This window comes from Haliotis cracherodii, unplaced genomic scaffold, assembly GCF_022045235.1.
Source record: "Haliotis cracherodii isolate W230 unplaced genomic scaffold, xgHalCrac1.p SCAF_3, whole genome shotgun sequence".
NCBI classification, from domain to species: domain Eukaryota; kingdom Metazoa; phylum Mollusca; class Gastropoda; order Lepetellida; family Haliotidae; genus Haliotis; species Haliotis cracherodii.
In genome coordinates, this window is record NW_027266286.1 from 2,641,476 (window position 1) to 2,701,486 (window position 60,011).

At 41.5% G+C, this 60,011-nt stretch overlaps 2 protein-coding genes across 3 annotated transcripts; both read right to left on the reverse strand.

Annotated features, from left to right (window-relative positions):
* Positions 1-4,657: 4,657 nt before the first annotated feature.
* LOC139475108 (uncharacterized) lies at positions 4,658-28,672 on the reverse strand. 2 transcript variants are annotated; one of them, XM_071258359.1, is made up of 7 exons: positions 13,005-13,059; positions 8,915-9,340; positions 6,420-6,761; positions 6,281-6,316; positions 5,630-5,686; positions 5,331-5,415; positions 4,658-5,198 (listed from the first exon to the last, which is right to left on the reverse strand). In XM_071258359.1, exons 1-7 carry the CDS (start codon positions 13,057-13,059, stop codon positions 4,934-4,936), a joined length of 1,266 nt encoding a protein of 421 aa, XP_071114460.1. In that variant the 3' UTR covers positions 4,658-4,933. The 2 variants fall into 2 exon arrangements, 1 of the variants encoding a protein (XP_071114460.1); XR_011654011.1 differs by lacking the exons at positions 4,658-5,198; positions 5,331-5,415; positions 5,630-5,686; ... (1 more) ...; positions 6,420-6,761; positions 13,005-13,059 and adding an exon at positions 28,609-28,672 and having other exon boundaries at positions 9,254-9,340.
* A 1,509-nt stretch (positions 28,673-30,181) lies between these two features.
* LOC139476010 (uncharacterized) lies at positions 30,182-35,463 on the reverse strand. Its single transcript, XM_071259241.1, has 7 exons — positions 35,406-35,463; positions 33,302-33,727; positions 32,165-32,506; positions 32,034-32,069; positions 31,156-31,200; positions 30,527-30,617; positions 30,182-30,398 (listed from the first exon to the last, which is right to left on the reverse strand). Exons 1-7 carry the CDS (start codon positions 35,461-35,463, stop codon positions 30,182-30,184), a joined length of 1,215 nt encoding a protein of 404 aa, XP_071115342.1.
* Between the last annotated feature and the right edge of the window lie 24,548 nt (positions 35,464-60,011).

Below are 60,011 nucleotides of genomic sequence, written 5' to 3' on the forward strand. Positions count from 1 at the left end.
AGGGTACATCACACCTGACAGCTCGAGGTACATAGGCTCACACACAGGGTACATCTCACCTGACGGCTCGGGGTACATAGGCTCACACACAGGGTACATCACACCTGATGGCTCGGGGTACATAGGCGCACACACAGGGTACATCACACCTGACGGCTCGGGGTACATAGACTCACACACGGGGTACACCACACCTGACGGCTCCTGGTACATAGGCTCACACACAGTTTCATCACACCTGACGGCTCGGGGTACATAGGCGCACACACAGGGTACATCACACCTGACAGTTAGTGAGAATTGTGTTACGCCGCTTGTAGCAATATTCCAGCAATATCATGGCGACACCAGAAATTGGCTTCACACATTTTACCCATGTGGGGAATTGAACCTGGGTCTTAGGCGTGACGAGCGAACGCAGTAACCACTGGACTTCTCCAGCGTCCCCATTGGACTATAAAACTATAAATAAACATTCCTTGTATATATGTTAACATTTTCTCCTGCTGTATTGAACTAATTATTTGAACTAATAGCGTTTTGAAAGTAAATAAGAACATGGAATTTATTGTCTCCCTCCCTTCCAATTATAACATGACACGTCACTGGCAGTAAAACACTGTTATTTCAATAAAAGAATATATAGAAAAATATGTATTACAGTAATCAAACAAAACCATGCAAGAATATGGCATTCATACATACCGTACTTTTATCAAATACAACAAAAGATCAATCCTAGCTATGCATCATATATGAACAGTCATTAATGAAGATTAAGCTGCATAGAGCTGCATATATAACACATTAATATAAAACATATAAACGACAAATCAAACTGAATATTCAACCTACCCGGAATAAACTGAAAAACTTGTACTGTTAACATGAAAAAGGTCAAGATCTATATACAAGGAAATATTTAACTAAACATTTCTTTAAACCTGGTGCACTCAGTCTCTCTCATGCTCATTAAGACAGATGATGTTTTGCTGGGGATACGAGGCTGTGCGTTGTAATATCAGGCGCTGCATACTCTGTTTGAACACGAAAACGAGTTTATGTCTGGTATTGGTGCTCAGTACAATGGACCCGTGAAGATCGGGGATAGAATAGGTCTTCAGCAACCCATGCTTGTCGTAAGAGGCGACTATGATTGTTGTAAGAGGCGACCAACGAGATCGTGTGGTCAGGCTGCTGACTTGATTGATGCATATCACCGTATCCCATTTGCGTGGATCGATGCTCATGATGTCAATCACTGGATTGTCTGGTCCAGACTCGATTATTTAAAGACCGCCGTCATATAGCTAGAATATTTGTGAGTGCGGAGTGAACAACAAACAAACAAAGAGAACAGTTTTATAAATATAACTCTCTTTGTTGTTTTTGTGTGTGTGGTTAAATCTGCACTCCAGCAGTAAGATCAGTTTATTCCATGAGTTAGAAAGGTAATGGACCCGTGAAGATCCAGGGTAGAATATTGTTTGTTGTTTAACGCCGCACTCAGCAATATTCCAGCTACATGACGACGGCTTGTAAATAATCGAGTCTGGACCAGGCAATCCCGTGACTGACATCGTGAGCAACAGTCCACGCCGTCGGGGTACGGTGACACAAACCACCGACCCTGATCACACGATCTCCTCTAACGACCAGTATAGGTTGGTTGGATCTTTTTATTACCCCGGAACCCCCTCTGATATACAACAACCATCTGTACACCATCCACTCACCAGGAGCTTGATGGTTTGATGTTAGCATGAATGAAGCCACGGAGCCACACAACGCCTCTGATTTATCTGACGTTAAGTCATGCGGGATTATGCAGCGGACGATGGTGACAATAGTTATGACCCCTGTTCCATAACACGGACTTAAGTTCGTGTCAAGATATGTGAGTTAGGAAATCTTCGCGAACACGGCCCTCTTCCACAACAAGGCCTGAACCACGTGTGCGGGAATACACGCTACTGCGTATCAAGTGGTATCTAAATCCTTGTCCTTGTGCATGCTCACTGTGACTGTTTGTCATACAACACGAGCACAAAAGAGAAGGAAATGAAAGGACACGATTTCCCGAAATACATATTTCTCTGTAAAATTGTAAACTGTTCACTCACATCTGATATTAACACATTCATGGGGCATATGTATCAGCTGTGACAGTATGAAAATTCCTTATCATGATGATGAATCTGCCCGCGAAAAGGATGTGATACTACAAATAGGTGTTATGATGAATATGACTGTCCAATGACTTTTTTCATGTACGACATTACATTTATAACATGAGATATTAATACATCATAATTAATTAAAGTCATCATGCTTTATAAAGTGTTCTGCAAAGCCAGCCAAACATGAAAATGATAAACATAACCATTGGACAATGCATGGAATGGATATCGGGTTAACACACGATCATACTTCCATACAGTTCAGTAAAATATACAACTAAAACGGTAAAAAACGTTATTAACGCAAATGAATGCACTAACACCGACAGAACGATCTTTATGTTCATCGAACGAATTTGTTGATTGCTTTTTGAACTTTTGCGCTGAATGTGAAATCCGCAATTGTCATTGCAGAGAACTGAACCTTCCACAAGCTAAACATACTGTACACACGCAAAAACGAACTGAACATTCCACTAGCTAAACATACTGTACACAGACAACAACGAACTGAACATTCCACTGGCTAAACATACTGTACATAGGGAACTACGAACTGAACATTCCACTAGCTAAACATACTGTACACACGCAAAAACGAACTGAACATTCCACTAGTTAAACATACTGTACATAGGTAACAACAAACTGAACATTCCACTAGCTAAACATACTGTACACAGGTAACAACGAACTGAACATTCCACTAGCTAAACATACTGTACACAGACAACAAGGAACTGAACATTCCACTAGCTAAACATTCGGTACACACGCAACAACGAACTGAACATTCCACTAGCTAAACATACTGTACACAGGTAACAACGAACTGAACATTCCACTAGCTAAACATACTGTACACAGACAACAAGGAACTGAACATTCCACTAGCTAAACATTCGGTACACACGCAACAACGAACTGAACATTCCACTGGCTAAACATACTGTACACAGGTAACAACGAACTGAACATTCCACTAGCTAAACATACTGTACACAAGTAACAACGTACTGCCATGGGCGGCTATTTCTCCAGACCTCTCCCACATAGAAGATGTCTCGGATGAGATTGAGAAATCAATCGGAACACATCGTAGAAAATTCCATATCTCGAGTATCGTTAAGTTGAAATGAACCGACGTTTATCCGAATGCTTGGGTAAAGGCAAGTAACTCGGTTTGTTTGCGTCCTCCTGCTTCGAGTTTGGCTAACTCAGTAAAAAGGCGGACATATATTCCGGGCCTGTTCGTTGTCAACCGATCTCACGGGGCATAAGTTGTGATGAACCTTGTGTACATTGGCTCACACACAGGACACATCACACCATGTACCCCTCGAGGTCGGTTGACCACTTGTAATGTGCCGTCGCTGCCTTGCCAATATCTAATAAAATGGTTGTAACATCCGATATTGACATTGTTAACTGGGTTGTTACACAGCCGCTCTTAGAGGGCGAGACCCATGAAGATCAGGGGTAGAATAGGTCTTCAGCAACCAATGTTTGCTGTAAAAGGTGGCTATGCTTGTCGTAAGAGGCGACTAACGGGATCGGGTGGTCAGGCTCGCTGACTTGGTTGATGCATGTCATCGATCTCAATTGCGTGGATCGATGCTCATGATGTCAACCACTGGATTGTCTGGTCCAGACTCCATTATTTTACAGACCGCCGTCATATAGCTGGAATTGCTGAGTGCAGCGTTAAACAACAAATAAACAAAACAAACAAACTTAGAGGGCGAGCCTCCCTGTGTAGTGTTACCATTATGGGTTCTGGCAATGACATTGTTAGGATAAAAATTTGATCAGACGAATACTATTCTGAATATTTTCAGTAACAACATTCACACCACTTTATGTGAATTACGGTTACTTTTTCCGCTAGTATATATCTGTTTCCTTAATAGAATCACTTTCGCTATTCATTATCGGCTGTTAAGCAATTGCATGCAATGTAAAGCAATGGTTTCAGAAGCATTGTATAAAATGCACCAAGTCTTAAAAAAGCCGGATTCATTTTTTCTCCTTGTTATCACGAAATGTTAGGTAATGATTTGAAAATAGGGAAAAACTGAACGTATCATGTACAATCGAATATGAAAAAGGTTATGTCTCTGTTACTGTACACGACCGATCACAATCATACATTTCCGAGTATGTCTCATATTTTGCCTAAGGAAACAAGGCCTGGTTTCTTGTAATTGAGGGTCCGGTGAGGTGAAATGGGTTTTAATATAACGTCGCGTCCAAGATTATTGCACTTTTATAGCCACATTCATGCACGCGTGTTTGTGTGTGTGGCTGCTTGTACTAGTCCGGACTGATGCCGATTTATAGTTCTTGTAATTGAGGTTCCGGTGAATGGTGAAACGGGGTTTAACGTCGCGTCCAAGATTATTGCACTTATATAGTGACGTGCATGCACGCGTGTTTGTGTGTGTGGCTGCTTGAACCAGTCGGTTCTAGTTCCGATTTCTAGTGCTAGCTCACTGAGATACCATGCCGCAGTTTAACATGAATTCCCTACTAAGACACAGTATACTGACTCCGAGTCGACCAGTCCTTGTTTTAGCCCCTTAATGCCTGGCGCCAGACATGGTAACAACAAGTACCATCTTTTAACGTCTTTTGGTATGACGCAGCAAAGCCCAAATAATATGCTACTAGCAAACAATAAGATCAATTATACATTAAATTTTCTATCTGCGTTCCGGCAACAAATTGCAAAGATGTCATAGTTACTTCATTGTTCACGGTTCTGTGTTGGATCGAAGCTTGTTCTTGTCGATGGTTAGGTTTGACAGTGACAGAGGGTTGGGGTTAGGTTTGAGGGCCACGCTGTAGTCGGGGTCGTCCTGGTTGTGGATCCCGGGACTAAGGCTCTTGGTAGATAGTTGGCGAGGGGGAGCCGTCTCCCGATGTTGATGGGGTAAGGAGTAGATGGGCTCAAGGGCGTCATTCCCTTCAGGGGTAAACCGTAGCGAAGGTGAAACAAAGGCCGTGTTGCTTTGTCTCCTGGGTAAAAATAGAATTCATAGATGGTTCTGTGATAACAATTTAATTCGGAAAATATAGATTTGTCTTGCCACGAATGTCTTTCATATTAACAAACGTCCATGCAATAAAATGTATTGGTGTGGTACCAACCTTTTCATATACAAGATGAAAATAATACCAACAGTCACAAATCCAACCAAAAAGCCAACAGGAAGGAAAACAAGCTGTGATCCAACTGAAAGATAATTTGACAAATGTGTACATTTTGTGTACAAAAGGAGGTATATATATATGTATCTGTACAAGTTATATATATAATCGAATATATAACTTGGCACACCAGTTGGTAGACGCACTTTACCATCGATACACAGACGTGTCTGAAACAAGCACGCAATATTATTTTATTAATCGAATCAAACAGATACATGCATGCACTTGTACCAAACCAAGAACGGCCTTACCTGATGACCCTGATTGCGTCCCATCGGTGTTTGAAGCTGCTTCTTTTCCCTCTGTCGATGAACAAAAAATCATTTAACCAAGCTGTTAAGCACTTCCTTTTCAAACGTGATATGATGGAGTGTGAAATATAATTCGTGTCATTATTATTCCCGTGTCGTTATTATTGACAGAGGGTTGGGGTGAGGTTTGAGGGTAGTACGAGTATCTGTACTTTACTAAGAAAGTGTTATCCCAAATATAGCATGTGCTACATTTGGCCTCTTTCTAAATGCCATTGTGTGTTCGTATTATTATTCTCCTGCTGATCCAGAATATTTAGATTATCGGAATGCTGACGTTCCCCAGGAATGCACACTGTTTTGTTTGTTATACAGAATTTTAGATTTTTAGAGGAAGAATAGTTGTCTAATATCAGTCTCATAGACATGACATAGAAGAGGATATTATCATGATTGCCTTACAATAAAATAATCAATAATGTGTCAAGGGGGCTGAACCATTTACACTCTATCATTTACACTTCATACGAATAAACTTTCCATTTCCATTGGTGAAGATAATATAGAGTTAGATGTTGGAGGGATTGTGTTGTGTTACAACAACCATTTGAAAGGTGGAAGTAGCAAACGGCATACCTGTACACGCGACTGTGACGTCAGATCCGTTGTGTCCTGTGGAAAAAGAAGTAAATTAATTAATCAATTGGCTTCAATGGTATACATTTGAACTATTATTACTATTTTGTAATCAATGAAACCTTCTGAAAATTATTACCTTCCACTCTCATCCATATCTTGTCAGGGAGATAGTCTCGGATAACATCCACCTGTAAACTCCACTCTGGTTGGCTGATGTTTATCTCCTTCATGAAGTGGACTGCCAGGTCGCCACCATGGATTGTGTACCTTGTACGTGTCTTGTCCCTGATGGACAGTGTGGTCACGTTGCTGTTGCCCAGTCTGACGTCCAGCAGGGTGACGCGGCTCGCAGCTCCACTGGCTGTACAGGTGCAGGTGCTTGTTTCCAGAGATGACATCTTCAGTCGGTTGCTGCTGATGTAGACCTCCTTGCCTGTTTTGGTCTTGCTGTCACACAACAAGATACTGGCAACTTGGTCTGCAATTATGTACTCTACTTGTCTGAGAAAGTAAATCACTTATAATTCGATTTGTCGATGTTATACTATTTATACAAATAACAGGAAGTATGTTGTCATTATTATCCATTCTGTATGCTGGCACACATCTAAAATCATTTCCAAGTAACCAATGATAAAATTGAATACACAATGCCATTTACAAAGTGGTTACATGTAACAAATGTTATATCTGGGATAACACTTTCTTAGTAAAGTACTGATTCTCATACTTTTTTGGATTGAGTCCCGTTCGGGATTCGAACCCACACTTGCCAGAGTCAGGCACCTAATCGCCAGCACAAAAAGTCAGCGATCTAAGTGTTGGTTCGAATAGGGATATCCTGGATTCGACCTCACTAGCATGCTTCTGGTACCCCTAAGTGACAAAACCATGCACAGATTGGCAGTCCTTAGGCGACTGGGTCATTCGGTCACCACCATCCCCCACGGTCCCATACTGGCCTCAGAACTGTCTATGCTATAACTGTGTTGGGCGCATCCAACACACATCATCACTGACCTACGACCATATGGGTTGTACTGTGCTATGGTACACTGCTGGGAGCGATCCAGTGCACGTCACCAGGTCATTTAGTAGAAGGTGTTTGTGCTATATGCTGAATATATGTTCCACAATGATAGGAGTTACCACAACCACGACCATGCCATGTTCACGAATCACATCATTGGTTACCGGGGCGGTCGGGTAGCCTAGTGGTGAAAGCGTTCGCTCGTCACACCGAAGAGCCGGTTTCGATTCCTGACATGGATACAATGTATAAAGCCCATTTCTGGTGTCCCCCGCCGTGATATTGCTGGAATATTGCTAAAAGCGGCGTAAAACCATACTCACTCAATGGTTTACCGATGCAAACTGCACAGCCTTGCAATCACACTAAGTCATCAGCAACCCAACGGAGTTAGGCACGATCAGTCCTGCACATTGCTATCATGTCCTGTGTGTCCTATAGTCCTGTATTATCACACCACGATGACTACTGTTACAAACACTTTGTCATTCTTGCATTTTCTTACGTTAAATGATTCATTCAACATGCCAGAATGGTATCTGCGTGTATTTCCGCGAATAGGATGTGTTCGTTGTCATGCAACTTGCAGGAATCACTGCATGTCATCACTATGTTAACTCTTCCTAATCACTCCTCTTGCATCACTAACATTTTTATAACTACATGTATTTAAAACCAAACTATCTTCTTTGCTGTTTTTGATTATCTGGCGAAACAGATTCATTAGGGGTAAAGGGCAAAATAGGTGTAAAAAGTATATGAATACATCACTGAAAATCAGTGATGACGCCAGACGTTCGCCAAAAGGTAAAGCATGTCTTGCCCAATCGGCAGCCCCGCCATTCACACAATTTGCATAGAAAACCTGGATATGATATGGGTTATATAACAAAGTGGAGCTCCTGGCGTGGAACGCAATTGGCGCTGTGATGTACAATCTGGAGATAAATATAATCTTAAGATTATTCTCATATGCCAAGATTGTACAAATATTGTCACAATTATTAGTGTTTACATGGATGAGTACACTCCTTTGAAATGAGAAGGCTTTGTGAAAAACGTAGATTGATAGATTACTCAGAAAGTTATGTTTCCAGCTGCCAGTGATGGGATCACCGTGTTTCATTTGTTCATAACACATTAACCACGTGATGATGCAAAGTTAGAATAGATCCCAGTTACCTTGTGGAATGAGGTAAGAGTGGGCAGGGTGAATCTAGCGTTAATCTAACAAGCACCTTTTGGAGTGTCATCACATGTTTTAGGTCAGTCTGTTATTACGTGTACAATATGAATGCAGAAAGGAATGAAACAGAATCCTGAATACAAATTTGAGTGGTGAGGGCAGGACCACAACGTCTACAACGTGGAGCATACTCTTAAAGTTTAATGGGGCGATCGGGTAGCGTAGTGGTTAAAGCGTTCGCTCCCCACGCCGAGGACCCGGGTTCGCTTCCGGACATGGGAACAATATGTGAAGCCCATTTCTGGTGTCCCCGGTGTGATATTGTTTTAATATTGCTAAAAGCGGCGTAAAACCATACTAATTCACACACTTAAAATTTGAACTAAATATGTCCTGACTATGGCACACGGTTTACCTTTAACACACTGATGCAAAACCACCAGATGTGACGGGGGTTTATGTCCCTTTCCTACTGGGAGGTCCTTCAGACCATGGATAGAGGAACTCTTGTCACTCTCCAGGATACAGTACCTCTTCTGACTACACTCCTCCAGAACCTCCGTGATCGCTGCCTGATAAGCCTTCTTCTGAAGCCCAACCGACGCGTTAAATAAACATCCTCCAATGTCATAATATTCATCACCTATCGCTCCTGGACATGGTCTGTAGTCTGCACTACTGTCGTCCCCGTCCTCACCAACACGTGCTCTTTGCCAGAAGTTCTTGACCATCACTGATTCATTTCTGGGACACTTGATCTCTTCACACCCCTGTTTGTAACAAACGTTAGTGGCTTTCCCCTTTAATCCTGCCAAATTCAGGCTGTCACAAATAAGGGAACCTGAAGTTTAACGGAAAATGTGCATGAGCTTGTTTCACAAAGATAATTGATTTGTATTTTTAATTCAGGAGCAGGTAACCACAGGACAATGACAGTAGTAAGAGTGATTAAACATTCAACGTCCAACTGGAAATATGAGAGCCAAATAGTTTTTAATATGTAGCAGTAAAGCAGGTTAATGACAAATACGGATGAGCTAAACAAGTATTAGGCTCCTTTCAGAGGACAGAACTGTATAAATTGAAGCTAAATTCTGTCTCTGACAGGAAACTCACCCAGATATGAAGTCACTTACTTTGCCTTAAAGATTGATTGGAAATAAAGAAAATGAATATTTCCTATCTTTACTGAAATTATATATCTTAATAGAATATGCATCGCCAGTGAGCATATTGTTGTTTGAAGCTTCATTTAACTCTTCATCACAAACATCTGAACATATTTGAACCACCTAATGTTTTGCTATCAAATTGTGGATATTGCCTACCGTTGGTCGATATATTCATAATTATCAGATGCAGTTTAGGGATTAAGATTACTTGTTTAATAAGTCAGTTAAAATTATGCCTAACACTTTCTAAGTCTCTAAGTTACATCTGAGTGATAACTAATAAGAAGTTACCATCCAGAACAATTCCGTCGACAGCATGCATGTTGATTATAGGCTAAATACACTCACTTTCCTCTAATAGTCTAATTATGTTGCCCTTCAACATACGAAGTATGCGTGTACGGGGGCACGGGTGGCCGAGTCGTCTGAGGCGCCGCGATTCGCTGTGCAGAGTTGTGTCCCTTGGGCACGACAGAAACTTGTGATTGTAGATTCGAATCCCGGTTCGTCCCGATTGTGTTTCTAGGTTTTGTCAGCACCATACCGTGCTCGTGGGTTTCACCGAAGTGGTAAACGTCTGATACCTGCACTTCGGGCTTTCCTCCCACATTAAGCTGACACGCCGTGATAATTGGTATACTGTTAAAAGCAGCGTTAAACCCAACTCACTCACTCAAGCATATGCTTTATCAAGCAGTTTCTAAGACGTGTTCCCTCCCTGTGTCTACCCCTGAATGTCCCGGAGCCGGCGGATCGCCTGATCAAAGAAGGGGAATTTTCTGCTCAGATGAGTAATATGTGAGCCAGCATGGCCCAGAGCGAGGCCGAGCTCCAGTCTATGTTTGCTGCATGCGGTCAAGCTTGGTAAGCAGACATCGAAATACCCGAGGTCTTCGTCGCTTAAACCAGACAAAGCATCACCTGATATCGAAGTCCTCCTGAGGCGGTTCTCAGTTCACGTCGTCTGTCTCGAGAATCAGTTACGGTCAACTTCTATAGCGGATCTTCGGCAGGTAAATACTTCTACAACGCCATGTTTTCTGCTACTCTGTTGAAGTCTTCATCGTCAAAGGTTATTGTCCCTCTCTGCGGTGGTGCGTACAATACACCTGAAGACAGAGGTGTTCCCTGGCTCTGTTGCAGCGCTCGGACAACCCAGTGTCCCTGCTATTAGAACTCTGCTGGGGAATCTTCATGTTCGGGCCACCTGTGAGGTGAGCAAGATGATGGCTCTTGACAAGATGGGTGACAAGCCTGACTGTTTGGCCTCTATACATTTCATGGCCACCACACGGGGGTGTCCCAGTTGCTTAGTGTTGTTGACATCGATGCAGATTTCAGCGCTCTTAATCCTTCAAAGTTCCGTTTTACCATATTTAGGACTTCGACATTTACGTTCACCATGCCAATGCCATCGGATCGTACCTTGAATGGTCAGTTTCCGGGAGATCCTTCCCACAACTAAAACTCTGAAGAAAGTACCCGACCCATCCGAGGGGTCCCATCCAGTTTTGTTTCTGCATACAGTCCTTAATTCTAAATTCTTCCTCCATAATTCTTTACCCTATTTGCTGCCGGGGCCTCAATGCGGCCGGCTCTATAGTCAATGTTCAGGATGGTGTGCTGGCCACTAAATTACACCCTGAGGTGGAACAGCCTCTGACGACTTCTGCCTTGAAGGGGGTGGCACGACTGGCTTCTTCTTACTACCTACTCTGAAGGCCACTCCACTATCTCAGTCTCCTCGGGAAACTCCGAAGTCTGTGCTGCCTCGCTTCCTTCTCTTCCCGACCCTCATCGGCGCCAGTTTCCCCGTGGTGGGGGATCCAAATCTCATGACTCGTGGAAAAAGTCGTCCCGTCAATGACTCCTCAGCACTCATCTCATCCCTTCGACCCATACAATGTCCACCGCCTATTATTGCCGAAGTATCCCGTCCAGAAGTTCATGCCGCGAGTGTATCAAGACTTTTCAAGTTTGTTTCGGTGGTGAGGTGAGGCGAAATGGGGTTTAAGGTCGCGTTCAAGATTGTTGCACTTATATATCGACTAATGCCGATTTTACAGTTCTAGCCCACTCAGATATCCTGCCGCACTTTAACATGAATACCCTACTCAGACACAAAATACTGACTCCGAGCCGACCAGTCCTTGTCTTTTGCCTCTTCATGCCGAGCTCTACCATGAGACCACGGGGGCGGTCTAGTTTGTTTTGGAATCCGATTACTGAGAGCGTGTGATTTCAACACTTTGATATGGACAATAAAATACTTCCTGCAACAACCCCCAGACTGTGTTCTATCATCTGGGGTATTCAGTGGTTCACCGCTGCCTCTATCAACGCAAATGGTGGTCTTACCCGATTACGACACTATTAATTGAGTTGATAAATCACGACTCTGCATGTCTTTCTGTCTCTTATTTACAGTAACTCACTCACTCATATATGAAGTACAGTTACTTTTTCCGATTTTATTCCGGATTTGAATAATGTGACATAGTGAATATAAATACACCATTACTAAATCACATAACAATATATTTAACATTACTACACTGACTGAGGTTGTTGTATACGGATTGTTTAATGTGTGAGTGACATTAGAATTAAAACTGCTTTGAAAATTATTTCAGTTATGTCTCAGTGATTACTAACATGAAGTTTACAATGTATCAATTAAACTGTAAATTACAATAAATATAAGAGACATGTTTCAAATGATTCATGGTATTGAAGGACCAGAGTAAAGCAGTCATTTCTATAGTATCACTACATCCTTCGCATTTGAGTTTCAGAGGTTAATACAGCACCGTTAATAATTTGACTCATCATACAACCCTCTTCTACAGTTTATGCCTTGTTGGTTGTCCAAACAAACTGATATATTACCATCAAGAACAATTTCAAAGACAGCATGCGAGTAGTTTATGTATTTCATCAGTCAGTCAACATCGGAATTGACAAGGGAGGATATAGACAATCAAAGAAATCAGAAATGATATTCAAAAGCACTACTCATACAAATAATGTTAAGTTTGTTTGTTGTTCATCGCCACACCCAGAAATATTTCAGTTATAAGGCGGCAGTCTGTAAATAATCAAGTCTGAACCAGACAATCCAGGGACTGAAATCATTAGAATCGATCTACGCAATTGGCAACTAAATATGCGAGCCTCACCACTCGATCTTGTGAGTCCCTTCTTACAAAGCATAGGTTGCCGAAGACCTATCCTCACCAGGATCTTCACTGGTCACAGCGTATAATGATAATACGATCTGAAGGATTCTAGGACTTAGTTCTATAGGATGCAACAATGTAGACATCTACTTACAGAAACAGGAATTCGCCAGTAACACCAATAATCCAAACACGCTGACCGTATCCATGGCTGTACGCGAATCATTTGAGTTAATATTTTCCTATCAGTTGTGATCGTGAGTATGGTGGCCGAGAGGGGATATCGATTTCTCCCTCGTGAGTCATATGCAGCCGGTTTCAGATTCAATTATAGCTCATTAGCTAAGCAGTCATATATCTCACTACAAACAAATAAGACTCAGTAGTGTCAAAACGCCCAATGAGGCACTTGTTGAATAAAATGTTGAATCTGTCAAAATCCGGCCTTGATGTTTCATGCTCTATAATCGAAACGGATCTGATATGCAGTCCCGTCATTTGTGTCTTCCTTGTTGGCCGGACACAGGCTCGTGGAACTTCTAAACTGTTCATCAAATGTAGAACGAAAGGAGCAGACGTGGAGTACTGTCGTGAAACTGATACACATAAAATTTGTCCATTTTAAACTACAGCATGGTATCTCAGTGGGTTAGCGCTGTAAAACCGGCATAAGCCCGGACTAGTAGCCACAAACATGCATGCACGTGAAGATCAGGGGTAGAATAGGTCTTCACCAACCAATGCTTGTCGTAAAAGGCGACTTTGCTTGTCGTATATGGCGACTAACGGGATCGAGTGGTCAGGCTCGCTGACTTGGTTGATGCATGTCATCAGTCCAGATTGCTCACGATATCAATCACTTGATTATCCGGTCCATACTCGATTATTTACAGACTGACGTCATACAGCTGGAATATTGCTGAGTTCGGCGTTTAACAACAAACAAACAAACAAACAAAGCATGCACGTCTATAATTGAAGTAAACATAATCTTGAACGCGACGTTAAACCCCTTTTGACATCACCATACAATATAAATATCACTAAATTGTCCCCACGTCATAAAGTAAACGTTACAAATGACATGGATAAGGAGTTACACATTCCATCAGATGACGCTATCAATGTTAATGTCAGGTGTGATCACCAACGATATCGACAGTAGAAGATGCAAAATGGTCTGTAAAAACACTGTCTCCTTAATAATAGTGCAATAAACAAAGCAAGAAGCATTGACACTATTTCAGCAAGGCTGGCAAGGCTGGTTTATCGTGTCTGTCGGTGAACAGGCACCAGGTAGTAATCATTGCATCCTGCTGCTCCCTGGTCACGTGGGTCATCCGGCATGTAGTAGTGAGGTTCAGCAGCATCTCCTTCTGGTGATCCGATTGGCTGCTGGACACGTGACTCATCCGGTTGAGAGTAGTAGACCACGCCCTTATCGCCTCCTTCGTAAGACGTGGAGCCCGAGTGTGCTGACCTCATGAAACACGAAAATACTCAGTCAGAATGAACGGATAATATTGTTGTATTTCTGCTTTTATTGATATGTCTCACAAGTTGTATACATTATGACAAATACTAGTTCAAGCCCGTGTTCTTACTGTTTACCTTTTGACACAAATAGCCATGATGAAACCAACAGAGACAAACCCTGTGACAAAGCCAACACACACAAACACAATCTGGGTGTGACGTTCACCTGCAATGAAAAGGAAACAATGGAAATATGTTATCCAGGACAAAACAGAATATTCTGACATCGAGGTGCCTGGGGACAGATTAGACCCGTAAAGATCCGGGGTAGAGTTCTGAGTTCGGCGTTAAACAACAAACAAACAACTGAAGACACAACTTCGCGCGTAAGACCCCGACATGATGCAGTTCACAGAAAATATCCCATTTACTAGAATCATCGAGTATGGCTGTAGTGTTGACCTGGAGTCATAATTAGGAGGATTTTTTTTAAAACGACCATAAGTGGATTACTGAACTGCGTGACATTATGAGATACAATGCCTCAGAGTCATCATTAATCTATGCCCATCCCAACCTCCCCCACCCCCACCCCCCGAGATGCGTTCATGATGTGCTTGTAAAATATGTAGATATTAACAACTTGCCACAGATGTAGTGATAAATACAATAGTACTATTTTCTTAATAATTCAACACTCTTCACCTGACGAAGATCGTATCGCCCCATGTGTGTCACGAGTGTCTGATTCTGAAACAATTTTTTAAAAATGATATGGGGGCATATAGATCATTGCAGAAAGAATGTAGGACAAAGACGTCCAGTTTTACCTACTAAAGTTTTAAACTATGTTTTTCTATCCAATTGACGTTTTCTCATTCGAAAGAAAATAAATCAGATGTCAGAAGAATGTATTCATGGAACCATGCTCGATACACATTGAAATACATACACAATATATTTTGATTCACATTTTGTTTCCTCTCCAAATACAACCTGCCCTGAATGGTCTAGGTACCTCAATTCAGCTGCTTGCAACTTAAAACAGCTAATATCATTATTGGAATCTCCCTATTTATTATGGTGGCGAAAGAGGTGCCTCCTTTCAGTATCACTTTCGCTTGATGCGGTTCACCTGTTTTAATCAGATATGGAAGAAGAATAACTTGGTGAATTTGGAATAAATAAAATTAAGTCTCTCAAACGGACCATAGAGTAAATATTTTATTAAACAATCGCATTTTAACCCATCAGCTCGTGGTAAGTAAGTTACCACACTTTATACATACATGATAGATTATGTTTCATTTCCTTAGCACAGTACGTTGATCCTAATAACGTTTCGTTTTTTCAAATAATGTCAGCTTAATTTGGTGAATAATTATGCTGAATGAGTGAGCGAGCATATATTGACAAGAAGAAATAGTGAGTGAGTGAGTATTGCATTACGCCACCGTTAAGCAATATCACAGCGGGGGACACCAGAAATGGGCTTCACACATTGTACCCATGTCGGGAATCGAACCCGGATTTAACCACTAGTCTAAAGAGTCTCCAAGAAGAAATAGCAAAGGACATACCCACATTACATGTGACTGTAACGTCAGAGCCGTTGTGTCCTGTAAAAAAGGAAGATAATTAATTAATTTTAATGATAACTTTACACGTTTTGTCATCAAAGGTGCCTTATTAAATAATTACCTTCCAGTCTCATCCATATCTTGTCAGGGAGATAGTCACGGACAACATCCACCTGTAAACTCCACTCTGATTGGCTGATGGTAATCTCCTTCATGAAGTGGACTGCCAGGTCGCCACCATGGATTGTGTACACTGTACGTGTCTTGTCCCTGATGGACAGTGTGGTCACGTTGCTGTTGCCCAGTCTGACGTCCAGCAGGGTGACGCGGCTCGCAGTTCCACTGACTGTACAGGTGCAGGTGCTTGTTTCCCGAGATGACATCTTCAGTCGGTTGCTGCTGATGTAGACCTCCTTGCCTGTTTCGCTCTTGCTGTCACACAACAAGACACTGGCAACTTGGTCTGAAAAGTCATATCCCGATTGATAAGTTCTTCATGAGGAGGGGTGGTTGGGTAGCCTAGTAGTTAAAGCGTTCGCTCGTCACGCTGAAGACCCGGTTTCGATTCCCGATATGGGTACAATATGTACCCCGCCGTGATATTGCTGCAATATGGCTAAAAAGCGGTATAAAACCACACTCACTCACTCACTCACTGTATGAGGAGTCATAAATTTGATTTAACAAGGGATGATGCTTTGCTTTAAACATGATATATAGGAAAGTATATGATCATATTATGGTCGTATTTGCATATGTGAATATAAGTACGCACATCTGAAACTATGTATATGTAATTATATATTCATGCATACACTCCTTCGGATGTATACAACACTTAAATATTATATTATACATTGTGATAAATGGTAAGACAACTGCATAAGAGTTTCCAGCTGCCAGTGACAAATCCCCGAGTACAGCATGTTCCTTGAACACTTGCCACGTGGAGATACCCGGCTTAGAATAGATCCCTAGCAACCTTTGTCGAGCGAGGCGACTTAATATTGGGCCGACCGTCGTACAGCTGGAATATTGTTAATTGCTGCATAAAACGACAAACAAATCACTTTACTTCGGAGTGTCAGATATTTGGGTCAACTTGTTATAAAGAGTACAACGCGGTTATAGAAAGGAATCAAACAGAGAGCAACATATAGACTTGAATGGTTAGAATAATCTGGTCAGCTGGCAGTTTCGGTACGTTTGCTTCGTGACATTCAGATTCCACTATTGTAGTATGTGAGCCAATCTATGTAATGAGCATCACCTTGAAAACTAGTGCACAAAGACGTTGTTTCAGTGGTAACATGGCACAAACTAAAACAAAAGTGGAACATAGTCTCGCTTAAAGTTTAAAATCTCCACTATATGTCCCTGTAAAAGGCAGGCCGATATTTACCCTCAACACGCTGATGCAATACAACCAGATGTGACGGGCGCTTCTCTCCTACTGGGATGTCCTTCAGACCATGGATAGAGGAACTCGTGTCACTCTCCAGGATACAGTACCTCTTCTGACTACACTCCTCCAGAACCTCCGTGATCGCGACCTGATAGGTCCTCTTCTGAAGCACACCCGATGCGTTTAATAAACAGCCTCCAATGTCATACAGTTCATCAGTGAATTTAGGTGAACAGGATTTGTAGTCTGCAATAGTCTGGTCGACTATTGAGAGCAAATAGTAGAAAAAATGAAATATTGGAAAAGGGTCCCAGAGGAAAGCACTTGCAGATAAGAAAACAACCGTCACATAAAGCACAGGAGTTCGTATCTAAAAATAGACGCCCTCATGCATATTCATGACCATCTCCACACGCGAGCCCGAAGGAGATGGTCATGAATATGCATGAGGGCGTCTGTTTTTAGATACGGACTCCTGTGCATAAAGTCATATTGTAATTAAAAGACACTCTTACTAATGACCTATTTCAAATTATAAATGCTGCATATAACACGGTATAAGGAGATTTAATATTTGAAGCGCATTTATACAATAAAGTCCGACATTATTTGCCAATGTCGCATATTTTCATGCCATGTACTTTCTCAAACATCAACACAGCTCCCTGCTTTTTATGAGACCTATAGTGGAATCTAATCCTATATGCAACACATAGATATAAGTTGCATATAGTTGCTTCTAGTTCACTTGAAGAACGCATTTATGTATACGACCGCGTTTCTAAACACATTTGAATTGTCAAACTTGATACTTTTTTAGCGCGAAATACAGATGGACCGCGGAAATTTAAGAAATAAATTAATTCTTTCGGCTGAGGGAAGAGTTGACTCACCATACCAGAGCGATACAGCGATATAGAGACAGCATATTCAAAACACTCCAGGTTCATAACAAATACAGTTGACCTCAAAACCTTATCACCATGTAATTACCAGTGTCATGGATTGTTTCATTGAAATATGGTGTCTTATTGTATGGCGAAGAATTATGGGGCTGTCGAGAGTTTTTTTCTATCGAAAAGGTTCACAAAAGATTTCTTAATGTGGACATGTCAACTCCCAGTAATATGGTTTATGGTGAATGTGGGAGGTTCCCACTATATATAACATCTTGTACTCGATACCTACGCTATTGGCTGAAGTTATTATGTGTACCTGAACATCGTTTGCAAAGGAAAGCCTATAATATGCTGGCATATCTTGATAATATTGGGAAGAACACACGGGCTTCCCGCATACGCTTAACTCTTATTAATTAGGGCTTTGGATTCATATGGATCTCGCATTTCATTCGTGACATAAATATGTTTTTACAACAATTTCGTACTCGTGCTGTAGATATGTTCCGACAGGATTGGCATTCTACACTTTTAAGAAGTTCGAGATACGACACATATCGTAATATTAAGTCTCTCCTTGAACCAGAGTCGTGTCTTTCACATTTAAGATGCAAACACCGACGCAATACATTTATACACTTTAGGCTTGGTCAGAGTGATTAAAAAGAGAATAGAGGAAGATATTTAGATATTGGAAAGTCACTAAGAATTTGCCCCGTCTGTAACCTTGGTGCTAAAGACGAATTTCATGTTATGTTTATTTGCCCTGTATATAACAAAATAAGAATGAAATATCTTCCCGCCTGGTCATTTTCATGTATATCTTCTGATAACTTTGAATGTATGTCCGCTGTCAAGCAAAACGTATAGCGATCAACTACAAGTTTCCTTATATATCACCATGCTTTTGTGTTACGTCAGTTGTTGTAGTCTTGATAGTCCGTATACTACAATATTTGGTAAAGTAAATGTATGTCTATGTAACTCACTTGTATATGGGCCAATGGCCTTTCATAAAATAAACCATTGAATTGAAGTAAATTAAATGGAATAATGCTTACAGGATATCTGTCTAGATGATATTTTTACGTCGCAATGAAGTGGTTCCTGTATTATGGGGAAGGTCTAGGTTTGGGTACATGTTGCGAAAATAGATTCTGATTAAACTGATCTTCAGTAATCCCAAATTCGCCATTGCAACCTGCAGAAAATATCATCCGATATCTGAACACTCTTATTGTGCCACATTAGAATTGAAACCACCTGTGTTATCATTACAGGTTTTGAACTTTGATTCGATATTTCTTTTGTTTAACTCGAAACCACACGTTGAACATATCTAATCTACGTGTGAAACCTCTACATTGAAAACACCAGGTTTATCTCCCAGTTCTACATCCCTGGAGTCCAGGACAGGTCAGATTGCAAGATTCAAAAGTGTCATGGAAAAATAGTTTTCAAATTCATGATTAGGGTTATCCATGTTTGACAAATGGTCGCCTGCTTAACAACGACTAAAATACGTTTATCAGTAAATTGCATTTGTGTCAAGCATTAGGTGGGAAGGAGGAACTTTAGCGACGGACACACTATCCATTATCATTATCAAACAATACGTAATGTGATGAACAGGACAAATCGTTATTTGTGCGCTTTAATCTACTTACCAGAGCAATAGGATACCATTAATACCAGTATTGTTCCAGACACCCTCACGTCGCCCATGGCTGCACACGCGTGCTGTGGCTTCAAAACATTTCCTCATATCGACTCTCGGGTGAAGGAGTCACGTGACTTATATCTTGTGACCTGTGATAGTTTGCCTGTTTAAAAATGGGTTTGTCTACAGAAATGTGTTTTTTCACAATTATTTTATTTCTCCTCATGTTTTTGCATCAATAACCTTTACACCTTGTATTTCTATAACACTACAGTACAACTAATATCCCTTTCACTTTCATTAACTATGTTTTGAACAGCCTCTGCTGATAGCATTGAAAGAATGTGTCCATTAACACAGTCGTGTGTGACCCACAGGAACTCGTTATTGGTCAGTAAATAAAAATATATACCATCTATATGTAAGTAGAGAAAAGGAGCGTCACTCGCCATCTTGCCGGTTTGTTTACATTCGATATCCAAGGCGATTTTTTTATTATACGCTCATGACAAGCGCATTTCTGGCGGTAGTTTGATCGATAACACATTTCTACACATGTACAAGTCATCGACATTCGATCAATGTCCCTCACTTACCGAAATATCGACAGTTTATTGCGCTAGCTTGGAAATGTTACCAACCCGTGCGGAAGTAGTTGTCAAACGCGGGCAGAATCGAGCGAGCCACCTGATTGGCTGAAAATATGCAGCGCTCTAATTAAAGAAATTAGCGCGAAATTTGAAGCCAGTTATCTGGAGTGACAGCAGCATCTAAAAAATGATATCAGATAATTTCTTCAAATGAGAAATATTTATTATGAATATGTTTTTCATTTTATAACATACTTGTCATCTAAAGCTAATCTATTATTATCTGGTGATTTTTATACAATACATCACTTTACTAATATAATAGGCACATTTTCATGTATATTGCCTGTGCCTGATCACATTATGAATGCTGGTCATGCTGATTGAAAATGAATAAAGTGAACATTTCAAGTTACTATTTATCATCAATGCAAAAGTAATAAATCTATTTGAGAATAATAAGTAAATTACATCATTACAAGATAATATGAATATCACAAACACACCCAAAGCTTATGATGTGCCATTATAATAACAATATGAAATTCTGAATTGTTACCAATGGCAGCTATATTGTGTTACAATAATTAAATTTTCAGTTATGTAAAGTTCTTGAAACATTCTTACAGGTTACATGAAATGTATGTTGAAGATAGCAAAAGTACTATACCAGTTGAAGAGATTTTCCAGAAATTTTGTTACAACTTTTGTCACAGATCAAAAGCTTTTGTCGGAAAATATATAAAAAATGCTTTTCCAAATATCACCACAACCAGGCACCGAAAACCTGGTGATTGGACAAAACAACATCAGGGTTTACCGTGGCATGAAGGGGAGATCTGAACAGACACAAAACATTGAATTTGCTGCAGAATCTGATAACATTCCAAAAGACTATTTTGTACTGCAGCAAACTAAAGACTCTATAACTATTGGAAGGCAGACTGGAATATCTATAGGAACATGATATATTTACAAGTGAGATTTCCTACTGATGAGCATGTACATCTTGGTACAAGTCATTGGCATATGGGGGAAATTGAAAGAAATCCCAAACACACACAACCTGCAATCCTCCAAAATTCAAACTTGGGTCTCTAAAACTCCTGCATATGAATTCAAGCTGAAATTAAACAGTATACATTGTGTACATGGAGTATATGTAAGAAAATAAATGGAAACGTGGGAATAGGCATCTATTAAATATTCCAAAAGAATATAGCTCTTTGGGCATGGGTCTTGAGGAGACAAGTAAACATAAGTAACAGTATTTAAAGTGTTATGACACACTTGAAAAAAACATTGTCTTAGCTACTATAATAAGTATATTAATATTGTGGCTTGCCATATTCATGAGAATAATTCCTACATATTAACATGTTAAAAAAATACCCTTGTTATGGTATGTTGAGGATTACATGTCTAGTTTTAAACTCTATTAATATTATGATTTGTGATGGAACTGTGGAGATGGTTAAGTTTGGTATATATACATATAATACATGTCATATTTACCTGTTCAACTATGTTTCTACTGATCATGCTTATCTCATCAACGATCAGCACATCAGTCTCCTTACTCCTCCTGTAGACATTCTTCTTTTCATCACTAAGAAGAATCTTATATAAGTCAGGATTTCTGTGTCTTCCATCACTCAGACTAACGTATGTCGTATACAGTCCTCATATTTGATTAAAAAAATAGTAAATACGTCAACTGGGAATTCAACTGAATGTTACCTTCCTTATATCAGCTAACAGCCCTGTTTGTGAAAATATGTACTAGACATAAGATCTATAGACTAATAAAATCAATTGTAATACCGCATAGACCATAAAAACGAATTAAATATGTCTTGGTATCATCTCTTGTGTATTAGATGATGGTAATGACCTGAAATGTTTTAACGTTAGATTAGGAAGGAGAGACATTAAAGTGTTTTATAATACTTGGGATCATGAGCAATAAGATGTAGCAACATAAACATGCATGGCATGGAATAGGGAAAATGGTGAAAACAAATTGAAATAGATTTTAATAAAACATTATTGTAATAAATAACTTGCAAAAGCGGTGCCCAAAATTGTTTGACCGTGTTATGTGCGTTGTAGACTGACGACTAGCAAGTAATTGTTATTCTGTACGCATGGTTCCATATACAAATTCAGATATACAACCGGTATAAAACTGAGAACTGAGATGCCAAGTATAACCTGCATTCACACACGGAAGCAAAATACTTGTATGTATGCCCTCTCCTCTGAAAAATGTATCACTAAAGTATTTGCATTGTAATAAATATAGTAATAATAAATCTTGGTAAATTTGGTAGGTCTCCGACAGTTATTTAACACCTTTGATTGATACGGATTACGTAAATGTAGTCTAGTTACTGTCTGTAATGTATCTGCTTGGTTAGAAATTTCAAATGTCCTGATATAGCATTGTTCCTAAAATAAGCCAGCTTCTTTTATCGGGTATAAATAGTTGATTTGTCTTGTCATGCAGTCATTCATACATGATCGAATGATTTCCACGAAAAATTCCGGCAGAGAGTTCTGTATTTTATTATATACATGTATTGTTAATTGTAGAAGATGCTTACATCAATGTATCTCAGAACGCAAAACTGATAACATTCAAACATGTAATTAGTACACAGTTAATTGTTACATATAAATTCCTGCATATTCCTTTTTAAACAAAAAGCCTACATGTATACTGAAATCGGTGTCCACTGTTAAAGGGGTATTAGTGCAGTCAGCCATGGTAAACGGAAAGACAATAATAAGGTGGTTAATTATTGTCTGTTGCAGAACATGGGGTAAAAGTGTGGTCATTTATACATATACACATATACAGATGAAATACACGATATGACACAGTGCATTAACAAACTAAGATACGGTTTCTATTAAAAAGAATTATACGATTATGGGTTTAATTAACATGTTTAATTTTTCAGGCCAACATGGTTGAGATACAGCATCGACATACTCAACTGGAGTTGGTTTCTGCCGGTCGTAAGTTCATCGTTTGACTGAGCACACTTTTGTCAAGGTTGCGATATTTTCTTCTTTTTGTGTGCAGCCTGCCACCGGCCTGAATTTTGAGAAAGGTTTCAGCATGGGACTGTTAATTTCTTCCTAAAGATGTCAAAAAGCTTACAAACTTGTAGATGTGGGGGCGGTTAGGACCAAACTTTTTTCAGCTCAGAGTGCCACTCTTCCCAGTGTTAGTGGTCCTCGAACCAAAAGTGTCAAACAGGTTCTGCACAATACGTCCATCAGATTCAACTGTTCAGAAACATTGTCACTGAATTTCAGGTGAACGAGGGGAAAGGCAGACGCACGTGGATATACTCTCAGGTTATTAATGTCTGGAGTTCACATATTGGGGCATTTCATATACTAATTGAACAGAGTTCACCTGCACATGTCCACTTTAGTGAGACAGACTAACCAAAAATGCAATGAGCTGTAGCTCCCAATCCCTTATAACAATGACGACAACAACCAGGGTGTGGGCACGGTAAGGTTAAACCGTGTCCACCAGACAATCTCAGGTGGCTAACGCCATATCTCTTATCAAGTCAGCTCTATTTTTCAGCGCATAATTATCTATTTACATTTTGAATAAAAGGAATTTAAAAAAAATCATATTTAACAAACTACACATTACCAAATACAAAACTTTATAATCCTTTCTAGACTTCGTTCCAATTAACCTGGATCATATAACTCGCTCGCGAAGGTCATATACGACTTTAAAGAGAATACATCTACAGTGTAAAAGTAACTTTTAACTGTATCATATATACTCATGATAAGCAATTATTTTCGTTCCTAATTCGAATGAGCACATTCTGGGGCTAAATCTACAAAAGGACAGACAAAATATTTATTTTCTCAATGCAAATGATACAAACGTAGCGGCTGATAAAAGAGACAATGACTTAATGATCTGCAATATATCATTTGTTCTCGTTTAATCTATTGTACATGTTGAAGTGACTGTAAAGTTTCAAGGAGTACTTAAATGTTGTGGTATAATTAATGAATTTAGAATATCAATACCGAAAAACAGTCACCATATGGGATGTGTATGTATAACTTGTCTTCCAGCACCACGCTTGTGCCGAGGCCCGTGGTCATAAAACTTATCGGTCCTATAAAAGGAGCAACAATCCCGCTATGGTTCACTCCCAATTGTCAGACGACCTAATCATCGGACAGACCAGTCAATTGTGACCAGTGTACCTGCCTGGTCTTACCTCCTAATTACTGAGCTGCCCAATACTGTCATACTGAATGATAGAAGATTAACCAGATTATGATTGTGTTTGTAAGTTGCGTTTGATCTGTGTCGGGTTGCAGTTGATTTATTAGGCAAGACCAGGGGTAGTTTTTTCAATGAAACCTTTCAACCGTTGAGTTTGTTTTATATTAAATACATTGTTAGGTAGAATAATAACACGTTATATAGATTAAACACCTCCCTAACCTGAGTATAATCTCACATGTTCTCTAAGTACCGTACTATATTACTTTGAGGAGACATTGAGTAGGCATTGTATGCTGTCGGAATGACTTTACGCAAATCCCTGCGTCAATGGACCCGTGAAGTTCCGGGGTAGAACAGATCTTCAACAACCCATTCTTGGCGTGAAAGGGCGACAGCGCTTGTCGTGAGAGGCGACTACCGGGATCGGGTGGTCAGGTTCGCTGACCAGGTTGATGCATGTCACCGTATCCCAATTGCGTGGATCGATGCGCATGATGTCAATCACTGGCTTGTCTGGTCCAGACTCGATTATTTACAGGCCGCCATCATATAGCTGAAATATTGCTAAGTGCGGCGTTAAACAACTAACAAACAAACAAAACTTTCACAACAATCACTATGACGAGGTATGCATATCTTGCAATCAACCTGAATCCAATTACTGGAATGTCAAACCCGGGCTTGGTTTAAACAAGAATTGCAGTTAGATCCGCTACATGTTGTAGATCTCCTGTAGTCAAGAAATGCAATACCGAGGCAGCAATGTCAATTTATGAGGGACAGACAACTACTCCAACATATATAAACAGAGCAGCCAAAGATAAAAATGAAAATAGAAATCACATCAACACAAAAAGAGAAAGTGTATGAGTACTAAAACTTTCAATAGATATGTGTACCCTACGTACACACATGAGTCCCATTCGACAGTCTACAACACCCGAATAACTGTCAAACAAGTTTGGGTACCCCTTGTGTTCAGGCAAGTTATTTAATTCAATAATTTTGTATTAAAATCCTTTTCAATTTGTTTTCACCAATTTCCCTATTCCATTCCATGCATGTTTATGTTGCTACATCTTATTGCTCATGATCCCAAGTATTATTAAACACTTTAATGTCTCTCCTTCCCAATCTAACGTTAAAACATTTCAGGTCATTACCATCATCTAATACACAAGGGATGATACCAAGACATATCTAATTCGGTTTTATGGTCTATGCGGTCTTACAATTGATTTTATTAGTCTATAGATCTTATGTCTAGTACATATTTTCACAAACAGGGCTGTTAGCTGATATAAGGAAGGTAACATCCAGTTGAATTCCCAGTTGACGTATTTACTATTTTTTTAATCAAATATGAGGACTGTATACGACATATGTTAGTCTCTTAACGATGTTTCTACAATTAATTTTTGAATAAGCCGTTGATATGCCAGTTGTGACAGGGATGATGGTATGGTAGCTGTAGGAGACAGATTGACAGTCGTTGTTACGTGCGTCACTAGGTAATTAGTACGGCATTGACCTTGTTGATTGTTACTAGTATACTTTGAGGATTACCTCTGTGGCCAGTGGCGGACGTAATTCAAACTGCTTACACACTGACACCGCATCAAATATATTTGTGTACCGATTACAGAACTCTTACGGACAGGATGGGGTGGTAGTTCACCGGACGACACTGTGTATATTGGGCGGCACCTTTGATATCTCCTCCAAACATACTTTTATTGAATGACCCATTAAACGATGATACACATCTCGTTGAATATATCAAGGCACTAATTCATCTTTAATAAAATTTGTTTGTCTTTATGCTTAATATATCTACATATCAACGAAAATATGTAATACATGTATCCACAAAAAAATTGTTTACATATACAGGCTAGGTATTTGCCCATAGCAACACCTGCATAACTGTTTATTCATGCGGGTTGTGGTAGATCGTAATTGACCGAGAGCAGATATTGTAGAATCACCTGTAAATAATGCTGACACTGTAATTAGATGCAACGTACTAATGAGAATATGAGAATTATCATAAGAAGGCTGTTGTTTGTTTTTTGAACTGTTACCACTTTCATACCAAAAGTGACAATGCATTTAAAAGTTGCTTTAGTGTCATAATATTCATTCAATCCCCTGTTAACATTGCACCGCATATAATGTAATAATTATTTCGAGATTTCGTTAGAATGTGAGATATTCAGCTAGACGTTATGCAATGAAAGACGAATCGGGTTTTTCCCCATTAAAATTCGCCCATGTGTACCTGTATATTGTATATCTATTGTCACTTAATTTCCCAGTGTGATGTATTAACGAGACATAAAATGGGAAGTGAAAAAGAAACAAACTAAACTTTAATTCGTTGAAAAATAACGCCAATGAATTGGTGTACACGCGCATGAATTAGTATGATAAACTGTCAAAACGCTTTGAGAGATAAGGCCGGGTTCATCAAAGATCGTTGCAATATGTAAAAAAGGTGAAATTTGTAAAACTTCTGCAAAGGAAACATCCAACCAAAGGCCCTTTTAAAATAGTAATGTAATGATATAATACAAAGTGTGTTTCACATGATACAATATACTTTGTTAACAATTAGTTAATTCTTTAAAGGGACTGACGAAAACATGAGCGAAATATTTTAATAACGCCAAAAAAGTAGCGGAATTAAGTTAAAATGAGTTGAATCATGTGTCATGCATATAATGCCTCAATGTATTTGCGAAACTAAAACTGTTGAGCAAAGGAAAATATGCTCGCCCATGGGCGAAATATTTCAATATCGCTATAAATTCGTTGAGTTAAGTTAAAAATGAGTTAAATTTTGTGTATGATACTTGATGGAATACAAGTTAAGTATTTGCGAAACAAAAAAATGAGTTTTGAGTAAAGGAAAATATTCTCGCCCATCAATGGTGTAAATATTGAGTTTGTAAACTTTTTTTTTTCATTTTTTCTTCTTTAGTATGTTCCTATGAAAACAACATGCTTATTTTTGTAAATACCTTTGACCGAGACTGGGAAAAGACCGTAGAGTTTCTGGACTTTTGGGTTTCCGGATTTAAAGTGGGACGTGTTATTTGCTTTTTAAGGAGGTTGTTATATACGGATTGTTTAATGAGTCAGTTAACATTAGACTTAAAACTGCTTTAAAAATTATTTCAGTTATGTCTCAGTGATTACTAACATGAAGTCAACAATGTATCAATTAAACTGTAAATTACAATAAAGATAAGTGACATGTTTCAAATGATTCATGGTATTGAAGGACCAGAGTAAAGCAGTCATTTCTATAGTATCACTGCATCCTTCGCATTTGAGTTTCGGAGGTTAATACAGCACCGTTAATAATTTGACTCAACTTACCACCCTCCTCTACAGTGTATTCCTTGTTGGTTGTCCAAACAAACTAATATATTACCATCAAGAACAATTTCAATGACAGTATGCGAGTAGTTTATGTGTATCATCAGTCAGTCAACATCGAAATGGAAGTAGGATATAGACAATCAAAGAAATCAGAAATTATATTCAACAGCACTACTCATACAAATAATGTTAAGTTTGTTTGTGTGTGTGTTGTTTATCGCCGCACCCAGAAATATTCCAGCTATATGGCGGCGGTCTGTAAATAATCGAGTCTGAATCAGACAATCCAGGGACTGACATCATTAGAATCGAACTACGCAATTGGCAACTTATGGGAGTCGCCTCTTACAAAGTATAGGTTGCTGAAGACTTATCCTAACCCGGATCTTCACTTGTCCCAGCGAATAATGATAATACGATCTGAAGGATTCTAGGAGTTGGTTCTATAGGATGCAACAATGTAGACATCTACTTACAGAGACAGGAATTCGCCAGTAACACCAATAATCCAAACACGCTGACTGTCTCCATGGCTGTACGCGAATCATTTGAGTTCATATTTTCCTATCAGTTGTGATCGTGAGTATGGTGGCCGAGAGGGGACATTGCTTTTTCGCTCGTGAGTCATATGCAGCCGGTTTCAGTTTCAAGGATAGCTCATTAGCTAAGCAGTCATGACAGGTGGCTGGCCTCGGCTGATTGCATGCTTCGCTTCCCGAAGGGTTTGGGCGTCTCTCATAACGTCAGTCACTGGTTTGTCTGTATATTTACAGGACACCATGATGTAGCTTGTTCTGTTTGTTGTCGAGGTCTACGACTGCTGAACTGTGTCCAATGTTTAGAACTAGGATGAAACCCACCACCACATGTAAATTAGTGTCAAACAGAGGACTACAATCAGGGCGTCTGAGGGATTCGAACACTCCATCATCGGATTCTGGCACGACTCAGGGACGCAACTCTCGAATGCATGTTTTGCGTCTGTCGAGGCATTTACAGCCCACAGGTTGACAGACTGAGCAAAGTAAAGTTTTCAAAACAAGGATTGTTTCCTCTGCATCGACAACAACCAAACTGTCTGGAAGTAAATGGAGAAAGGGACAGGTGTAATTAAACTGTACCCATAGGTTCTTCCATTTTGATTATAGGTAGAAATTGCATAGCTGAGTAAGGTACAGAAGAACTTGAGATTCTACTCAAGTCTTTTGTGCCTTGTATAGATAAGGTCTACCTCGAAAATCCCATTTATCTATAATACATTTCATCATATTGTGCTTAGATTATGATCTGTAAGTGAAATGGATGCAAATGTTAATTACAAATTACAAACATAAGGCTCTTTTCTAGTTGATACACATATGGACAAACACGTGGTAGGAGGCCGATTTTATTGCAGGCAAGGCATGGTGACAGGTCTTTTTTACAAGTTGGTTATAATCAAAAATCAATTTATCAGTGAATAATCATGTCCTGTCAATTGTCCTCGAATTAACTGTGCTTACATCAAGGGTTCCTGTAATAAAATATGGTAGACCAGCTCCAATCTTGTATTTTGTGACCCTACGTCCTTTGTTTAAAATTCAGACCTCGATGTTTATGCACTGTTCAATGCCATTACAAGGTGTTTACAATAACTAAAAAAAATAAAACCCTTTCCATAATCCTTTCCCAAACATAACATAGTCTACAAGCACCATGCACAAGAAAAAATGGTCCCTAGAGTGGAAGGTCGGTGGTTCGATCCCCTGGCCCCGTCACACCAAAAGCTGTTATAAGATGGTACTTGCTGTTACCCTGCCTGGCGCTCAGCATCATACAGCCATGACTGGTCGGATTGGTGTATGTTCAATCCGCCTGAGGCCGTGTTGTCCATTTTAAACTACAGTAGGTATCTCAGTGGGTTAAGCCCGGACTCAGGTGTGGTCACCATCGATATCGACAATAGAAAATGCAAAATGGTCTGTAAAAACACTGTCTCCTTAATAATAGTGCAATAAACAAAACAAGACGAAGCATTGACACTATTTCAGCAAGGCTGGCAAGGCTGGTTTATCGTGTCTGTCGGTGAACAGGCACCAGGTAATAATCGTTGCATCCTGCTGCTCCCTGGTCACGTGGGTCATCCGGCATGTGGTAGTGAGGTTCAGCAGCATCTCCTTCTGGTGATCCGATTGGCTGCTGGACACGTGACTCATCCGGTTGAGAGTAGTAGACCACGCCATTATCGCCTCCTTTGTAAGACGTGGAGCCCGAGTGTGCTGACCTCCTGAAACACGATAATGCTCAGTCAGAACGAATGGATAATATTGTTGTATTTCTGCTTTTGTTGATATGTCTCACAAGATGTTAACATTATGACAAATACTAGTTCAAGTCCGTGTCCTTATTATTTACCTTTTAACACAAATAGCCATGATGAAACCAACAGAGACAAACCCTGTGACAAAGCCAACACACACAAACACAATCTGGGTGTGACGTTCACCTGCAATGAAAAGGAAACAATGGACATATGTTATCCAGGACAAAACAGAATATTCTGACGTCGGAGTGCCTGGGGACAGATTAGACCCGTAAAGATCCGGGGTGGACTTGGTCTTCAGCAACCCATGTTTGCCGTAAAAGGCGACCATACTTGTCATACAGCTAGAATATTGCTGAGTGCAGGTTAAACAACAAACCAACAACTGAAGTCAAAACTTCGTGCATAAGACCCCAACATGATGCAGTTCACTGAAAATAACCCATTTACTATAATGGCTGCAGTGTTGACCTGGAGTCATAATGAGGAGGATGTTTTTAAAACGACTATCAGTGGATTACTGAGCTGCCACAAGACACAAAATGACATTAATATTTACGATGCCTCAGAGTAATCATCAATCTGTGCTCATCCCAGCCTCCCCTTCCCGCCGAGATGCGTTTATGATGTACTTGTAAACTATGTAGATATTAACCACATGTCACAGATGTAGTGATAAATACAATAGCACTATTTTCTTAATAATTCAAACACTCTTCACCTGACGAAGATTGTGGCGCCCCATGTGTGGCACGAGTCTCTGATTCTGAAACATTTTTTTAAAAATGATATGGGGGCATATAGATCAATGCAAAAACAATGTAGGACAAAGACGTCCAGTTTGACCAACTCAAGTTTTAAACTATGTTTTTCTATCCAATTGACGTTTTCTCATTCGAAAGAAAATAAATAAGATGTCAGAAGAATGTATTCATGGAACCATGCTCGATACACATTGAAATACATACACAATATATTTTGATTCGCATTTTGTTTCCTCTCCAAATACAACCTGCCCTGAATGGTCTAGGAACCTAAACTCCGCTGCTTGCAACTTACAACAGATAATTTCATTATTGGAATCTCCCTATTTATTATGGTGGAGAAAGAGGTGCCTCCTTTCAGTATCACTTTCGCTTGATGTGGTTAGAAGAATAACTTGGTGAATTTAGAATAAATAAAATTGAGCCTCTCCAATAGACCATAGAGTATATATTTTATTAAACAATCGCATTTTAACCCATCAGCTCGTGGTAAGTAAATTACCATACTTTATACATACATGATAGATTATGTTTCATTTCCTTAGCACTGTGCGTTGATACTAATAACGTTTCGTTTTTTCGTTGATGTCAATCTAACTTTCAAATAATGTTAGCTTAATTTGGTGAATAATTATGCTGAATGAGTGAGCGAGCATATATTGACAAGAAGAAATAGTGAGTGAGTGAGTATTGCATTACGCCACCGTTAAGCAATATCACGGCGGGGGACACCAGAAATGGGCTTCACACAGTGAACCCATGTCGGGAATCGAACCCGGGTTTAACCACTGGTCTACCCCACCGCCCCTCCAAGTAGAATCAGCAAAGGACATACCCTTACATGTGACTGTAACGTCAGAGCCGTTGTGTCCTGTAGAAAGGGAAGATATTTAATTGACGAAGACTTTTAATTTTAATGATAACATTACACGTTTTGTCATCAAAGGTGCCTTATTAAATAATTACCTTCCAGTCTCACCCATATCTTGTCAGGGAGATAGTTTCGGATAACATCCACCTGTAAACTCCACTCTGATTGGCTGATGGTAATCTCCTCCATGAAGTGGACTGCCAGGTCGCCACCATGGATTTTGTACACTGTACGTGTCTTGTCCCTGATGGACAGTGTGGTCACGTTGCTGTTGCCCAGTTTGACGTCCAGCAGGGTGACGCGGCTCGCAGCTCCACTGACTGTACAGGTGCAGGTGCTTGTTTCCGGAGATGACATCTTCAGTCGGTTGCTGCTGATGTAGACCTCCTTGCCTGTTTCGCTCTTGCTGTCACACAACAAGACACTGGCAACTTGGTCTGAAAAGTCATATCCCGATTGATAAGTTCTTCATAAAGAGGGGCGGTCGGGTAGCCTAGTGATTAAAGCGTTCGCTCGTCACGCCGAAAACCCGGGTTCGATTCCCAATGTGGCCATGGGTATAATGTGTCCCCCGCCGTGATATTGCTGAAATATTGCTAAAAGCAGCGTAAAACCAAACTCACTCACTCACTGCATGAGGAGTCATAAATTTGATTTAACAAGGGATAATGCTTTGCTTTAAACATGATATACACGAATGTATTTGCATATGTGAATATAAGTGCGCACATCTGAAACTATGTATATGTAATTATATATATTCATGCATACACTCCTTCGGAAATATGCAACTCTTAAATATTAATTTATACATTGTGATAAATGGTAAGACAACTACTGTTGGGTTTCCAGCTGCCGGTGACAAATCCCCGAGTACAGCATGTTCCTTGAACACTTGCCACGTGGAGATTCCGGCTTAGAATAGATCCCCAGCAACCTTTGTCGAGCGAGGCGACTTAATATTGGGCCGACCGTAAAGCTTGAATTGTGGCATAAAAACACAAACAAATCACTTTATACAACGCGATTACAGAATGGAATGAAACAGAGAGCAACATAAAGACTTGAATGGTTAGAATAGACTGGTCAACTGGCAGTTTCGGTACGTTTGTTTCGTGACGTGCAGTATCCACTATTGCTATTGTGGTATATGGACCACAGTCTCGATTAAAGTTCAAAATTGTGCTAGAAATCTTAATCATATGTCCCTATAAAAGGCACATGTATTTTACCTTTAACACACTGATGCAATACCACCAGATGTGATGGGCGTTTATGCCCCTTTTCCACTCGGAGGTCCTTCAGGTCACGGATAGAGGAACTCTTGTCACTCTCCAGGATACAGTACCTCTTCTGACTACACTCCTCCAGAACCTCCATGATCGCTGCCTGATAAGCCTTCTTCTGAAGCCCAACCGACGCGTTTAATAAACATCCTCCAATGTCATAATGTTCATCACCTATCGCTCCTGCACAGGATCTGTAGTCTGCACTACTGTCGTCCTCGTTCTCACCAACACCTGCTCTTTGCCAGAAGTTGTTGACCATCAGTGATTCATTTCTGGGACACTTAATCTCTTCACACCCCTGTTTGTAACAAACGTTAGTGGCTTTCTCCTTTATTCCTGCCAAATTCAGGCTGTCACAAATAAGGGAACCTGAAGTATAACGGAAAATGTGCATGATCCATTTCAAATCACAAGTGATGCATAAAACACAGGCTCGAAACATTCTAAAATCACTTTAAAGTTAATACACATATTTATTCTCTAACATGCGTATACTATGTTGTAAATTTACGAACAGGAGAAAAATGTTTTACAAAGGTTTAGAATCTAAGGTAAAAAGCCGACTTGTAGATCAGTTTGAAGTTGCACTGTATTTTCTTGCACTATATCATGTTGACACGAACCGCGAAAACAGTTATATTCACGAAATGAAATGAGATGTATTTGGCTCGACTGGGTGTATGCTATATGGATATGCATGCTATTTTAATAATATTTTCGCAAAAAATGTTTATTTATATATTGATATTTACATTATCTATGTAAGCAATGTAAATATAATTATTAACGCAAGAGAATAAGACATTATCCGACAAAAGAGATTTGAGTAACCGACACGACAAGCGTCAGTGCACTTGTGCAGATTTACTGGGGTAGGCTGTGCCATCCAATGCGAATGCGAGTTCCAATCGATGACAAAATATACATCACCCTTATATGCTAAACGCTCATTTGCAGCATGAATAAATCATTACATTATAATCCACCGAACATATAATCCATATTGAAAAGTAAGGATAGGATATATGGATGAACATCTTCTTTATTAGAATTAAGAGCGACGTTTCGGTGTTGGTTCTAACACCATTTTCAAGCAAGTGATATACAGAGTATGGATGACAAGTTTATATGGTAGGTGAGTGGGTGAGTGAGTATCGTTTACGCCGCTTTTAGCAATATTCCAGCAATATCACGGCGGGGAACACCAGAAATCTGCTTCACACATTGTACTCATGTCGGGAATCGAACCCGGGTCTTCGGCGTCACGAGCGAATATACAGGTAGGAGACAATGCTTATACAGTAGAGTAGATTGAAAATCTTTGAAAAAATAAATACTTACCCCCGCTGTGATGCAGTCATCGGAATAATAATGATCTAATTTAGCTATAGATTCGACCATTTATCCGTCACTTGTATCAAATCTACCTTAGACCATGATTACCTGTCATAAATATTTATTCAGAAATACCTTCGTCGAATCCCCGCTCGTTTGCAATTTCAAATAGTGCTCTTACTTCTTTTAGGTTGCTAAATCACGTGTTGTGGTTCCAACATTATGTTCAGCAAGTGAGTCAGTATATTTCAGGCGATAATTTGACGAATACGGGTGTATTGTAAGATTATGTAACATCAACAAAGGTAGCTTCATTTCCTCTTGGGGTGTCGCTTGGTTGGTTGCTTTAATGTTTAACGCTGCACTCAGCAATAGTCCAGCTATATGACGGCGGTGTGAACTAGACAATCCAGTGATTGACACCTGAGCATCGATCCACGCAATTTGGATCGATGACATGCATCAACCAAGCCAGCGAGCCTGACCACCCGATCCCGTTAGTCGCCTCGATGTCGGTTGGAATAACGTTTACAGGATATCTGTCTAGATTATGTTTTCTTGGGAAGCTTTCGGTTTGGGTACATGAAGCGGATATAGATTCTGATTAAACCGATCTTCACTAATCCAAGAATTAACCATTTCAACCTACAGAAAATATCATCCGATACCCGAAAACGAATAATCTGTTATTCGTGCGCATTAATTTACTTACCAGAGCAATAGGATACCATTAATACCAGTATTGTTCCAGACACCCTCACATCGCCCATGTTTGCACACGCGTGCTGTGACTTCAAAACATTTCCTCATATTGACTCTCGGGTGAACGAGTCACGTGACTTATTTCCTGTGACCTGTGATAGTTTGCCCGTTTGAAAACGGCTTTGTCTACAGAAATGTGTTTTTTCACAATTATTTTATTTCTCCTCATGTTTTTGCATCAATAACCTTTACACCTTATATTTCTATAACACTACGGTACAACTAATATCTCTTTCACTTTAATTAACTATCTTTTGAACAGCCTCTGCTGATAACATTGTAAGATTGTGTCCATTAACAGTCGTGTGTGACCACTGGTAGTTGATGGGGCGCCGGCGAGATCTAGGATTGATTACCCAAATGAGGAAGATGTGAAGCCCTCTTAGGGATAAGGATAAGTTATATTCCATACTGAAAGGCCTCAGGTCCATAGTACAATTCTGTTTTCGAGAGTGGGTGCTGATATGTTTAACAGGTCATATTCTAATTAACATAGCATGATAAATGAACATTGATAGTTTTTTAGAGTATCTTTATCAGTTGTTGACATGATCGATATAAAGTTTTGTTGAGTTGTATGTACATAAAAATGTAGTTCAATACATTTAGTCTTAGATGGTCGTATTTTGGACAGACCAACAGATGTGAAACTCATCTTCAATCACATTTAACCACATTGCACACATATTCTCAATTCTCTGGCTCTGTTTCTACGTCTGGCTACTTCGATCCTATGTCTATTAGAGCTGCATCTAAATTGTGCTAAAATTGATATCAAACAAATAGTATTCTGGGGGAATAGTTGTCTTAAAAAGCTTGTAATAATTGCATTTTTCTGAACTTTTATGTAAGTAAATATCCTTGAGTCTTGGGAGTATAGATACTGAAAACGAATCTGCATTGTTAGGTACACATTGATTATACAAAATATACCCATTTTTACATATGATGTCGCACAAAATCGAGGGACATATTCAAACCTGCCTGGAGTGTTAATTTTCCCCAGCCTCATGTTCCTTGAACTGTCAACTCGTCCTTACCAGAACCGCGTGTCACACATTGTCCATGCTGGGTGTCGAACAAAGGCTGATGCAGACACTCTACTGGATATATCTAATTTAGCAGCAAAAAGATACAGTGATGTACACTTCAAATGCTCTGTCACTGATTTTAGGAGTGAGTTCCTGTGAGTGAGTGTTAAACTCAGTCTAGACGCAAACAAAACAGTACTATCCTTTGTTAGTGTCGATTGCCTAATTGAAACAATGTGTTAACCCTGAAATCTGTACGCAAAAAAACTGTTTGTGAAACCAATCAACAACCAACAAGAAGTACACAATCAACAAAGGTATTACAATATATAGTAATTAAGTTTACAAATCTATACAAATTACTGCACAGCAATTACAATGGCAGTAAACAATAGAGTTGTAGTATAATATTCAATGGCAATAAATACTCGCTGTGGTCAGTACCAAATACAAAAATACTGTGGTGATAGCAAAAGTCAGTGATAATAATATATATTCATCCAGTGGCGACAGTGGTCAAGCTTCCGAGATGGGCTAGGCAGGAAATCAGGGACGATGAGTGATCCTCACATGAAAGCTGGTTCCGATGTAATGAAGAGACACGTTAACATGTACATATCGCCAAGTCGTTTGTAAACATTCGCTAGAAATACAGACGGGAGTGACATGTGTACCTTGTACAGTGCAAAAGCCACAACCCAGGCGACATTAAGTAACATTGGTCGCCGAGAGTGGTTGGATAGATGGCACTGTTATTCAAGTTTGACTCCTACCCCACCCTGAAGCACATGTGTCACATGCAGTTTCTTTGGTATAAGACTTACTTCGCAATGTGAATCTGTTCAACCAGCAGTGAATGGGTACCCGGTAGGATGAGATAATACATTTATTGTTTACGTTCTAGGGCGTCATAATGAAGCTTGGGTTGTATACTCCCCAGGAAGCTGAGAATGAAATTCGCGTGCACACTGACCCTCTGACCGGGGTGATAATGTAGCGATTTGAGCATGCTTTAGGGCGTGGATACGGTATGCACATGTTTGTTTGTTGTTGGTTGTTGTTCTTCTAATTCTTCTATAATCATCATCATTATCATTATTATTATTAGTCATAGCAGTGAGAATGAGAAAACAGCGTATCCCGCCGTGTTGCATGTCAAATGCTACGTCCAGCACAAGATGACCGGTTGCCTTTGCATTTCAGTGAGTGAGTGAGTGAGTGGCTGGGTGGCTGGGTGGGTGTGTGAGTATGGAGTCGCGGTAACAAGTGTAATCATCCTGGTTTGTGTCATCGTACCCCGACGGCATTGATCCTTACTCATGCTATCAACCACTGGTTGCCATGCCAAGACGAACATGACGATAAATCTGGCATACTGCAGACTGCGTGGTGTAAAACAACATTCACTCAGTCACTCGTTGTAAGGGAAAACCATCGTTTCAAGCAAGGAGACATTGATAAAATCACCAGAAACAAGGTGGTTTCTAGTGTATCTGGGGTGTCACAAAACATGAATCAACGGAAGTGGGTACAGTAATAGAGATTCACTTTTCTGGTGTTCCAAGCTATGATATTGCTGGAATTTTGCTAAAAGCGGTGTAAAACCACACTCACTCACTCACTCACTCACTCACTAAGTAGCCTTTCATCTGTGTCTCTCATACTGTGCCGTTTATTTTCAGTTTCATACTTGATTGAAATTCACATAATTATAAAGACACGATAAGGATTCGGTTTTTGTTGCCGTGTCATGTAACGAGTTATTTTTAATATTCATGACTTGATGGCCAAGTTCGAGTCGCCTGATATGCGCACATCAATGTTATGTTGTAAACGGACAAGTTTAAAATGGTTTCATATATATTAGTCAAGTTATTTAGATACGTGCTATTTCTAAGGTAGCCTTAAATATGTTGCATGGTGAATCCTCTTTGTACAATGAATAATGTCATGAGAATAAAAAGCTCTTTAAATCCAAAAACCGAAGATAATACTCAGATCACTCAGCCACGCAGAAAAATTATGAAGCAGTTTCAGTTTGAACATTGAGAGACGAGGAAATACTTTGATAGAAGTAAATACTAAGAGAGTTAAATTTCTGTTATGTATATATACATGTGTAACCGGAGCTGTTCATAAATAACACGGGTTGTTGTATGTGAAGAGGATTTATTGACGGTCTGAACAAACGCCCTGAAACATATAATTAAAAAAATATATATACACTTAAATATTTATTTATATAATATATTATATCATATTCAGTCACATCGTCAAACCGATGACATCATAGAAATAGATAGAATTCATGTTTTTAACAAAGTACATCGAAGTCGGTGAGTGAATATTGTGTAACGCCACTTGAGCAATGTTCCAGCAATATCACGGCGGGGGACACCAGAAATGGGCATCATACATTATACCTATGTCGGGAATCGAACCCGGATCTTCGGCGTGACGAGCGAACGCTTAAACCACTAGGCAACCCGACCGCCCCAAATACATTGAAGAATATGCTATAGGTCACAATAACTGCATATGCATTTCTATCCCTTTACATGTCATGATATGCTAAATACAACTAATGATTACATTAATACACAAGAAAATACAAGCTTACCCTGATGGTGAAACCGGGGTGCAAACTGAGTTCACCAAACACAAACTGACAAGACAATGATGCCTGCATCTAAATACAAAAAACAAAGACAAACATACTCACTTAGGTAAAACTGGTAATCTTAGCAAACACGCGTTATGTGTTACACAAAACATACACATGAACGGACCGCCTCCGTGTTCTAGTGGTAGAGGTCCGGGGTTCGATCCCCGACCGCGTCATACCAAAAGACTTTAAAAGATGGCACTTGTTGTTACCATGTCTGGCGCTCGGCATTAAAGGGGCTAAAACAAGGACTGGTCGGCTCGGAGTCAATATACTGTGTCCAAGCAGGGTATTCATGTTAGACTGTGGCATGGTATCTCAGTGAGCTAGCACTATAAATCGGCATCAGTCCGGACTAGTACAAGCAGCCACACAAACACACACACACACGTACATGCACGTCGCTATATACGTGCAATAATCTTGGACGCGACGTTAAACCCCATTTCACCTCACCTCACCTACACATGAACGCTTTTGTGAGTGTGTGAGTGAGTTGGGTTTAACGCCGTTTTAACAGTATTCCAGCTATATCACGGCGTGTCAGCTTAATGTGGGAGGAAAGCCCGAAGTGATGCAGGTCTCAGACGTTTACCTCTTCGGTAAAACCCACGAGCACGGGTATGGTGCTGACAAACCTAGAAACATAATTGAGGCGAACCGGAATTTGAACCCACAATCATAGGTTTCTGTCGTGCCCAAGGGATGCAACTCTGCTCAGTGAATCGCAGCGCCTTAGACGACTGGGCCACCCGTGCCCCCTATCAACGCTTTACATTATACATAAATAACATAGCTATAAGTTAACACATATATGATAAATGCATACGCTCTCGCTCACCACTAGACCACGGAGGCGGTCACTCTCACGAAGACTCTCATAATGCAGGCATCATCACATGTTCGTATGTGACAAGTATTTTACAGCCCACCACTAGACTCTTGCTGACTATATGAGCTTTAAATCACCATTCTGTAACAGTGAAACCCTGCTGTTATATATGATTTGAGTGTTCACTGCGACTGGCTTGTCAGATAACAATTGTATTAAGGATAACGATAATGAATGGAATGAATTATTCAGATTATGTGGAATAAGAAACAACATCCAGGCTCGACAGCTTGCTATTACAGAGGTTCAAGACTGGTTTTGCATGACAACTGCCTATTGATATAATATGTCACACCAGGCTACTCCTTTGTGCCCAACACGACGTTAGATCGAGGTCTGTCTGTGTCATCCCTATCTGCATCGCAGGACCGCGATAGAGCGCTGTGCTCAGTTTTTGGAGGGGGTGCAGTTAGAATCTTCGGAGCACTGTGATCAGTTTCAGGGGAGGATTCAACTTGAATCTTTACAGCATTGTTGTCGGTTTCAGCGGAGGATTCAAGTTGAATCGTCATAGCGTTGTGATCAATTTCAGGGGAGGATTCAACTTGAATATTTACAGCATTGTTGTCGGTTTCAGCGGAGGATTCAAGTTGAATCGTCATAGCGTTGTGATCAGTTTCAGGGGAGGATTCAACTTGAATATTTACACCTTTGTTGTCGGTTTCAGCGGAGGATTCAAGTTGAATCGTCATAGCATTGTGATCAGTTTCAGGGGAGGATTCAACTTGAATATTTACAGCATTGTTGTCGGTTTCAGCGGAGGATTCAAGTTGAATCGTCATAGCATTGTGATCAGTTTCAGGGGAGGATTCAACTTGAATATTTACAGCATTGTTGTCGGTTTCAGGGGAGGATTCAAGTTAAATATCATAGTGTTGTGGTCTGTTTTAGGGGAGGATTCAAGTTGACTCTTCATAGCGTTGTGGTCGGTTTCAGCGGAGGATTCAAGTTGAATCGTCATAGCATTGTGATCAGTTTCAGGGGAGGATTCAACTTGAATATTTACAGCATTGTTGTCGGTTTCAGGGGAGGATTCAAGTTAAATATCATAGCGTTGTGGTCTGTTTTAGGGGAGGATTCAAGTTGACTCTTCATAGCGTTGTGGTCGGTTTCAGAGGGGGATTCAATTTGAATCGTCATAGCGTTGTGGTTGGTTTTAGGGGAGGATTCAACACTTGAATCAGTGGGTTTCAGGGGACGTTGGCCCCCGGCTGTGGGTTGATGAGAGGGGGACACACCCATAACCTGGTGGGGTACGGCGTAGATAGGATCGAGTTTGAGTTGGCGCTGCTTCCTGTACACATAAATATAAAACAATAATAACTAATGTACTAGTACACTGTAATAACTGTTTTATGTCATAATGGCTACCTGTAAAGGAAGGAATAACTGACGGTAGCGAAACCCGGGCGCAATACGGTAATGTTCATAGATTGGCATACACAACTGATTTTTTAGAAAGGGCTCTTAATGAAACGCCAATATATGATATCAGTTAAAAAAGGGTTGGGATTTGTCATGTTACGCATTATCCGTGCCCCAGAATACGTTCATTGCGCAACACAATTCCTATCATGATCACTAGATCAGCGTGCACTCATATGACATTCCCCGCTCCATGGGGATCATACAGCTCGATTTGCCTTTACCATCACATCCATTTGGGTATCCTGCTTATTTTGGGTATCCAAGCTTATTTCGAAGAGACATCACATGTCACATGTGTTTCAGTGTCGGGCAGGACAAGAGGCCTAGAACATCTCAGGAGTCACCTATCCACAACTTTCCGAAGCCGGCGTTACTTGACTCTTAACTGGGACGTTAACAGCAAGAAACATATTTAATCATCTTTGGAAATGTAACCAAAACATATTGGAGAGAGTTTCAAGGTTAAGTATTTTGTTTGGTTCCTTTGTTTGTTGTTTGTTGTTTAAGGCCGCACTCAGCACTATTCCAGCTATATGACGGCGGTCTGTAAATAACCGAGTCTGGACCAGACAATCCATCGACTGACATCATGAGCCTCGATCTGCACAATTGGGATACGATGATATGCATCAACCAAGTCACCCGATCCCGTTTTTCGCCTCACAGTATAATTGGTGATAATATTTAATTAAATGGCAGTCTAAATGCTTCTGCTCGCAGATTCAGCTGTTTTTGACGAGGTGCAATTAGGTGATCTAAAAGAAGAAAGCATACACGTTTGTTACAATAACCAACACAAAAGCATCCAGTGCTCCAGGAATGAGAAACTCCTGGTGCTGAAGATACTGCAAAGGGCAACAGTAGATGCGGACTGTAAAGACTCCAGTACGGAGTACAGTTGTTGTCGCGCTAAGCTCGGTGACAAACTGTATGACATTGGAGGATGTTCTCTCAACCAGACAGATGCTGGTGCCAAGAGGACCTACCAGGCAGCCATCACGGAGGTTCTTGAGGAGTGAAGTCAGAAGAGGTACTGTATCCTGGAGAGTGACCTGGGATCGTCAATCCACACCCTCAAGGATCTTACAGTTGGCGACGCAGGGGCACGACCATCACATCTGATGGTCATTTATAAGTGCATCAAAGGTAAAGTGAGTGAGTGAGTGAGTGAGTGAGTTGGGGGTTGAGTGAGTGAGTTTGGTAACACTACTTTGGACAGTATTTCAGTTCAAGCAGGCTTTAGACATCTATAATTTCTTTGAGGCCGGCAACACACAATAAGACGGGCATGTTTCAAACAACGGTAGCCACCGCAGACACACGGTAGAAACACGGTAGAAACACGGAAGACACACGGTAGACACACGGTAGACACACGGCAGACACACGGTAGACACATGGCAGACACACGGTAGACACACGGTAGACACACGGTAGACACACGGTAGACACACGGTAGACACACGGTAGAAACATGGCAGACACACGGTAGACACACGGTAGACACACGGAAGACACACGGTAGACACACGGTAGCACAAGGCAGACACACGGAAGACACACGGAAGACACACGGTACACAGAGGGTAGACACGGGGTAGGCACACGGCAGACGCACTGCAGATCTGTTATATATGATTTGAGTGTTCACTGCGACTGGCTTGTCAGATAACAATTGTATTAAGGATAACGATAATGAATGGAATGAATTATTCAGATTATGTGGAATAAGAAACAACATCCAGGCTCGACAGCTTGCTATTACAGAGGTTCAAGACTGGTTTTGCATGACAACTGCCTATTGATATAATATGTCACACCAGGCTACTCCTTTGTGCCCAACACGACGTTAGATCGAGGTCTGTCTGTGTCATCCCTATCTGCATCGCAGGACCGCGATAGAGCGCTGTGCTCAGTTTTTGGAGGGGGTGCAGTTAGAATCTTCGGAGCACTGTGATCAGTTTCAGGGGAGGATTCAACTTGAATCTTTACAGCATTGTTGTCGGTTTCAGCGGAGGATTCAAGTTGAATCGTCATAGCGTTGTGATCAATTTCAGGGGAGGATTCAACTTGAATATTTACAGCATTGTTGTCGGTTTCAGCGGAGGATTCAAGTTGAATCGTCATAGCGTTGTGATCAGTTTCAGGGGAGGATTCAACTTGAATATTTACACCTTTGTTGTCGGTTTCAGCGGAGGATTCAAGTTGAATCGTCATAGCATTGTGATCAGTTTCAGGGGAGGATTCAACTTGAATATTTACAGCATTGTTGTCGGTTTCAGCGGAGGATTCAAGTTGAATCGTCATAGCATTGTGATCAGTTTCAGGGGAGGATTCAACTTGAATATTTACAGCATTGTTGTCGGTTTCAGCGGAGGATTCAAGTTAAATATCATAGTGTTGTGGTCTGTTTTAGGGGAGGATTCAAGTTGAATGGTCATAGCGTTGTGATCAATTTCAGGGGAGGATTCAACTTGAATATTTACAGCATTGTTGTCGGTTTCAGCGGATGATTCAAGTTGAATCGTCATAGCGTTGTGATCAGTTTCAGGGGAGGATTCAACTTGAATATTTACACCTTTGTTGTCGGTTTCAGCGGAGGATTCAAGTTGAATCGTCATAGCATTGTGATCAGTTTCAGGGGAGGATTCAACTTGAATATTTACAGCATTGTTGTCGGTTTCAGCGGAGGATTCAAGTTGAATCGTCATAGCATTGTGATCAGTTTCAGGGGAGGATTCAACTTGAATATTTACAGCATTGTTGTCGGTTTCAGGGGAGGATTCAAGTTAAATATCATAGCGTTGTGGTCTGTTTTAGGGGAGGATTCAAGTTGACTCTTCATAGCGTTGTGGTCGGTTTCAGAGGGGGATTCAATTTGAATCGTCATAGCGTTGTGGTTAGTTTTAGGGGAGGATTCAACACTTGAATCAGTGGGTTTCAGGGGACGTTGGCCCCCGGCTGTGGGTTGATGAGAGGGGGACACACCCATAACCTGGTGGGGTACGGCGTAGATAGGATCGAGTTTGAGTTGGCGCTGCTTCCTGTACACATAAATATAAAACAATAATAACTAATGTACTAGTACACTGTAATAACTGTTTTATGTCATAATGGCTACCTGTAAAGGAAGGAATAACTGACGGTAGCGAAACCCGGGCGCAATACGGTAATGTTCATAGATTGGCATACACAACTGATTTTTTAGAAAGGGCTCTTAATGAAACGCCAATATATGACATCAGTTAAAAAAGGGTTGGGATTTGTCATGTTACGCATTATCCGTGCCCCAGAATACGTTCATTGCGCAACACAATTCCTATCATGATCACTAGATCAGCGTGCACTCATATGACATTCCCCGCTCCATGGGGATCATACAGCTCGATTTGCCTTTACCATCACATCCATTTGGGTATCCTGCTTATTTTGGGTATCCAAGCTTATTTCGAAGAGACATCACATGTCACATGTGTTTCAGTGTCGGGCAGGACAAGAGGCCTAGAACATCTCAGGAGTCACCTATCCACAACTTTCCGAAGCCGGCGTTACTTGACTCTTAACTGGGACGTTAACAGCAAGAAACATATTTAATCATCTTTGGAAATGTAACCAAAACATATTGGAGAGAGTTTCAAGGTTAAGTATTTTGTTTGGTTCCTTTGTTTGTTGTTTGTTGTTTAAGGCCGCACTCAGCACTATTCCAGCTATATGACGGCGGTCTGTAAATAACCGAGTCTGGACCAGACAATCCATCGACTGACATCATGAGCCTCGATCTGCACAATTGGGATACGATGATATGCATCAACCAAGTCACCCGATCCCGTTTTTCGCCTCACAGTATAATTGGTGATAATATTTAATTAAATGGCAGTCTAAATGCTTCTGCTCGCAGATTCAGCTGTTTTTGACGAGGTGCAATTAGGTGATCTAAAAGAAGAAAGCATACACGTTTGTTACAATAACCAACACAAAAGCATCCAGTGCTCCAGGAATGAGAAACTCCTGGTGCTGAAGATACTGCAAAGGGCAACAGTAGATGCGGACTGTAAAGACTCCAGTACGGAGTACAGTTGTTGTCGCGCTAAGCTCGGTGACAAACTGTATGACATTGGAGGATGTTCTCTCAACCAGACAGATGCTGGTGCCAAGAGGACCTACCAGGCAGCCATCACGGAGGTTCTTGAGGAGTGTAGTCAGAAGAGGTACTGTATCCTGGAGAGTGACCTGGGATCGTCAATCCACGCCCTCAAGGATCTTACAGTTGGCGACGCAGGGGCACGACCATCACATCTGATGGTCATTTATAAGTGCATCAAAGGTAAAGTGAGTGAGTGAGTGAGTGAGTGAGTGAGTTGGGGGTTGAGTGAGTGAGTTTGGTAACACTACTTTGGACAGTATTTCAGTTCATGCAGGCTTTAGACATCTATAATTTCTTTGAGGCCGGCAACACACAATAAGACGGGCATGTTTCAAACAACGGTAGCCACCGCAGACACACGGTAGAAACACGGTAGAAACACGGAAGACACACGGTAGACACACGGTAGACACACGGCAGACACACGGTAGACACACGGTAGCACAAGGCAGACACACGGAAGACACACGGAAGACACACGGTACACAGAGGGTAGACACGGGGTAGGCACACGGCAGACACACTGCAGATCTGTTATATATGATTTGAGTGTTCACTGCGACTGGCTTGTCAGATAACAATTGTATTAAGGATAACGATAATGAATGGAATGAATTATTCAGATTATGTGGAATAAGAAACAACATCCAGGCTCGACAGCTTGCTATTACAGAGGTTCAAGACTGGTTTTGCATGACAACTGCCTATTGATATAATATGTCACACCAGGCTACTCCTTTGTGCCCAACACGACGTTAGATCGAGGTCTGTCTGTGTCATCCCTATCTGCATCGCAGGACCGCGATAGAGCGCTGTGCTCAGTTTTTGGAGGGGGTGCAGTTAGAATCTTCGGAGCACTGTGATCAGTTTCAGGGGAGGATTCAACTTGAATCTTTACAGCATTGTTGTCGGTTTCAGCGGAGGATTCAAGTTGAATCGTCATAGCGTTGTGATCAATTTCAGGGGAGGATTCAACTTGAATATTTACAGCATTGTTGTCGGTTTCAGCGGAGGATTCAAGTTGAATCGTCATAGCGTTGTGATCAGTTTCAGGGGAGGATTCAACTTGAATATTTACACCTTTGTTGTCGGTTTCAGCGGAGGATTCAAGTTGAATCGTCATAGCATTGTGATCAGTTTCAGGGGAGGATTCAACTTGAATATTTACAGCATTGTTGTCGGTTTCAGCGGAGGATTCAAGTTGAATCGTCATAGCATTGTGATCAGTTTCAGGGGAGGATTCAACTTGAATATTTACAGCATTGTTGTCGGTTTCAGGGGAGGATTCAAGTTAAATATCATAGTGTTTTGGTCTGTTTTAGGGGAGGATTCAAGTTGACTCTTCATAGCGTTGTGATCAATTTCAGGGGAGGATTCAACTTGAATATTTACAGCATTGTTGTCGGTTTCAGCGGAGGATTCAAGTTGAATCGTCATAGCGTTGTGATCAGTTTCAGGGGAGGATTCAACTTGAATATTTACAGCATTGTTGTCGGTTTCAGCGGAGGATTCAAGTTGAATCGTCATAGCATTGTGATCAGTTTCAGGGGAGGATTCAACTTGAATATTTACACCTTTGTTGTCGGTTTCAGCGGAGGATTCAAGTTGAATCGTCATAGCATTGTGATCAGTTTCAGGGGAGGATTCAACTTGAATATTTACAGCATTGTTGTCGGTTTCAGGGGAGGATTCAAGTTAAATATCATAGCGTTGTGGTCTGTTTTAGGGGAGGATTCAAGTTGACTCTTCATAGCGTTGTGGTCGGTTTCAGAGGGGGATTCAATTTGAATCGTCATAGCGTTGTGGTTGGTTTTAGGGGAGGATTCAACACTTGAATCAGTGGGTTTCAGGGGACGTTGGCCCCCGGCTGTGGGTTGATGAGAGGGGGACACACCCATAACCTGGTGGGGTACGGCGTAGATAGGATCGAGTTTGAGTTGGCTCTGCTTCCTGTACACATAAATATAAAACAATAATAACTAATGTACTAGTACACTGTAATAACTGTTTTATGTCATAATGGCTACCTGTAAAGGAAGGAATAACTGACGGTAGCGAAACCCGGGCGCAATACGGTAATGTTCATAGATTGGCATACACAACTGATTTTTTAGAAAGGGCTCTTAATGAAACGCCAATATATGATATCAGTTAAAAAAGGGTTGGGATTTGTCATGTTACGCATTATCCGTGCCCCAGAATACGTTCATTGCGCAACACAATTCCTATCATGATCACTAGATCAGCGTGCACTCATATGACATTCCCCGCTCCATGGGGATCATACAGCTCGATTTGCCTTTACCATCACATCCATTTGGGTATCCTGCTTATTTTGGGTATCCAAGCTTATTTCGAAGAGACATCACATGTCACATGTGTTTCAGTGTCGGGCAGGACAAGAGGCCTAGAACATCTCAGGAGTCACCTATCCACAACTTTCCGAAGCCGGCGTTACTTGACTCTTAACTGGGACGTTAACAGCAAGAAACATATTTAATCATCTTTGGAAATGTAACCAAAACATATTGGAGAGAGTTTCAAGGTTAAGTATTTTGTTTGGTTCCTTTGTTTGTTGTTTGTTGTTTAAGGCCGCACTCAGCACTATTCCAGCTATATGACGGCGGTCTGTAAATAACCGAGTCTGGACCAGACAATCCATCGACTGACATCATGAGCCTCGATCTGCACAATTGGGATACGATGATATGCATCAACCAAGTCACCCGATCCCGTTTTTCGCCTCACAGTATAATTGGTGATAATATTTAATTAAATGGCAGTCTAAATGCTTCTGCTCGCAGATTCAGCTGTTTTTGACGAGGTGCAATTAGGTGATCTAAAAGAAGAAAGCATACACGTTTGTTACAATAACCAACACAAAAGCATCCAGTGCTCCAGGAATGAGAAACTCCTGGTGCTGAAGATACTGCAAAGGGCAACAGTAGATGCGGACTGTAAAGACTCCAGTACGGAGTACAGTTGTTGTCGCGCTAAGCTCGGTGACAAACTGTATGACATTGGAGGATGTTCTCTCAACCAGACAGATGCTGGTGCCAAGAGGACCTACCAGGCAGCCATCACGGAGGTTCTTGAGGAGTGTAGTCAGAAGAGGTACTGTATCCTGGAGAGTGACCTGGGATCGTCAATCCACGCCCTCAAGGATCTTACAGTTGGCGACGCAGGGGCACGACCATCACATCTGATGGTCATTTATAAGTGCATCAAAGGTAAAGTGAGTGAGTGAGTGAGTGAGTGAGTGAGTTGGGGGTTGAGTGAGTGAGTTTGGTAACACTACTTTGGACAGTATTTCAGTTCATGCAGGCTTTAGACATCTATAATTTCTTTGAGGCCGGCAACACGCAATAAGACGGGCATGTTTCAAACAACGGTAGCCACCGCAGACACACGGTAGAAACACGGTAGAAACACGGAAGACACACGGTAGACACACGGTAGACACACGGCAGACACACGGTAGACACACGGTAGCACAAGGCAGACACACGGAAGACACACGGTACACAGAGGGTAGACACGGGGTAGGCACACGGCAGACACACTGCAGATCTGTTATATATGATTTGAGTGTTCACTGCGACTGGCTTGTCAGATAACAATTGTATTAAGGATAACGATAATGAATGGAATGAATTATTCAGATTATGTGGAATAAGAAACAACATCCAGGCTCGACAGCTTGCTATTACAGAGGTTCAAGACTGGTTTTGCATGACAACTGCCTATTGATATAATATGTCACACCAGGCTACTCCTTTGTGCCCAACACGACGTTAGATCGAGGTCTGTCTGTGTCATCCCTATCTGCATCGCAGGACCGCGATAGAGCGCTGTGCTCAGTTTTTGGAGGGGGTGCAGTTAGAATCTTCGGAGCACTGTGATCAGTTTCAGGGGAGGATTCAACTTGAATCTTTACAGCATTGTTGTCGGTTTCAGCGGAGGATTCAAGTTGAATCGTCATAGCGTTGTGATCAATTTCAGGGGAGGATTCAACTTGAATATTTACAGCATTGTTGTCGGTTTCAGCGGAGGATTCAAGTTGAATCGTCATAGCGTTGTGATCAGTTTCAGGGGAGGATTCAACTTGAATATTTACACCTTTGTTGTCGGTTTCAGCGGAGGATTCAAGTTGAATCGTCATAGCATTGTGATCAGTTTCAGGGGAGGATTCAACTTGAATATTTACACCTTTGTTGTCGGTTTCAGCGGAGGATTCAAGTTGAATCGTCATAGCATTGTGATCAGTTTCAGGGGAGGATTCAACTTGAATATTTACAGCATTGTTGTCGGTTTCAGGGGAGGATTCAAGTTAAATATCATAGTGTTGTGGTCTGTTTTAGGGGAGGATTCAAGTTGAATGGTCATAGCGTTGTGATCAATTTCAGGGGAGGATTCAACTTGAATATTTACAGCATTGTTGTCGGTTTCAGCGGAGGATTCAAGTTGAATCGTCATAGCGTTGTGATCAGTTTCAGGGGAGGATTCAACTTGAATATTTACAGCATTGTTGTCGGTTTCAGCGGAGGATTCAAGTTGAATCGTCATAGCATTGTGATCAGTTTCAGGGGAGGATTCAACTTGAATATTTACAGCATTGTTGTCGGTTTCAGCGGAGGATTCAAGTTGAATCGTCATAGCATTGTGATCAGTTTCAGGGGAGGATTCAACTTGAATATTTACAGCATTGTTGTCGGTTTCAGGGGAGGATTCAAGTTAAATATCATAGCGTTGTGGTCTGTTTTAGGGGAGGATTCAAGTTGACTCTTCATAGCGTTGTGGTCGGTTTCAGAGGGGGATTCAATTTGAATCGTCATAGCGTTGTGGTTAGTTTTAGGGGAGGATTCAACACTTGAATCAGTGGGTTTCAGGGGACGTTGGCCCCCGGCTGTGGGTTGATGAGAGGGGGACACACCCATAACCTGGTGGGGTACGGCGTAGATAGGATCGAGTTTGAGTTGGCGCTGCTTCCTGTACACATAAATATAAAACAATAATAACTAATGTACTAGTACACTGTAATAACTGTTTTATGTCATAATGGCTACCTGTAAAGGAAGGAATAACTGACGGTAGCGAAACCCGGGCGCAATACGGTAATGTTCATAGATTGGCATACACAACTGATTTTTTAGAAAGGGCTCTTAATGAAACGCCAATATATGACATCAGTTAAAAAAGGGTTGGGATTTGTCATGTTACGCATTATCCGTGCCCCAGAATACGTTCATTGCGCAACACAATTCCTATCATGATCACTAGATCAGCGTGCACTCATATGACATTCCCCGCTCCATGGGGATCATACAGCTCGATTTGCCTTTACCATCACATCCATTTGGGTATCCTGCTTATTTTGGGTATCCAAGCTTATTTCGAAGAGACATCACATGTCACATGTGTTTCAGTGTCGGGCAGGACAAGAGGCCTAGAACATCTCAGGAGTCACCTATCCACAACTTTCCAAAGCCGGCGTTACTTGACTCTTAACTGGGACGTTAACAGCAAGAAACATATTTAATCATCTTTGGAAATGTAACCAAAACATATTGGAGAGAGTTTCAAGGTTAAGTATTTTGTTTGGTTCCTTTGTTTGTTGTTTGTTGTTTAAGGCCGCACTCAGCACTATTCCAGCTATATGACGGCGGTCTGTAAATAACCGAGTCTGGACCAGACAATCCATCGACTGACATCATGAGCCTCGATCTGCACAATTGGGATACGATGACATGCATCAACCAAGTCACCCGATCCCGTTTTTCGCCTCACAGTATAATTGGTGATAATATTTAATTAAATGGCAGTCTAAATGCTTCTGCTCGCAGATTCAGCTGTTTTTGACGAGGTGCAATTAGGTGATCTAAAAGAAGAAAGCATACACGTTTGTTACAATAACCAACACAAAAGCATCCAGTGCTCCAGGAATGAGAAACTCCTGGTGCTGAAGATACTGCAAAGGGCAACAGTAGATGCGGACTGTAAAGACTCCAGTACGGAGTACAGTTGTTGTCGCGCTAAGCTCGGTGACAAACCGTATGACATTGGAGGATGTTCTCTCAACCAGACAGATGCTGGTGCCAAGAGGACCTACCAGGCAGCCATCACAGAGGTTCTTGAGGAGTGAAGTCAGAAGAGGTACTGTATCCTGGAGAGTGACCTGGGATCGTCAATCGCGCCCTCAAGAATCTTACAGTGGGCGACGCAGGGGCACGACCATCACATCTGATGGTCATTTATAAGTGCATCAAAGGTAAAGTGAGTGAGTGAGTGAGTGAGTGAGTTGGGGGTTGAGTGAGTGAGTTTGGTAACACTACTTTGGACAGTATTTCAGTTCATGCAGGCTTTAGACATCTATAATTTCTTTGAGGCCGGCAACACACAATAAGACGGGCATGTTTCAAACAACGGTAGCCACCGCAGACACACGGTAGAAACACGGTAGAAACACGGAAGACACACGGTAGACACACGGTAGACACACGGCAGACACACGGTAGACACACGGTAGCACAAGGCAGACACACGGAAGACACACGGAAGACACACGGTACACAGAGGGTAGACACGGGGTAGGCACACGGTAGACACACTGCAGACACACTGCAGACACACGGTAGACACACGGAAGACACACGGAAGACACGGTAGACACACGGTAGACACACGGCAGACACACGGTTGACACAGGGTAGACACACGGTAGACACACGGCAGACACAGGGTAGACACACAGTAGACACACAGTACACACATGATAGACACACGGTAGACACACGGTAGACACACGGTAGACACACGGAAGACACACGGAAGACACACGTCAGACACGGCAGACACACGGCAGACACACTGAATACACACGGAAGACACACGGTAGACGCAGGGTAGACACAGGGTAGACACAAGGCAGACAGGGTAGACACACGGCAGACACACGGCAGACACACGGTAGAGACACGGCAGATACAGGATAGACACACGGCAGACACACGGTAGACACAGGGTAGACACACGGAAGACACACGGAAGACACACGGTAGACACCTGGCAGACACACGGTAGACACTGTAGACACACGGTAGACACACGGTAGACTCACGGTAGACACACGGTAGACACACGGCAGACACAGGGTAGACACACGGCAGACACACGGTAGAAACACGGTAGACACACGGTAGGCACAGGATAGACACACGGTAGACAGACGGCAGACACACGGTAGACAGACGGCAGACACACGGTAGACACACGGTAGACACATGGCAGACACACGGTAGACACACGGTAGACAGTTACGTATTCTATCATAAACTGCAGATGGCAAAACAACACAAGTGATAACTTTTTTAGTGCTCTAATTAGGCAATTTAGAAAAAGGTCCAGTGATCATAGTTCACAGGAGCTAATGCATTGCACACAACCGGACATGTCATATTGGCGGGGGATACGAGTATTTCATGCTTGTTACTCCTGTGTTTTGAATCGTTGGCTTAAGGACCTGGGCCATATTTGTTACGATGTTGATGTTCAAGGAATCGCAAATCTGGATGGCAAGTCAGCTGGTAAAATGGGTGTCGTGACGCTCGCCTACTACATCAGCAGCACCGTCGTGGCCCTGGTTGTTGGCCTCACCCTCGTCCTCGCCATCAGACCGGGACGGGGAAACATGATGCAGTCCACCACACGGATGCTTTTCTGGATCTCCTCAGGTTTCATTTCATATGAACGCAATTGCCAAATATGTAATATGCCTATTGGGTCCTGGGTATGTGTGAAATTATTTTCAGTTATTTCACAACCCAATCTTGCCGTAAAAGGCGACTATGCTTGTCGTAAGAGGCGACTAACGGGATCGGGTGGTCAGGCTCGCTGACATGGTTGATGCATGTCATCGTATCCCAATTGCGTGGATCGATGCTCTTCACATCAATCACTGGATTGTCTGGTCCAGACTCGATTATTTACAGACCACCGTCATTTAGCGACGTTAAACAACAAACAAACAGTTATTTTTCACTGGACATTATAATGTATTGCTCAGTGTTAATTGGTAACATTTGTAACAAATGTTACATTACTGAGGCAAATAGATCTTCAGCAACCCATGCTTGCCGTAAAAGGCGACTATACTTGTCGTAAGAGATGGATCGAGCGGTCAGGCTCGCTGACTTGGTTGATGCATGTCATCGATTCCAATTGCGTGGATCGATGCTCATGATATCAATCACTGGATTGTTGGGTCCAGACCCGATTATTTACAGACCGCCGTCATATAGCTGGAAAATTGCTGAGTGCGGCGTGAAAAACAACAAACCAACCAATAGCGTGGATCGATGCTCATGATATCAGTCACTGGATTGTTTGGTCCTGACTGGATTATTTACAGTCAACCGTCATACAACTGGAATATTGCTGAGTGCGGCGTTAAACAACAAACAAACAAATCTGACTGTAGGGCTACCACTGAAATCTGTAAAAAAATGTATTTAACGTGGTCGAAGCCACGTAAAATCATGACTTTTTTCACAAATAGGTATTTGATATTGGTATCACGAAAATATCGTACAGGCAGCCATTCAGCAAACAGGGACAAAGTATGTTTACATGGACAGAAGTGTCGTGAATAATTCCCATGTCGTACAGGGACCTGGAAGAAATGCTTCTTTGGAGGATATACTAACCCCCAATACCACCGGACTGAGGCCACAGAGGCCGGTGTCCCGATATAAACTCCGCATAACTGATGACCACAAAACATTGCAAAATATCAAAATAGTAAAAATGATACAGTTTAACCTCACACTGAAGAGAAAACAAGAACGACACAGAGAAGTAAAATAGTACGTCATATAGAACTGAGATAAAGTACTCTGAGAAGGGATTCATACGTTATATACAACTTAAAATATATTATTATGAAAAACGAAAGGAAACCCCCCTCCCAACCCCCCTTCCACACCCTCAAAATAAAAAAAATAATAATAAAAATCAACAAATCCCCCCCCCCCCCCCCCTCCCCCCCACCACCACCCCCACCACCCCCAACACACACACGCAAGTAGCTAAATGTTAAGCTCAGAAAAATTAAGGAGATAAATAAAATGAATAAAAAAAACTGGGGGCAAATATAATTCGTGACACCGGCACACTTGGAACAGAAGAGTGTTTATGTGACAGGGATGAACACAATCGGTGAGAGAACATTTACTTCAAACAGACACTGACTTTGGGAATTCGTTTAGTTTATCGCCACTTTGAACAATATCCCGGTTATATCACGGCGTGTTAACCACTAAGAGAGCAGTCGGGCGAATACTAAATGTTTTCTTACTACTTGTGTAATTTATTTTATTACATTTCAATGTTTCAAACATTTGGAACCAGTCTTTAAATTACTTAATGACGTAGATCGAGTCGCTTTGCTTCAGAAACATAGCTGAAGAAAGATCAAGCTGACTTTGGTTTTTAATGAATGTGCAATGGTAGTAGTATTTTGAGTTAAAATTTGAGTCGCACCGGCATTATTCCAACCATATAGCGATCGATGCTCATATCAATCACTGGATTGTCTGCTCCAGACTCTATTATTTACAGACTGCTGTCACATAGCTGGAATATTGCTGAGTGCGGCGTTAAACAACAAACCAACCCACAAAAATTCAATTGGGTTGAAACCTGAATGTTCGCGTTGTTAAGGGAGTTCTGTGTCAACCATGCCGTGTGCGGAGTCGCATTGTCGGGCTGGAAAATTATTCGGGGCTGTTGCTGGATGAATGGCTCCGCAACTGTGTTGGTCGCCACACTAAATCTCGATATCGCTGTGAATTCATGTTACCATGAATAACCACGAGCCTGGTTTCCAAGTCACCGCAGATTGCTGACCATCGAGACAAACTCTGCTCTCATCGGAGAACACAACACGTGTCCAGTCACGCAGTTGCCAACGTCGAAGTCTCCTGACCCATATCAGTCTCTCGAGGCGAGGTTGAGGTGTCAACAACATTCCTTGGTAGGGACAATGTGCTTTGATACCATAGGCTCGTAATCTCCTGTACACGGTTTGTCGACTGATCCTGTGCCGCAGTGCCGTCGCTGCAGTTAGTGTCGCCGTGACGAAGCGGTTTCGGAGGTGAATTGTCCCGATGTAGCGGTCTTAGATGGACGTGGTCACCCGTGGTCTTCCGCTTCTCGGCCTGTCTGTTGTCCGGCCCATCTGATGTAACTTGTGCATTAACCTGGTAACGGTTATACGGGCGCATCCAAACATTCTGCCAATGACGGCGTGCGTCGCTCCCTGTTGGACCATTCCAACGGCTCTCTCCCTGTCTATCGCTTTACATGTTTTACATTAGAGGGGGAACTGGTGGCCCAGTCGTCTAAGGCGCCGCAATTCGCTGTGAAGAGTTGCGTCTCTAAGGCACGCCAGATACCTATGAATGTGGGTTCGAATCCCGATTCCCCCCGATTATGTTTCTAGGTTTGTCAGCACCATACCCGTGCTCGTGGGTTTCACCGAAGTGGTCAACGTCTGAGACCTGCATCACTTCGGGCTTTCCTCCCACAGTAAGCTGACACGCCGTTATATAACTGGAATACTGTTAAAAGCAGCGTTAAACATAGCTCACTCACTCACTTCACATTTGACCCTTTCTAAACGGCGTTGTATATTCATGATGAACATTGTTTATAACAGCGCTTCCACACTTCCGGTCACCGTCCGCTGCTGTGAAGACAACTTGAAGATTGACCGGACCATCTGACGGTTTGTGCTGCCGATAGGGGTCACCATCAACATGGACGGCACCGCCATCTTTCAAGTCGTCACCGTCGTCTTCATCGCACAACTGAATGCAATACCGCTAAACGTCATCGACATCTTCATAATCTGGTATTTAACTGAGTTACAAACAGTTAGTTACAAAAAATGTCGAATGATGCTTTAAATGTAACTTATACGAATTAGTGTCCCGTAGAGTGAGTGAGTGAGTATGGTTTTATGACGCTTTTAGCAATATTCCAGCAATATCATGGCTGGGGAAACCAGAATGGGCTTCACCCATTGTACCCATGTCGGGAATCGAATCCGGGTCTTCGGCGTGACGAGCGAACACTTTAACCACTAGGCTACCCGACTGCCCAGTGGACTGAAGAAGTGGGATATGTGCATGTAGTATGGTGCAGTAATCGAAGACGGTTTTCCTGGCTAAATCCTGATCATAACAAAGAAACTCACACGCACGCACGCACGCACGCACGCACGCACGCACGCACGCACGCACGCAAACATGGGAAGTCCCCCAACGGTTAAGTGGTCCCCTGAGACCAAACCGACATATATTTTAAATATTTTTTATACACCACTGATGAGTAAACTTCAATCTTTTTCATTTATCATTCGTGATGGAAAAGTCATTCATGGACGAAATAATTTTGGTACAGCATGCAATCCAGCTATATGATCGACAAGGTGCTCGCTCCATTAGACGCTATGTATTTCATGGGTTGTTTCAGTCAAAGGGAAACCACATCCCATCTCCATACAAATTAACGGCCCTTGTCAAGAAAACGTTGCCAGTGTTCCAACCGAAATAGAAAAATTTATTTTGTTTCGTTTTGCATGTTATGATTGTTAAGCTATCATCTGTTAAAGACTCGCTGTTAGACATAAGTCATAATCCTTAAATAAGATGTTTCAGCGGTTTTGCTGGGACCTGTTGTTCGTGTTTTGAAAGTGCAAGTGGAAAACTCGGTTTTGTGGTCAGAAATAATACAGAAGACCCATACTGTCAGATCGTTTTCTTCAACATCAAGTCTTTTGGCCGCCATTCGTCTAAGGCGTAGCGATTGGCTGTGCAGAGTCCTGTCCCTTGGTCACGCCAGAAACCTATGAATGTGGGTTCGAATCCCGGTTCGCCGCGATTATGTTTCTAGGGTTGTCAGCACCATACCCGTGTTCGTGGTAAACATCTGAGACCTGCATCAATTCGGGCTTTCCTCCCACATTAAGCTGACACGCCGTGATAGAACTTGAATACTGTTAAAAGCGGCATTAAACCTCATTCACTCACGCCAAGGAGGCGTGTTTTATCCAACTTATGAACCGTCAATGCAATGTTCTCAATGCAAGAAATACCAGAAGAAGATAAGAAAACATCGACATACCTTATAGAGAAACAAAACAGTGTATCGCGGTATTAAAGGAATTCGCTAAAACCGTGCGAGAGAACAAACATGTGCAGCATGAACGAGCCAGGAGTCATGACATGATAATTTGAACAACTCTTCAACTGCCTGGTCAACTTAACACGATATGTGAGGTAGCAGGTTCGATTTCACGTCATGGAATTTTCATGTGAAAAGAAATTGTGACTTTTAACCAATTACCAAACACAAATGTGTTCACATCAAGAGGCAAGTTCATATAACGTAATTTGTGAAACCAAGGTATTACACTTCAAAAGTACATCCTCTAAGCAGGTTTAGAAGAGACCCATTTGAAAACTTTGGTCTGGAAGAGAACCGCTTCTAAACCTGGATTGGGAAGATGAGCTGGTTACAAGGTCTCGAGGTTGTCAGGAACCTAATTCAAAATAGGGTAATACGGTGATAGGCTTATAAACGGCGTTAACGTGACGCAGCCGTAACATCCCTGCCCCTGCCAACGGGCCGACATGTCCAAAGTCCCGTGAAGATCCGGGTTAGAATAGGTCTTCAGCAACCCATGCTTGCCGTAAAAAGCGACTATGCTTGTCGTAAGAGGCGACTAAGGGGATCGGGTGGTCAGGCTCGCTGACTTGGTTGATGCATGTCATTGATCTCAATTGCGTGGATCGATGCTCATGTTGTCAATCACTGATTCGATTATTTTCAGACCGCCGTCATATAGCTGGAATATTGCTGAGTGCGGCGTTAAATAACAAACAAACAAGGACTTGCCCATATGTACAGCTACAATACAATAAGCAGATCTTACTAAATCAAGCCCTTTATTCATGTTCAGCTTATGTACAACTTTGACCAGCGCTGGCTCGGCAGGGATCCCCGGGGGCGGCTTTGTAACGCTGTTTGTGATCATGTCCGCCGTCGGCCTACCTACTGATGACGTCTACTTCGTCCTGCCCGTTGTCTGGCTCCTGTAAGTCCTTATTATATAGTAAGGGTGCGCGGTAATACCTGTAAATCGGTAAATTGGGGTTCATTCTTTCCATGATACCTATCTCAATATAATGTTTTAATGCTCGGTATATCGGGTGATACCTGTGAACACTCGGGGTAGAATAGGTCTTCAGCAACCAAAGCTTGCTGTAAACGGCGACTGTGCTTGTCGTAAGAGGCGACTAACTGGTTGATGCATGTAATAGTATCCCAAATGCGTGGATCGATGCTCATGCTGTCAATCACTGGATTGTCTTGTCCAGACTCGATTATTTTCAGAAAGCTGTCATATTGCTGGAATATTGTCGAGTGCGGCGGTAAACAACAAACAAAGCAAAAAATATATCCGGTGATTTCAAAAAGCGATTAAGACCTGGTTACCCCATATCCATGTACGTCTTTCCATTGGGAGGTGGGTAGCCTTGTGGTTAAAGCGTTCGATCGTCCGGTCCGGGTTCGGTTTCCCAGATGGTTACTATGTGTGAAGTCCATTTCTGGTGTATCCCGCCGGGATATTGCTGGTATATTGTTAAAAGTGGCGTAAAACCATACTCCCTGATCCTCTTTTCCAGGGGCCGTGTCATCACCATGGTGAATATCAGCGGAGACTGTGTGGCGGCGGCCCTCCTTGCTCACTACTTCCCCCGACAAGGTGCTGGAGCTGTACACAGGGAGCAAGAGGAGAACATGATAGACCACGCAGACATTGTGTAATGGGAGCCAAGTCGTCTTCAGTCATTGTGTAATGGGAGCCAAGTCTTCCTCAGACATTGTGTAATGAGAGCCAAGTCGTCTTCAGACATTGTGTAATGGGAGCTAATTCGTCTTCAGACATTGTGTTATGGGAGCCAAGTCGTCTTCAGACATTGTGTAATGGGAGCCAATTGCAAGTCGTCTTCAGACATTGTATAATCGGAGCCAAGTCGTCTTCAGACATTGTGTAATGGGAGCCGAGTCGTCTTCAGACAATGTGTAATGGGAGCCGAGTCGTCTTCAGACATTGTGTAATGGGAGCCAAGTCGTCTTCAGACAGTTACGCACCTTACCGTGCTGAAAACCTTATGGGTTCGAATTATGTTTCTAGATTTGTCAGCACTTTACCTGTGCTCATGAGTCTCACCTAAGTGGTAAATGTCTAAGACCTGCATCACCTCAGGTTTATCTCCCACATCAATCTGAAATACCATTGAAATGCCGTTCGACGCGGCTTTAAAACAAAC

Excerpts from the sequence above, each read along its gene's own strand:
- LOC139475108 (XM_071258359.1), bottom strand. The coding sequence starts at position 13,059 with ATGGATACGGTCAGCGTGTTTGGATTATTGGTGTTACTGGCGAATTCC. Across the intron at positions 6,762-8,914 it reads TTTGCATCAGTGTGTTAAAG|ACCAAGTTGCCAGTATCTTG; the intron begins GTAAACCGTGTG and ends ACATAATTGCAG. Across the intron at positions 6,317-6,419 it reads GATATGGATGAGAGTGGAAG|GACACAACGGATCTGACGTC; the intron begins GTAATAATTTTC and ends CTTTTTCCACAG.
- LOC139476010 (XM_071259241.1), bottom strand. The coding sequence starts at position 35,463 with ATGGGCGATGTGAGGGTGTCTGGAACAATACTGGTATTAATGGTATCC. Across the intron at positions 31,201-32,033 it reads CGTTACAGTCACATGTAAGG|AATCAGAGACTCGTGCCACA; the intron begins GTATGTCCTTTG and ends AAAATGTTTCAG. Across the intron at positions 30,618-31,155 it reads GGCGCCACAATCTTCGTCAG|GTGAACGTCACACCCAGATT; the intron begins GTGAAGAGTGTT and ends TTTTCATTGCAG.